Source organism: Chaetodon auriga, chromosome 16 (genome assembly GCF_051107435.1).
Source record: "Chaetodon auriga isolate fChaAug3 chromosome 16, fChaAug3.hap1, whole genome shotgun sequence".
NCBI lineage: Eukaryota > Metazoa > Chordata > Actinopteri > Chaetodontiformes > Chaetodontidae > Chaetodon > Chaetodon auriga.
Genome location: NC_135089.1, coordinates 76,370 through 137,317, shown reverse-complemented (window position 1 = coordinate 137,317; position 60,948 = coordinate 76,370). Strand labels below are relative to the sequence as shown.

At 41.4% G+C, this 60,948-nt stretch overlaps 1 protein-coding gene across 1 annotated transcript; it reads right to left on the bottom strand.

The window, feature by feature from the left end:
* Positions 1-1,614: 1,614 nt before the first annotated feature.
* Positions 1,615-29,794, bottom strand: scn4ab (sodium channel, voltage-gated, type IV, alpha, b). Its single transcript, XM_076752410.1, has 30 exons — positions 29,663-29,794; positions 29,438-29,566; positions 29,056-29,174; positions 28,524-28,613; positions 22,578-22,706; positions 21,431-21,522; positions 20,913-21,185; positions 19,346-19,409; positions 19,108-19,249; positions 18,376-18,576; positions 17,793-17,901; positions 16,078-16,316; positions 15,186-15,257; positions 14,985-15,086; positions 14,432-14,788; positions 13,755-13,953; positions 13,277-13,521; positions 11,662-11,770; positions 8,188-8,342; positions 7,143-7,316; positions 6,852-6,974; positions 6,486-6,770; positions 6,019-6,072; positions 5,226-5,363; positions 5,002-5,106; positions 4,560-4,830; positions 3,686-4,307; positions 2,743-2,887; positions 2,481-2,558; positions 1,615-2,219 (listed from the first exon to the last, which is right to left on the bottom strand). The coding sequence occupies exons 1-30, from the start codon at positions 29,792-29,794 to the stop codon at positions 1,851-1,853; spliced, it is 5,322 nt and encodes a 1,773-aa protein (XP_076608525.1). The 3' UTR covers positions 1,615-1,850.
* Between the last annotated feature and the right edge of the window lie 31,154 nt (positions 29,795-60,948).

The following is a 60,948-nucleotide window of genomic DNA, read 5'->3' as shown; positions in this document are numbered from 1 at the left end:
ACAGGTTGAGGACATAGAGAATCAGACAGATTAAATATTATTTTAGAAAAAATGGAAGCCCTTACAGCTGAACTAGATAAGATTTTTCTCTGACCACAACCCTTGTTCTCCTTGGTCACCTGTTGTAGCTTCGATTAGAGAGTTCAGGGTCAAATTGGACCTGCCATTCATCCATCTAGTAAAAGAACAAACAGATTAAAATGTGCCTGAAAACTATTCCTCAGTCAGTTTGTTGACTTTGTTTGTTGTTGTTTGTTGATGTTGGGCGGTTGTGGCTCAGGAGGTAGGGCAGTCGTCCAGCAATCAGGAGGTCGGTGGTTCGATCCCTGGCCTCAGCAGTCCACATGCCGAAGTATCCTTGGGCAAGATACTGAACCCCAAAACTGCCCCCGGTGCTGTGCCATCGATGTGTGAATTCCAATGTGTGTTGCTTTGGATAAAAGCGTTTGCAAATGACTCATTGTAATTAATGCAGTTAGTCAGAACCAGCTCTGATTGGCAGTCAATTCTAGGCTCCCTCGGCTGGTTCACCTCATCGTCACTGCAGTGATATGTCTGACTCATGTTCACCTGCTGTAGTTTCACATAAAGACCTCTGTCATCTGATAAAATCAGAATCAACATTGTATGGTAATGGTAATAACACACCCAATTCTAAAAACAGGAATATTTTAATTCACTTGTGGTGGCAGTTGTCATCAGTAGTCTGATTTTCTCTGAAACATTCTGGAATCTTCCTGACCTCTATTTACTGTAAGTCTCCCTCAGTCTACAAAGCAAATCAAATGATCTCATGTGTTCAAATGCTGCCCTCTCTTTTGACAGTCTGGTCTGTCAATAATCACTGAAGCTCTCACAAAAAAACTTCATTAAACATAGTAGAACAGAAAACAAAATGTCTGGCTTGTTTAACTGCCAAAGACAGATGTTTCTGTCTCACTGTATAATGGATCAACAGAGAAACAGATTTGAACCCAGATGCAGACTCAGAGACAAGATAAGTAAACGTTCGTGTTTGCTTGTGGTCCAAAAACAAAAAAAATCAAAGCCAGGCAGGTAGAAGAAAACAGGCAAACTTATTCAAAAGGCTTCAGGCTAATGGCAGGCAAGGTGTCATGCATACGGAAGCTAAGGTGGAAGCACAAAAGAAGATTTACATTCTGCAGGGCTGATAGGAGAAGTGAAAACAGGTATGCAGGTAGGTGGGGAGGTCAGGTGATGGAAGCAGAGCAGTAGGGAGTGGTTGGATCTGAAACGACACTGAAGTTCTTATGCAGCAGGAAATAATTATATGAGAATGTCTACAAGTTGGCTGGCACTGAGACAGACTGTTTGCATGAAGAGTTTCACTGCTGTTTGAACAGCTTTGTTTCTCTTAAACTGTCAGATGTGACCACTGAATAACACCATAGGATCGGTCAACTCAAATGTTCATCAAAGTACTTGATCACAGTAGGTGACTCCCAAACATGTTAAAGAACTCTGCGGACTAGTCAAAGTGATGTGGTCAGCATGACTAAAATACACTTGGTAAGGCACAAATCATCTGGCCAAGATTAAAAACTCCCAGAACACCTCAGCACAAGCAGGAAATGACGCAGACGTGGTAATAAATATTTTCATGTGCAAAGCCAGAAGAGCAAACATTCGACTAACACTGTTCAAGAAAACTTGGAGCAGACTCTCAGTCATTGATGGTTTAAGATTTGCAGCATTTGCTCATCAAACTGACCAACGTTAACGCGAGTTGTCTCTGTTGTGATCTGTTGCTCTGCTGAGTTGTTACAGAAGCTATAGCTAACAGAGATAAATCCACTGCTTCTCTGGCAGGAAACAGCACAGGTGTTTCATCAGACAACAGACTCCCTCAGGCTCTCATCTCGCAGGATGTTGGGGGCATTGAGGGGGGGAGCAGTGTGGAGGAGAAACTCACTCTGAAGCTCCACCTGGGTAGGCGGATCTTCTCCTGAAACCACTGAGACAGGATCCTCTGTCTCTACGCCGTTTCCGTACAGCTGACTAATTCGTTTATAAAGAAGTCCTTCAGTCTCTGGCGGTGACTCCTCATCTCTGCGTCCCTTCATCTTCTCTCGGTATTTGTACGATGCCAGTTTGACCGTCCGCTGCAGGAGGTGTTTCCTATACGCTCTTTGGATCACCATTGCCGCCACTTCTTCCTGTTTCCTCCGCAGAGTGCTGCTGATTGGTTCATATGACACCTGTAGGCAACAATAGTTATCAGTGACATCAGTGTAGTTTGATAAATTATGAACAGTATCAGTCAATCAACGTGTTTTCTAGATTAATAAGATTAGATTAATAATATAATCTGTGCTTCAGTTTTACTGCAGTAATATTGAGAAATAACAGTGATTATGTGAAATACTCTGAGACACTGTGAGAATGAAAATGATAAAAAGATAAATTTAGTTTTTGAATTAAGAAAATAGGTAAAACTACAGAATAGAATAGGATAGAACCTTGGAGGGGTTGTTGGCCATAAACTTCTCCTCCATGCTGGCTTTGAGAGCATCCATCTCCCCTGAATCACCCAAAACCTGCACACATGTAATATACTATAATACAACCTAACATAATGTGACATAAAACATAACACAATAAAAACATATAGAAACAATAACACACGTAGTATATAACATAACTTAAAATGAAGGAACAACACATAAAAAACATTGGATGAAATAATCTAATATGAAAAAATATGTGACCAGGTCATATTACCTGTGCAGTGAGTGCAAGCAGGATGTCCAGACAGTGGATCTTGTCTCCAGGAACCAGAGGCAGATCCATGTGGATCAGTTTGATGGTGTTTGGTTTGGAAATCCTCAGAGGATCCTTCAGAGTGTCGCAGAAATCTGATAATTTACTGTGGGTCGCAACACATCAGAGTCAGATTAGGAACAATAGGTTTAGGTTAAGGTTTATTATTTCTTGCCGTGCAAGGAGGGAATGAAGTCCTTGCGGACTTGTACAAAGTTCCACCCCTATCAGTGAAACCAAACAGAAGACAAGCATGTAAAACACAGAAGATCTAGAGGAAGGAAAACACCAAAAATTAATGGCAACAAGAAATCGGAATCTTGATACAACAAGAGGCAAAACAAATAGGAGACAAGAGCGGAACCGATGAGAGTGGCTGAGAGAGGGAATTGGGATAGATGCTAGGTTCCTGATGACAGTAAAAATTCCTTCAGTTTCTTTTTGAAGTTGGGATAGGAAGAGATGGACCTTAATGATAAGTGTAATTCACTCCAGAGCTTAGGGCCTCTAAAGGTGATATTAAACTAGTGGCTTGACGTGCGGGAGGACGGAAGGATGAGACTGTAGTTGCTAAGCCTCGTCGGATAGGAATGTATATATGTAGTAGGAATAAACACATTTTAGAAAGTAACAGGAAGATCTGTTAAATTTATGTATGAAGAGGTTTGTTGATAGGTAAGAGTTGGTATTTACTGAACAGAGGCAGAGATGGTGTATATCTACTGGAGTGGGAAATCAGTCTTAAAAACCTCTTCTGTATTAGATGTAAACTTTTTAGATGAGTGGGGTAAGTAGCTGCCCAAACAATGTTGCAGTAGTTAATATAGGGGAAGAGAAATAATTACCCATATTAAGATCGAGTTCACAGAAAGTAGTATTATCTTCTAATGCAGATGTGGATCACCTGTATTGTATGAACTGTGAAGCATCAGGGTCGAACTTCTCCCAGGTTTCATAAAACATTTCAAAGTCATCTTCACACAGTGGGTCAGTGCTCTCCTCTGTGGCCACGTTGAAGTTCTCCAGGATGATGGCGATGTACATGTTGACCACCACCAGGAAGGACATGATGATGTAAGTGGTGAAGAAGACAATACCCATCGCTGGGCTGCCACAGTTTCCTCTGACTGTTGATCCTGGGTTCTCTATGTTGGGGTCGCAGTCCGGTGGCGTGTTCATGATGGGATTCAGCAGGCCGTCCCATCCAGCTGATGTGGTGATCATAAACAAACAGATCATGCTGTTCCCAAACGTCTCAAAGTTAAACATGTCATCGATCATGGCTTCCTTCTTCACATAAGCAAAGTTAGACATGCCAAAGATGGAAAAGATGAACATGATGAGGAAGAGGAGGAGGCCAATATTAAAGAGGGCAGGAAGTGACATCATCAAGGCAAACAGCAGTGTCCGGATCCCCTTGGCTCCACGAATGAGGCGAAGAACTCGGCCGATACGAGCCAATCGGATCACACGGAAGAGCGTGGGTGAGACAAAATACTTCTCTATGATGTCAGCAAGGAGGAGGCCTGAAGGGAAGACAGAATGACATCTGAAACAATCTGTTCTTCTTCTGGGTTAAAGAGAAAATGATTGTTGTCAAAATGTAAAGACTAAACAAAACAAAACAAAAAACACTCCATCACTGATCATACTTAACACCCAATTTTCTAAAATTCAAGATATGTAAAGAGAAGACATTCTGACACATGAGAATGGATGATAAGACAATGACATCACCAAATGAGACAATGACATCACAAGACACTATGCCAACTCACCTACGATGGACAGGATGACGACCACAAAGTCAAAAATGTTCCAGCCGACAGCGAAATAATGCTGCCGGAGTGCAATGATCTTCAAAGTGCACTCTGTGGTAAAGATGATAATGAAGACGAGGTTGACCCAGTACAGGATGATTTCTTTCTCTGCACTTTGCTCGTCCGTCTCCACCATCATGGTTACCATGTTGAGACAGATCAACACCATGATGAAGATGTCAAAAAACTGTTTGGTCACCAGGTCAAAGACCAGACCCTGGAACTTATTCTAGTGAGACAAAAAAAGAAGCACACCATGTTAGCCAGAAAAAAAAAGCCTTGAAAACAGCATCAAAATAAATAAATAAATAAAAATTAAATTAAATTTAAATAAATAAATAAATAGATAGATAGATAGATAGATAGATAGATAGATAGTGTATATATATATAAAACTCACCTCAGGGCGTGGAACAGGTTTCTGAGGTTTCTTGGAGCCAAGTTTCTTCATAGCATTGTAATATTTCTTCTGCTCCTCTGTCATGAAAATATCTGTTCCTCCCAAGTAAAGAAAAAAGAAAAGACAAACAGAATATTTATTAACTGAATCTGGACAAAGCTAAAGTTGATCTTTCAATTGAAACTATTAATATTTGAACAGGCTGTCAGTGAATAGAAACATATCTTGGCCTTCTGCTGGTTGAAGTTATCGATGATGACTCCAATGAAGAGGTTGAGGGTAAAGAAGGAGCCAAAGATGACAAAGCAGACGAAGTAAATATACATATACAGATTGGCTTCGTACATCGGCTGGGACTCCACCTGCACACACACAGACGCAGACAGTATTCTGCTGTTATGATTAGACCAATGGTATGTTTGTACCAGTATCTAGTTCGCACAACTATCTGATTTATGATTTCCAAATTCTACAGTTCTTTTTTTTTCAGCAGTCTTGCTGCCTGCAGCCATTTCTCAGACAAAGCGTGTCTCCTTCATAATCACAAACACCTACTGATAGGAAAGAACGTAAAACATTCAATGTCCTCCACAGTGTTCTTGTTGTGATTAGAGCAACATAACTCAGTGCATAGTCAGTGTGCCTGAAAAGTGACGGCGAAGGTGAACACAGCAGAGGAAAAGATTAGCAGGAAGTTGTCAATCTCCCAGTACATGTACAGTACAGGTTATGGTGTCAGTTTAAAAATTCTGCAGCTTCTCAAGACCAAGAAAAGTCTTGTCTATAGTTTCCCATTTGCCGGAAAAGTGAAGGGGGTTAGCCCTTAAGCACTTAAGAGTGCTGTCTACAGTGGAAACACTGGCTAAAGTTTTAAAGAAACTTACACAAAGAGTTTGGTGGAAATGCAGGTTAAGTACCAGTACCAATTCCAGCATTAATACCAGTGCAAGTATAATTACTGATATCTGTACCAGTATTAGTATCAGAATATATAAAACAATGAATTGTTGGACTGACGTCTCTTGAGTCCACCGCTGCGTACATGATGTCCATCCAGCCTTTAAAAGTGGCCTGAAAGAGACAAAACTCATCAGCACAAGTTTTCATTTAAACAGTTGAGTAGACAAGGTCCAGTTGTCTGCATACAGTTAGATGCAACAGGTCAAAAAAATAGAATCCAACAGTGGACAGAGACAACACAGAACCTTTCAGTGAAAAGGATGTTAGCTCAGATACGCAGTTTTCATGCAGCAACAAAAACCTCTTTCTGAAATGATAAAGGGTTAACTCTAAATGTTACTGGGGGAAGTTTGAATTGGGAGTCACATAAACTCGAAGATTCAGTTCAGTTCAATAAACACATAGGTAGCACAAGCTACCTATGTGTTTACTGCTACTGTGTGTAATGCAGAATAGAGCAGTCACTAACTGAACACAACAACCTGTACTTTATGAAATCACATATGTTGAGTGTTGAGACTCACTACTTGCAGCAGTGACAAATAGCCCATCCCAACGTTGTCATAGTTGACCTTGATGTTTTTCCACCGGACCTCAGTGAAGTTTGCCTTAATCAGAGCGAGACACTCAGTCTTGTTGTTGACATCTTCAGGACTAAATACCTCTTCAGACGTCTCGTTAAAACAGTAATAAAACTTTCCTGCAAACAGATTCACTCCCATGATGCTGAAGATCAGCCAGAAGATCAGACACACCAACAGCACATTAAAGATGGACGGGATTGCTCCAACAAGGGCGTTCACCACCACCTGCAGACACACAGACAGGTAGATAGGTTACCTGCTGATAATCCTGTCTGTCTGTGTCAGTGTTTAAAGTGCCTCTCTCACCCGCATGCCCTCAAAGCGAGACAGGGCCCTTAGGGGCCTCAGAGCTCTCAAAGTCCTCAAAGACTTAATGGCTCCCAGCTCTGAGTATCCCAGGATGTTTGCTGTCAGAGACACCAGAGACACCTGTAAGACACAGCACACCTGGTGATGACATCAGACTGCAGGTGACCAGCTAAAGCGGGCTATTAAACACAGCAGGAACAGAGAGACAGGCTGTGTTCTTCTGTGTTTTGTAGTGTTGCTGTTACTGATTTTATGGTTATGTGTTCTTGCAGGTGTCAATGTTCTTACGTCTACAATGAGGAAGTCGAGCCAGCACCACGCATTGGTGAAATAAGTCTTGAATCCGTAGGCAAACCACTTGAGAATCATCTCCACCACAAACACATAGGTGAACACCTGGTCTGCATACTCCAGAACCGTCTTTATGATGACGCGTTGCTCCAGGTAGATGTCTTCAAATGCCTGTTCACATACAGACAAAGATCACTGCCTGCACAGGTGTTCACTGACAGTAGTCATACATCACAGTTTCTGAGCCTCAGGATTGGGTCTAAGAGCTTACTTTACATGCAGGCAGAGCAAAAAAGTTTTGATAATCGTTTGAAATTAAAAACACCAGGTTTGACATAACTTCTATGTTATTCAATAACTTTGTTTTGGTTGTGTTTTTCTTCATTGTTCTATTTTATTTATTATGTCATGTCACTTGATGTTATATTATGTTGTGCTTTTATTCATGTTGGACTGTTGGGCTAGATATTGTATTATGCTGTGCAATTTTATGTTATTTTGTGTGAAGCTGTTTTGCTGTTATGTTATCTTGTGCTATCTTTTATCGTTTACTATGTTATCATTGTTCATCATGCTGTCATTGTTTAAGGGTCAAAAATTGTTATATCACAGTTTTAGAAAGTTCTCAGTTAGTTGAAACTACTCTCACCTGTGTACTGTGCGCCAGCCATGTTAGTAGTAGAGAATGACAGCCATTTTTGTAGTCCACTGTTAGTAATGACAGCCATGTTAGTAGCCCTGTGGTCAGTTTATCAGCACTCTGCTGTTGGCCATGTTGTCCCCACAGGTTAGTACTCACGCCACACACATTCCTGAGAACCAATAAGATCTGAGCTGCTGAGTCAAGTGATCAGAACAAACAGAGCAACCACCATCCAAGAGGACCGAACAGCAGCCAGATTTATGGAGTATTTCAAAAATATATATTGGCACAGAAAGAAAAAAACAAGAAAGCAAATAAAAATGTACCATCACTGATTTTAGGGTTTAACACTGATCATGTATAAATCAATAATCTATAATATTGTATAATAATGTTTACCAGAGCTCCACTGCTTAGCAGGATCATGAAAATGATGAAGGTCTCAAAGTAGTTGTGTTCTACAATGGAGAAACAGGTTCTCCTGAAGTTAGACCAGACCTTCCCTCTGCCCTGGGATGTGTCTATGTCCAGGAATGGACAGCGTTGGTAACACTCTGAAAAGTATACACACAAACAAATGTTTTATTTGAATCAGCCATTTACATTATAATGTACACAGGACTGACATATTTACAGTGTCTTCAATACTTGTGCAGAATACAGCTCCTGCAGCAGAGCCAGACCAACTGTTAAAGCTGAGATGGTTCATCATTTCACCTGTCTGCTCTTTGTCTTTTGTCAGCCTGCCAATAGTAGGTAGAACATGCCTGATGCCAAAATATCAGAATCTCTCGTTCACATTCATATCTTGCTGTGATACTGCAGTAGCATTCTTTCTTACATATGGGATGCAGCAGTCTGCTACTGAAGGAGCTGCTTAAGCCCCTCAGAATCTCATGCAGGGGGTTGGATAGGTTGTCCATGATTGATGTCAGCTTGGCTAATATCCTGCTCTCACCCACCTCCTTGATGGTGTCCAAGTGGCAGTCCAGGACAGAGGCAGTTCTCCTGAGTAGTTTGTTTAGTCTTTTTCTGTCCCTAACTGTAACCCATGTACACTATTACTATGAAGAGATAAGTGAGTAGAAGATAAACTCTTGGTCTCTCAGCTTTTATCAAGGTCTCTGACCTTAATTAACTAAACACACCTGTAAATCCACAATGGGCTACTTCAAGGGGCACAGGCTGAAGGTTTTGCAGTGGCCACTTCATTGAAAATCTGTGGATAGAGCTCAAAAGAGCAGCACATTCAAGATGGCCCAAGAATATCACCGAACTAGAAGCCTTTTGCAAAGTAGGATGGGAGCAAAAGTCCCCCAATAAAGACCTGAAAGACCTACTTGGGGACTCCATGGGGCACTGGCAGCAATGCCTCAGCACAGCTTCATACCTCACCAAGAGTGTTTCAGAAGTGGAGGGTTTTGCCTGTCCAACTGTTGAGCTGGTCCTTTCTCCATGGTGTTTGTTCTTCTACCATTACGAAGTAGGCTACATAGTACAATTTTTTTTAATTGTCTGTTGTAATTGTGTTTATTGTTGATAAACAATTGGGAGTCTGACAGGGTGTTTTATTTTGAAAATTCTCCAGATTGTCTACACCAGTCCTTCTAATCTGGTTGGACCAAAAATAGTCAGGCCCATGGCGAACAGCGGAGAGTTGCTTCTAGGATGCCTCTAAAAGGCACTACAGCGCTTCTGGTAGAATTGCAAGCAATGTCTGGAAAGATTTCATTCAGCTCTGATGGATAAGTCGCAACCAGAACATGACACAGTTGTGCCCAGTGGTAGCTTGCTACCCACCAAGATCATGATCATGCAGGGTGTGTAAACTTTTGTCTTGGACCCTTTTCCCTTTTTTTTTTTTCTTAAGTTAACACTGTAAAAGATGGAATTAAGTGATGTAAGGAATGTTTCAAATATCAAAGAGATGTGTTATCTTTAACTTTATGCCTTTTGGAAATCAGTTCATCTTCAAATCACTTAACTTTTTCATGCCACTACATATAACTGGCTCAGGTATGCAGTGTATCATCTGTTTTAATCAAGTGTGGACCATATGACTCCCTGAGAGAAATCTCGTCTGTGTTTGTCCCTGGTGTTTACATTCCCCTGGCCAAAAAGAAGACTGCTTGCTGGCTGAGCAAATTTTGTCCATAGAAAACTCTTGGCCCATATTCTTGTCATGGGAGATTTTAAATCATGTAGTCTCTCACATGAACTGCTGCACTACAAACAGTTGTGTGTCACATGCATGTAAACACAGATGTGCTCAGCAAATCCTGTAAAAAAAGATGTAACCATAGGAAAATTCTCCTATATTACATTAACTTGGGTCTGTAAACTGTCAGTGGGTCTAACTTGTCCAACTCATGTGTTGACCCTGTACCTACAGCATTTCTAAAGTGAATATTCGACAGTGTTTTAAGTCACGTCCTGAAAATTCTAAATACATCTCTGCAACAGGAATCGTCTGTTGTTGTAAAACCATTACTAAAGAAACCAACCTAGATAGTAATGCACTCACCAACTATAAGCTGATAGCCAACCTTCCATTCAGTAGTAAGATACTGGAAAAGATCGTTAACTCCTTTGTTAAAGAAAATATCATCCTGAAGAAATTTCAGTCAGACTTTAGAACATAAAACAGCACTGAAACTGCTGTTACTAAAAGAACAGCTTTTGATTTGATTGACAATGTTATCTTAATCACTGGTCTTGAATAGTTGGTTGGTCTTTCTGAGCTTTCTGACAGTGTTAAACTGATTTCAAACATCAAAGTGTGTTTGAGAAACATGCCATCTGTTCTGGGGTTGCAGGGAGCTGATTGGTCCATTACTGTTCTCACTATACATGCTGCCACTGGGTGGCATCATTAGAGAGCATAATGTATGTTTCTATGCAGATGATACACAACTGTCATCTGTGCTGAGCCAGATGATGCTGCAGTTACAGACTCCATCACTAACTGTCTATTGGCAATAAATGGCAGCTAGTTACAACAGCTCTGACCCCTTTTCTTTGTTCTTGGTGTGTTTCTGTGCTTTCTGTGTGTTTCTTTCGTCATTAGTCCCAGTCAAACCTGTTCGCCTATGGAAGCACAACTGGTGAGATTAGTGATATACTCTTTACTCTGAGATCCATTCAGTCACAGCTCTATTGTTTGCATTCAGGAACAGCTGTTAGCACTGTGCCAGATGAAGGTACTCCCAGTGGAAAGACTGAAGATCGCAACGTAAATGAGGATAAGGAGAAGGGGATACAGAGCTGGGGTGAAGTGCTGTGAGAAGAAAAGACTGTTTAAACCATTCATATGATCTCTTTTTATGGGGAACGTGACATCTCTACCTAATAAGACAGAAGCGCTAATGGCACTAACCATACTGCAGAGGGAGTACCAGAAGTAGAGCATGATGTGCATCACAGAGGCGTGACTGAATGAACTCACGACGGACTCACACATCACTTTGGACAGCTTGCAACTGCTGAGAGCGGACAGGAGAGTGATGGAGTGCGGTACGAGGAAGGGTGGGGGCATAGTGATGTTTGCGAACAACATATGGTGTTACTGAGGACACATCAGTGTAAAGGAACAGCGCTGCACGAGAAACATGGAGCCACTAGCTGTTAGCATTTGGCCATATTATCTGCAGAGGGAGTTCTTGCACGTCATCACGATAATTGTGCTGCAGCAGCATGCCAGCTCCTATACACTGTGGTTTCACAGCTGCAGACATCACAGGCCCAGGCCTTCCTCCTCATCTCTGGAGATTCCATTTTGTCTTTGCACCATATGTCCATAACTTCTGTGTGTTCAGCCTCTGAAGCTTGAAACAAAGTTAGCCTGCTAGTTTAACTGTGGGTGGGTTCTCTTACTGTCAGTCCAGCAGTCCTCAGGTGTGTTTCTGTCATGATCTTCATCATCTTCTTCCTCCTTAACTTCAGGAAGTTTCTGCACGGTGCTGCAGATGGACGACTCGTCACACTGAACAAACACATCAAATATGTATTACATTTTACAGTGAAACCACCAACAACATGTCATTCATGTTCATGATCATGAGCGACTGACACCTCAGCAGTTTGTGTTAGTCTAAATGCTGACAAGGCAAAATATTTTTACTCTCAAGGATCTAAAATTGAAACTGTCCAGTCATTTAAATACCTGTGAATTTGGCTTATCAGTTGTCTGACTGATAAACAGCATGTGGAGCAACTGGGTTAGAAACTACATATAAATATGTTTCTTCTATCAGAATAAATCATGATTGTGTGCCGATGAATTGTACAGTCAACCATCTTATCTGATCTTGACCATGGAGATATTCTTTATTTTCAAGCTGCTCCACCACAAAACAACCGAATGCAGTTTATCATTGAGCTTTGCATTTCATTACAGGAGATGAATATCAACCTCATCACCATGTCCTTTGTGAAACGAAAGCAGCAAGAAGAGAACTCAGGTCAATTATTGTTATTCATAGAGGTCTCTTGTAGAGAGAAGCAGCCTCATTTTATCACTTCACATCTCACATTTAAAACGTTTAGTTTTTAAATAGTTTTCAGGCACATTTAAAACAGCTGATCTATTTAACTTAAGTTACCCCTTAGAGTAAATACTGAACTTGGATGGACTGTCTTCCACCACTTTGCACCTTGTAGATGGAGCGAATCAGATATTTTAGAGTTAGAAATCCCACTGGTCAATTTTAAACTTTTATATTTGAGTCTATTTAATGATGTCTCATTGTCTCTGTTGATGGTGGTTATCTTTGTTTTCCTTCTCTGCTGTGTTAAGTCTCCTGATCTCCATGAGACCTGATTAAACACAGGTGACAGGTTATATCTTACAATTACAATCACAATTAGTCATTTGGCACGTTTTTATCCAGAGCGACATACATATGAATTCACACACTAATGTGTGAGGGATCGAACCACTGACCTCCTGATTGGTGGATGACTGCCCTACCTCCTGAGCCACAGCCGTCCAACATCAGCAAACAACAACAAGTGAACATCAACAAACTGACTGAGGAATAGTTATCAGGCATATTTTAATCTGTTTGTTCTTTTACTAGATGGATGAATGGCAGGTCCAATTTGACCCTGAACTCTCTAATCGAAGCTACAACAGGTGACATATGAGAACAAGGGTTGTGGTCAGAGAAAAATCTTATCTAGTTCAGCTGTAAGAGCATCCATTTGTTCTAAATAATATTTAATCTGTCTGATTCTCTATGTCCTCAACCTCTGTTTCTGCATCCAAACATAACTTCACACTGAAAGCAATAGAGGTAAGGTTGTAGAATTATTAGATTTTTGAGCATGTAATGTGACAATAATGGAGGATCGTATTGTATTTTAGGGGTTCAAAGCCCTCTTACGAAACAAGTGAATACACTGTCACACCACAACTTAGACATGACACTTCAGTTTTAGGTGACATACTGCAATAGAATAGACTACATTAGGATAGAGTAGCATTTACCTCGGAGTGTTTTACTTCCTCTTCTTCCTCTTCATCCTTTTCGTCATCATCATTGTCAGGCATCTCAAAGTCAGACTCAGCCTCGGCAATGGGGACCCTTAGTAAGGCAATGTTGTGGTAGTTGCTGGTCAGGGTGTCATAATTACAGGTGAGGGACTTGACCTCTGACACTGGCTGGTCTGAAGACACAAAGGTCAAAGCCAAAAGCTCCTTCATCTGCGCATTTTCTTCCTCACTGTGGACCACTAAAAATGAAATTCACAAGGAAAATTAGTAAATCACACAAAATTTACTCTTAAATGGATAACTTAACACCAAACCAGTCTGAAGTCATAATATAATATGAAAAAGGACTGAATTTTTTTTAATATTACGATTAGAATCAACACAGACCATCAGATATTAGGAAGACAGAAAGATAAATAAAAAGGTAAATAAATCAATGCAGTCTTTGTTTCAGTTACAGGTCAGATCTTACCGGGGGGGTCTGGGTTAATGTGGTTCTTCTTTCCAAATGAAGTCCAGATATGTTCCAGGATCCATGTCTTTGTCCAGGTCATAGCCCTATTGATCCGGTTTATGGCTATCTGCAAGTTGTTTTCTCCTTCATCTTCTGGAGCAGCGAGATTATCACCACTGAACGAGCTCAGCAACAAGGCCAGGAACAGATTCAAGACCTAAAACAAGGTCAGACATAGATTCAATACCTAAAACGAGACCATAAGCAAATTTAAGACCTATAACAAGACCACAAATAGATCAAGACCTGAACCAAGACAAGATGTAGAAACAGAGTCAGAACCTACAACAAGGCCAGGAATAAATTTAGCAATAGATTCAGGACTTGTAACAAGGCCACAAACAGATTCAGGACTGGCAACTAGGCAATGAAGGTGTCCAGGAACAGATTCAGAATGGGCAATAGAACCAGGTACAGATTTAAGATCATAGAGGGCAGGAAAAGATTCAGGGCCTGCGCTCTGATTGGTATGGAAATTTCAGACTTTGTTTGCTCCCTGTTCCCATCAGCGTCATTCCAACCACAAACCCTAACTACTGACCACAGGACTGGATCCATTGTAGCAACAGCTGGTCCACTGGACTATGGAGAATTATTGACTTTTTGAAACAGACTCAGAACGGAGAATAACTCACCACCAGGTTTCCAATGACAAGAACCATCATGAAGATGATCAGACACATGGTCTGACCTGAGACCTCCATGCAGTCCCACATGGTCTCGATCCACTCTCCACACAAGACCCTGAAGATGATGAGGAAGGCGTGGAAGAAGTCATTCATGTGCCAGCGAGGAAGCTCACAGTCAAGTGTAATGCGACAGACGCAGTCTTTGTAGTTCTTCCCAAACAGCTGCATGCCAACAACGGCGAAGATGAAGACGATGATGGCTAGAACCAGAGTCAGGTTCCCCAGAGCCCCCACAGAGTTCCCAATAATCTTTATCAGCATGTTGAGGGTTGGCCATGACTTGGCTAGTTTAAACACTCGCATCTAGACATGAGACAGGTAAACAGGCAAGTGAGGAGACAGTTAGACAAGTGAGGAGACAGGTTGAGACACAGGTGAGACACAGGTTGACAAACAGATGAAGAGACAGGTACATGGGTAGATAGACAGGTGAGGAGATAGGAAACAGTAACTTGATTGTTTTGTTTGTTAAAAAGCTACAATGATGATACACACTGACCAATCGAAAGGAGCGCAGCACAGACAGGCCCTGAACATTAGCCAATCCCAGCTCCACCAGACTCATGGTGACGATTATGCTATCAAAGATGTTCCAACCCACCTGTAACCATGGTAACAGAACAATCACAACACATGTTACCATGGGAACAGCTGCCAGTCATTATCATTAAGCTGGTAACAAACAAACAGGAACTCTAACCTGAAAGTAGAAGTATGGGTCCATGGCCAGAAGTTTGAGGATCATCTCAGCAGTGAAGATACCTGTGAAGACCTGAGGGCAGTCACAGGTCAAAGGTCGGGTATCAAGGATCAGAGGTCAGCAGAAGAATGTCAGTGACCAGAGGGGGGCAGTAACCAGATATATTTACTTTCAATCAGAACTAGAGGTTCAAATTAACGGTCCACACTGCACTGAGCTGGTCTCAGGTCAGTACATCATAGAACTGACAGAGAGCAGTATGTGTGTCTGTTGTATTTAGGTCAATAAGTAATGCTGCAAAACTACCACTATTCCATGGACTAAATATGAAAGCTAAGAGTCTGTAATGGAAGGTAGGACTTTAACATCCATACTGGAATTATCAAAGTTGAAGAACTTTGTAAAATGTTGACTTTCTTTATATTTACTCATTTACATAAAAGACAACATGGTCCATACTCATCTGAAAAACTGACTTATGACAGAGACATAAAGTACAGAATGTAATTTTAAAAATGTCTTTACTTATTGGAGTATTTAATATATTTAATAGAGTATAATACAATTCATTATGGTAATATTTAGTGATCACACTTACAGAAACAGAAATAAATTTTGTCCTGGTGTTTTTGTAGCAGATGGTGCCATGACATTTCATTGTTGACTGTCCATTAATACAGCTGCATGTTCACTTTTTAACCTGAGGAAGCTCATCTGTGGCTGAATTGATGTCATTCATATCCACGGAGAATAAAAGAAATGGGAAAAAGACAGAAGTGTACCTTAAATAATTTGGTGCACAAACTGAAGTAGGTACTTTCAAGACTACTTTTACTCCTGGCAGCAATGTCACCTTATCTCTGAAACTGTCTCATTTTTCTTCATCACTCACCAGATTTCCAATGCTCAGAAGCTCCTCGAAATCCTCCGTCATTGGATAATGCTCCATGGCCATGAAGACAGTGTTGAGAACAATGCAAATGGTGATGCCGAGGTCGACAAACGGGTCCATGACAATGGTATAGAGACATTGTTTGAGCCATCGCCAACAGCCACAACAGTCCCACTTCAGGAATATGTTGGCAAAGGCATACCAACATGGTGGACATGGCCTCTGGTCATCTTCAAAGTCTGAAACACATAGCAGGTTAGTCAGATGATGAATTTGAAACTATTAAGTTTTCACTAAAAGACCATCTCAGACTTTCTGTCTCTTGAGGTGATTTTAACGTGATTTACTCTGCTCAGTGAGCTCTTGTCTGTGTGCGAACTGACTGCTCCTCCTCTCATTTAAATCCCCTCTTTGTATTTTAAGGTGGAGTTTTTTTCTTTTGCTGCATTTTATCAGCTCACTCTGAAATTTGACTGGAAGAAGTCAAAAATCTTGTCGCTAATCTGAGAGATGCTAACATGCTATCACTGACATATAGGTCTATGTAAAAGCTAATGTGGGACCATATTCACAAACACTCTGAGACTGTCTGAATGAGACTTTTGGCAGTAGCGGTCAAAGTTCCCATCCTGACTCCCACCTGTGGTTGGCATTTATTTTCGAGAAGACTTTTAGGTTCAGGTTCAGGAATGATTTACTTTTTCAACATTTAACAATGAAAACCTCCATCTTTCCTGAACCCGAACACAGAGCTTGGAGCATCTAAACCACGAAACCACAATCAAAAGCCACTGAACTATAGGGATGCTTCAGAGCCCTGTTACATCTATAGATTCAGCCTGTCACAGAGCAGTAGCACAAAGGTACATTCCCTACTGGACAAAAAGCCTAAATGCCAAAATGTCCTCAAGAGTTTACTTTTCAACTGTTTACAGAAACAAACAAATTACTTTTAAACATCAGCACGTTCAACAAAGCAAAGCCTCACTAACTTCATTCATACAAGCCTGTAACCTAAAAGAGTGCCTCATCCTTTCTTTCCCCACCTCTGCTGTTGTCCTCGATACCATGTTCTCCTGCTTGCTTTTGTCAGTATGCTCACTGCTCAAACTCCACTGATGCAAAGGAGTTTGTCTGTCCACGCAAAGAGAAGAAATTCAAAAACCTGTTATAAAGTGCCCTAGCTCTCACTATACATGATGTTACATATGGCTGTGGACAGCAGTGAGCAGGAACAAGACGCTTCCTCAGATATGTCATGTTTCTGCCTCCCTTCCCTCCCCTCTTGTATGTGGACGCAGCTTCAAATAAGTACATTTACCATCAAAGCGAAAAGACACAATCATCCTCACAATAACCTACGAGCTAATCCAATCCATTAGCTTTACCTTTGAATTAAAACACAGTACGTGCAGTGAAAATGGGTACACATTTACACAGGTAAACGTGATGTACGCAGGTGAATATGTAGAGTGTGTCAGCTGTGAAGTTGACCTGAATGTAGATCCCTCTGCAGTTATCCAACATGGTCATTCCAGGCAGCTTCTCATACTGATTCACAGTGATGTCAAAGAAAATTTAAAATAGATAAAAAACTGTTTTTAAAGGCTGTGAAACCATGTAGGTGTTCAGGGGGGTGGGCCAGGCTGGGGGTGTTATGATGTCTAATTTGACTTAATTATGCATTTTGTTTGTGTGTGTATACGTGTGTATACCTTCCATTGCAGTGTGCTCTTGCTCGTGGCTCTTTATTTCTGAAGATGAATTCTTCTTCTGTGGTGCTGAATCGTCTTTCTCTAAGATTGCCGCCCTGCAGGCCACCTGCTGTAACGACAACAAGAATTAATGTTCAGCTGTGTGTGTGTGTTCAGGTGTGTGACAGACAAGAATCAATGAAGCTGATGAGGTTTTACCTCAACTTGGATTTTTGTACTATTTTTCATTTAATTTCATTTTTGACATAAACTCACATTCTGATTTATTTATGTTTTACATAATGTGTGTGTGTGTGTGTGTGTGTGTGTGTGTGTGTGTGTGTGTGTGCGCATGCGTTTGCATGTGTACTCTCAGAGTTAGGACTAAGATTCAGGGGTCAGGATTGATTAGGTTTTTGTGCAGGAATTTGAAAGAGGCAACAGTGAGATTAAGTAAAAGTGGCATGATGACAGTAAAATAAAACTTTAACATGACAGAAGTATATTATTATTATTATTATTGCCAGCTACAATCATTACATTTGTAATATTCATATTTTTATGTTTAAATGTTGTTGACAGATGAAAATCTGTCAGAGCGGACCTCCTCCTCTCTCTTCTTCAATGCCTCCAGGATCTGAGCGTACTCTTCCTCCTTCTGTTTGGCCTCAGCGATGGTGGCCTCATTCTGCTCAGCATACGCCATGGCAACCACAGCTAGGATGAGGTTGATGAGGTAGAACGAGCCAAGGAAGATGATGACCACAAAGAAGATCATGTAGGTTTTGCCTGCTGCTCGCAGCGTCTGCAGATAGACAGGTGAGAGAAAGACAGATGGAGAGAAAGACAGGTGGATAGAGACACAGACAGGTCGAACAAGAGACAAGTTAGAAGTAGACAGACAGACGGACAAACAGAGACAGGTTAAAGACAGACTGGCTAGAGACAGACAGATGGTCAGTAATTTGAGTGTCTTGTAGAAATAACAGTTCCTGGTGTTTCTCATGGTGTTCTTACTTTTCATTACTTGCAGTTGGATGTTTCTTGAAGAACCTGAACTATTCAGGATATGTCTTAACATCTCTGCTTGCTTTGACATTTTGATGGAATCAAACAGTCTGACAGAAACTCTAGTCTCATTTACCTGTTCATGTACACGACTCTGAATGGCGGTCTGCCCCTCACACAAAATTATTCCAACGGCAAGAATGCAGAAACTTTTAACTGTCTAATAAGCAACTGATGGAGCAAGAACGCTATACCTGCAGAAACTCATAAAACAAAGTGAAAAACCATTGAGGACCTGTTAGTGTTCTGCGACCAGTAAGCTACTGACCAGATGGAAAAGGTTTTCCCAGAAGTCCTGGGTCATCAGTCTGAACAGAGCCAGAAATGCCCAACCAAAGGAGTCATAGCTGGTGTAGCCATAGTTGGGATTTCTCCCAGCCTTCAGACAGATGTAACCCTCTGGACAGACCCTGAACATATCATCATCATCTTCATTATTTATGATATCATTATTATGATAATTATTTATTTAATTATTTTATGTTCAGACAGCCATATGAACATACCCGGCATCAGAGCTGTTTCCACACAGCAGAGCATCAAGCTGATCAGGTAGATAGTAGTAGTTCTCTACCAGACACAGACAGACAGAGAGGCAGAGATGTTACAGCTGACAGTTTTAGAGTTACACAGCAGAACAGTTATGTCTGGTTCCTGAAGTAACAGCCTGCTTCATGTCTCTGAAGCTCAACAAAAGAAAACAATGTGAGAAAGGATCTGTGTCTTGAATAAAAAAACAAAGGTAAAAGAAGAATGTGACATAAAAAACATGAAAACTGAAGGAGAGAAATCAACTACAGCTGACAACAGTGGGAGAAGAAAAAAATTCACGTGATCAGATCCACACACACACACATACACACACACACACACACACACACGTACACACATACACACACACACACACACACACACACACACACTGACACAGGTGCACACGTGCCGCTCTCAGCGCAACAGACACACACACATCCAGATGGAGAAAACAAGTGATTTTCTGCCTCTGCACTGGTCTGACATTTGGGCTTATGCTGACAAAACGGTAGCTCCTATCAGAAAAAAACAGAGACCGTCATCGCTCTAAGGACTTCCTGAATGATTTGATGTGATTTCGGTGTTTCTACACAAAATATTTTGTAGACACTTGCCAGTTAAAAACAGGGGTCCGCTCCGCTTGTCTCAGAAAAGCTTTGTATAGTCAATGAGAAGCAGAGACAGACGTGGCCGCACTGAGAGGCTGCTAATTCAAATTTGGTAAATCTCTCAGATTTTTTGAACACATTGTGAGAGACAGAACAAATTTGTCTACAAACTTGGAAAAAATCATGCGTGTAGAGTGTAAATTGTGGCTGGGAGGAGTGTGGAAAGACATAAAATCTGGCGTTTTTTTTTGGCTCTCTCCCACTCTGACTGATGATGTCACGCACTCTGACACAAACATTACGTGCAATACACACCCATTATAATCTCAAAATTTCTCCAAAAATGATCATGGTCATTGAACAGTGATTAATCAAAAACTATATGACCTTTCAAAGCGTGGAATAATACACCAATACACCAGACTTGTCTACAGCTTAAAGTTTAAATGGAGTCTCTAGGTGAAAGTATGCCAGAGCAGTAGGCGGTAGAAAAAGTCCAATGATTTGTTAGTTTTTTGACCTCCTCCCATTCATTCTCTATGAGAAATTTTTTGCAGTTTTTCGTATTTTGTAAAGAAAAGTAATAGCACACTGATCCCGATCAAGACGCATGTTTTGATTTATAATTTGCCTGGGTCCTGTCAAAGCTGTAGGATAAGTAGCGAATCGAAATTTGACACGGAAGAGGAAAAAAAAAAAACACGCAGTATAACAATAGTGCTTGGGGCTTCATAATAAAGTGTCCATTCAGTGACATTCAGGACATCCATTAAAGAAACGTTTGAACTGAATGGAGAAAAACACCAGCAACTCTTCAGTCTTCACACTTTGAATTAGAAAACCACCACTTGTAGTTTCTTGCTGAGCTACAAACATCAAAATACTTTAAGACCACCTCTAACTACACACCATGAGGCCATCTTCATCATACCTGGATTGTTGATGTACTCATAGAAATCAAAGTCACTGCTTCCTGTATTGTTGGTGTGGGTGTTGTTGCCACGGTAACCTGTGTCAAGATTGATGTCAGATGTGTGGTTGCTAAGCAACTGTGGTGGAATCAGGACACATTTTTGGCGCAGGTTTCCCATGAAGAGCTGCAGACCAATCAAAGCAAAGACACTGAGGCAAAACACCGTCAGGATCATGACATCAGCCAGCTTCTTCACTGATTGGATGAGAGCTCCAACAATCGTCTTCAGACCTAAGGGAGGGGGGATAGGAAAGGACTGGGGTTAAAAACTGACCCACCAGTCAGAATAACAAACATTAAGTCATCAACATAGAAACAAACTGTTCCTAAAACCAAAGAGGGGTCAGTAGCAGCTGATCCTCCACAGAACAAAGACATGTTTGATGGTTGGGCTAGTAAACTAGATGCCGTTAGGCCATTTTAAGGTGGATTTAACACCTTAAATCCACCTTAAAATGAAGCACACACACACTGACCAGGGATGACTGTGATGGTCTTTAGAGCTCGAAGAACTCTGAATGTTCTCAACACAGAAACATTTCCCAAATCTACAAACTCTGTCAGGTATCTGAAACACATGAGAGAGACCAAAATCATCATCATCATCATCATCATTTTCAACATAATTAACATTATCAAGATCTTTGATTTGTTTCATTTAAAAATAACCACAGATAGATAAAGTAAAATCACTAACAGGCAACTTCAATCCAGACTTAAAAAAATGAATGTACAACTCAAATTGAGAAAAAGTTAGGATGCGGTGTAAAACATGCTGTAAAAACCTACTAATAAAAACATATTTTCATTTGAAAATGAATTATGTGAATAATAATGAATATGACCAACAACGGTTTTAAGTTAGTAATCCCTTTTATCCAGTCATGTGTTTACAAAGTGGTGAACCTCGCTCCATCCTCTGTGAACGACTGAGCCTTCCCAGGACGCCCCTTTCAGACCATCATGATACTCTCACCTGTCACCAATCAGCCTGTTTACCTGTGGCATGTTCCAAACAGGTGTTTTTGGAGCATTCCACAACTTTCACAGTCTTTTGAAACATGTTGCTGCATCAGATTCACAATAAGAAGATATTTATAGAAATCATGAAGCTGATGAGCTCAGATATTGAATATAATATCTGTGTACTTTTTTCAATTGAGTACTTGTCAAAAAGGAATGACAAATCACATTCTGTTTTAATTATGTTTTCCACAGTGTCCCAAGTTGTTTGCAATCGAGGTTGTAAGATGTCTATCTATCTATCTATCTATCTATCTATCTATCTATCTATCTATCTATCTATATTATTCAGTCTACTGTTGTTCAGTGCAATGTTTAAGCCTGAGGCAAAGTCCTTGTATGTGCAGACATACCTGGCCAATAAAACTGATTCTAATTCTGATCAGTTTCTGTCATCTTAAAATTCAATTCACTGGTGGAACTTTTAAAGCATCAAAGAATTGTTAAAGAATTAAAATGTCACTTGGATTTTAAAATGACAAGGTCAATTATGCATGAAGATAAAGTGCAATGAAGTCAAAATTCAATGATAAAGTAGGTGTATTATTGGATGTAGGGTCTATGGTGAAAAAGTGTATTCCAGGTGTTATTGAGTCATACGCCATGCTGATGACCATGAAGTCCAGCCAGTTCCAGGGGTCTTTGAGGAAAGTGAAATGTCCCACACAGAATCCTCTGGACAGAACTTTGATGGTTGCTTCAAATGTGTAGATGAATGTAAAGACATACCTGTTCAATGACAGAAAAATACTTTTGAAACTGAGACATTAAAAACTTCAAACATGCAACATGCTGAGCTGATACTATAGAAGAGAGAGGTCAAATATTTTCATGAAAGACTGCACATTTTAATTGAGTATTTCCTTGGAATGATATATTTCAGGTTCACCCTGGTGAAAGGAAACTTGTTATTAGCATTATTAGTGTTATGGCTGTTATTAGACTGTAAATCTACAGCATGCTATGAATAATGACAGCAGTGACAGGACAGACTCTCAACAGGAGGATTTCAACGTCACACTTTCTAATGGACTTCATGAGCTCAGTGAAGCAACCTACTGAATAAAGCACACATAGTACTGTATTTGTACAGTAGCTCAACACATTGCAGCTTTAATTACTTTGACTGATTGATCAGAAAATTCTGATCCACATACATTTCTATTATTATGGTTATGAAATCTGCATGAATATCATGACTTATACAACAGAGCTTTCCTTCAATGTTGGAATTGAATTCAGCAGTTAGCTAAGACTTTCTTCTCTTCTCATCCAAGGAGGAAAAAGTGATACTTCAACAAAAATGTCAAATGAATGACTAGAGAATTATCAGAAATACTTCACTTACAGATAAGCAATGAAACACACCATCTCAACTGCAAATATAGTCCTGCAATAAACTATTTTCTCTCAGTATACCCAGTGGATCAAATGTTAAATCATGTGCTCATGAAGAAAATTTACTATGACTGGAAAGCGGAAAGACTTCCTGTGTCAGTGACATCATGACAAATCCCCTATACAATACAGTACCCTCCCAGCAAAAATGTCTTTTTGGGGTTCGTTTGGAGCCAATGAATTGGAAATCGGGTCCCTTGTAGACAGCCCTCTGTTGGCCCAGTGAAGACACTGGGACAAAGTGGAAAGATGTCTTGTATGAATGACCCCTACTTGGGGGCATATTGTGTGCACAGCTGGCTTACTATGGGCATACAGTGGAGATACTGGACACAATGTTGAGACACTGTGGGCATAGTGTGGGTACCCTGGGAGCACACTGGGCACTGGACATGCTGTGGGCACACTGTGCACAGTATAGACTCACCAACACTGAACTGAACACAAACTGAGTGGTTTTATGCTACATTTAATCGCAACCAAGAGAAACCTATTATGGCCAGTTTAGAAGAAATAATGCTATATTCAATATTGAATACAATTCTGAGGATATGGATTGAAATGAATTGATTGATTCTCAATAAAACAGAACAATGACCACATACGGTCAGCAGAACACAGTAAATACATTGAAAAACAATCGTGTTCGGGTCACCAGTGGATGTCCGCCATGGAAAACATTTATTGTTTGCACCCTTTGGCCATTCCTCCATCTCTGTCTCTGACTTAGACTTATCATTCAGTAGACAGCAAGTGAACACCGTATGAAATTTCATTTGCAACAAGCTCAGCACAGGGTTGAAAAATCTTTAAAGAAAAGTATATATATAGGTACAATGTATATACATATAAATATAAAAGTGTGTAGTGATATATACAAGTAAAACAGCAGTGTATTTTGGTATATACAGTATGTGAAATAGGACAGGTTGAAAATAGCAGCAGGAATATGCAGTCAGTTAAATATATAGCAGCATAATTATATGCTAAGGTTAATATTAAAGTGCAGAGTGACCTGAGGTGATAACAAAGGTGCAAAAATACTCATTTACAGTTTAGCAGTCTGATGGCCTGGGGAAAAAGCTGTTGCAGAACCTGGTGGTTCTGTACCGAATGCTGCAGAACTTCTTTCCAGAGGCCAGCAGGGAGAACAGACCATGGTGGGGGACTGAGGAGTCCCTGATGATGTTTTCAGCATGGGACATGCAGCGTTTGGGTGCAATGTCCTGAATGGAGGGGAGAGAAGTCCCAATGATTTTCTCTGCTGTCCTCACCACTCTCCTCACGTTCTTCCAGTCAGCTGCACTGCAGCCTCCACACCACACAGAGATGCAGCTGGTCAACATGCTCTCTATGGTGCTTCTGTAGAATGTAGTGAGGATGGGTGGGGGCAGGTGGGCTCTTCTCATGCTGTGCAGAAATTGCAGGCGTTGCTGTGCCCTTTTCACCAGTGACGTGGTGTTCACGGACCAGGTGAGGTTGTCCGTGATGTGCACCCCCAGGAACTTGGTGCTGCTGACCACCTCCACAGCCGTGGTGTTGAGGAGAAGTGGAGCGTGGCTGGGCTGGTCCTTCCTGAAGTCGACAATGATCTCTTTTGTTTTATCCACGTTCAGGATCAGGTTATTGTCTTTTCACCAGGCCACCAGCTGTTCTACCTCCTCTCTGTAGGCCAGGTTGTTGTCATCCCTGATGAAGCCCACCACTGTTGTGTCATCTGCGAACTTCACAAAATGGTTGGTGGCGGCCTTGGGGACGCAGTCATGTGTCATCAGGGTGAACAGCAGAGGGCTCAGGACACAGCCCTGAGGGGAGTCTGTGCTGAAGGTGATGACACGGGAGGTGTTTTGTCCGACCCGCACTGACTGAGGTCTTTTAGTGAGGAAGTTAAGCAGCCAGTTACACAGGGGGGTGCTGAACCCCAGGGGTCCCAGTTTGTCTACCAGATGCTGTGGAATGATGGTGTTGAATGCTGAACCGAAGTCCAGAAACAGCATCTGCACATGAATTTTTGGCTCTAGGTGAGCGAGGCTCAGGTGGAGAGTGGATGAGATGGCGTCCTCAGTGGAGCAGTTGGGCCGGTAGGCAAACTGGAAGGGGTCAAGCATTGGGGGGGGGCAGTCTGGAAATGATATGCTCCTTTACCAGCCTCTCAAAGCACTTCATCATGATGGGAGTGAGTGTGACGGGCCGGAAGTCATTAAGTGTTGTGGTCTGAGGTTTGTGTGGCACTGGGATGATGGTGGCAGATTTGAAACATTATGGGACTATGGCTTGATGCAATGAGGTGTTAAAAATGTCCGTTAGAACGTGAGCCAACTGATCTGCGCATTCTTTGAGCACCCGACCAGGAATATTGTCAGGGCCTTCCGTGAGTTGACTCTCCTCAGAGACCTCCACACATCAGCTGTGTCGAGACAAAGTGCCTCTTCATCCTCCTGGGGAACATCTTTCACTGCAGGAGTGCTGTTTAGTGCATCAAACCTTCCAAAGAAGATGTTGAGATCATTGAGGAAGTCTGCATCATCATCACACGCAGGAGGGGCTATCTTGTAGTTTGTGATAGCCGGTATGCCTTGCCACATATTCCTGGTGTTGGTGGTGTCCTGAAAAAAATTCTGGATTTTCTGGCTGCGGGCACACTTTGCTAGTCTGATGGCACAGTTCAAGTTGGCTCTTGCTGTCCTCAGTGCCACCGCATCTCCAGACTTGAAGGCTGAGTTCCATGCCTTTAGCATATTTTGCACATCCACAGTCATCCAGGGTTTTTGGTTGGCCCAGGTAATGAGGTGGTGCTGGCATCATCCATGCATTTGTTGTTATGTAGGCTGACACAGACATGGCATACTCATCAATATTGATGTGGTCATTGTAGGAGGCAGCTTCCTTAAACATATCCCAGTCAGTGCACTCTTCTGGAGTGCCTCCATAGCCCCCTCAGACCACACTCTCACCTGCCTCACTAAAGGTTTTTCTCTGATCAGCAGGGGCTTGTATGCAGGAATTAGCATAACGGACAGATGGTCTGTAGAGCCAAGGTGGGGGCAGGGTGCTGCTCTGAATGCATCTTTGATGTTAGTGTAGACCTTGTCCAGTGTGTTCACTCCTCTGGTTGCACAATCCACATGCTGGTGGAAATGCAGAAGAACTGTCTTCATATTGGCCTGGTTAAAATCCCCAGCAACAATGAGGAAGCCCTCAGTGTGAGTGGATTGCAACTCACTAATAGTGTGGTAGAGAACACACTTAGCCTCCTTTTTGTTAGCACTGGGGGGCACATACACAGCAGTGATGGAAGCTACAGTAAATTCCCTGGGCAAATAAAATGCTCTGCAGAGTACAGTCAAAAGCTCAATGTGTGGTGAGCAATAGCTTGAGACATACTTAGCATTATCATACCAGTTGTTGTTGGTGTAGATGCACAAACCACCCCCCGGGATTTACCGCTGAGTGCACAGCTCCTATCTGCACGGAAAGTAGCTAGCGCCTCGATGATAACAGCATTGTCCGGAATTGATGAGTTTAGCCATGTCTCTGTCAGGATTATTGCGCAGCAGTTCCCCATCTCCCGTTTTGATGATAGTTCCAACTGCAGATGATCTATTTTATTTTCCATGGAGCGAACGTTGGAGAGGAAGATGGATGGAAGCAGTGTTTCAAAGGGTTTAGCTTTTAGCCTAGCTGTTAGCCCACCTCGGCAACCACGTTTCTGCTTCCAGTCACACCATCTCCGCTTGGATCTCAGTTGGCCTGTGCTGGTAGGCGAATCCGCTGCACCATAGGCCTCCGGGTCTTGCTGGTGTAACGCTCTGAGGCTTCGTAAACACTCCAGAGTAGATGTATCTACAAATCCGAAAGTCACTGGATGATCGTAGTTCCAACAAGAGCTGTCGATCATATACTATTTTGTATGGATTACTGACTGACGTTGCCATCCTAAGCGGCATATTTTGATCGTAACTATCGCAACTGTCGGGAGCTCGTGCAGTCGCAGCCAAACAAGGCACCGCCATTTGCTCTGGTATTCCACACCAAAATTTTCTGCTTGTCGTCAAGTGGGGGTTATTGTGCATAGTTAGTACTTACTGTGTGTAGTTAATAGTTGTGTGTGTAGTGTATAATTAGTGGTTATTACGTGTAGTTAGTGGTTATTGAAACTGGTTCAAACTGGTTCTGTTGGTGCAGACGGGTCTTTATGTTAACTTTGGATTAAGTGCTTTCACAGAGTTTTGTGATCTCAACTTATTACAGTTTTATTAAAAACAACTCAATTTCAGGAAATACCGTTGTAGAAATATTGGAAATTTTTATTTGCGTGTAAGTTTAATAAAAGTAAAAAAAATGCATGATCATTTAACCAAGTATAGGTATTATGAACTGTGCCAGTGAAGAGCATTTTACAGTATGTGAGACACTGACCATGTTTACATGCACAAAGTATTTTGGGTTTTGCCTGTATTCTGAAAAAGACAATATTCTTACTAAACTGTTTACGTGGATAATGAAAGTGAATATTTCACTAATAGTCCCATTTACATGCAGCTCTGCATGCTCCGATTAACGACACACCCTACCTGTTTCATTTGTTCAACCATCTTCTTGAAAAGGTCAGCATGGTGATGTGAGCGCATATTCAAAAACCTGTTGATATCCAAGTGTTTCACAATGTTTAATAGTTGGTGTGTTTTTGCTGTGCTGTTGACAGAGGGGGCAAGGTTACGATGGCTTACCCACAGAAAAACCACATGGGGCCCCCAGAGGACAGCACTGCTGTGTGCCCCTAATGGGACAATCCATGGGGATCACGCTTGGGATTAGTGTGGGTTTGCCCCTGCCCACACTGCCCACAGTAAAGGCACTCCTACCCACAGTGGGCCCGCATAGTCATGTTTGCTGGTCTAATTGTTTTTTGTTTTAGTTAGACCACATGTTCACAGACCTATCATAAGATCATCTGGTGAATTAAATGGTACTTTATCTTTTCAGTTGCTAAAATCACATACTGATTCCTGTGGTCCATCGGACCACAAAGCAGACTTTACTCTGAACCAGACTCAGACCTCAGTCCAGTTGTGTGTGTGTGTGTGTGTGTGTGTGTGTGTGTGTGTGTGTGTGTTGGTATGTGTTATTGTGTGCGTGATGACTTACTCCACAGTCTTGCTCCATGCTGGGGGATCACTCATTGTCATAAATGCACAGTTGGTCAGAATTGTCACCATGATGAACATACTGAATAAAGTTTTTATTTTAAGGATACAAACACATCATTATTTGATTGTTTATCAGTAAACTGTCATTTGTAGCTAAAATTCTATAATTCTGCAACTAAATCAATTTCTCCTCATTGGCAAATCTGGGAGGAGTACAGTGTAACATTCAATTCAATTCAATTCAATATTCCTTTATTTGTCCCGCGAGGGGAAATTCCAGAATACAGCAGCATCAGTAAAGATTAATATAAGAAGTGCATGCAAATTAGAAACAAAAACAATATATACAAAAGAGTGAGGATTTTAAATGAAAATAAAAAGAAAGAAATTGTAAAAAAAATTGTAAGAAATTGTAGATAGTATTTACAGACTGTTATGTACATGTTTTTATTGCACAGCTTATTGCACAGACTATTGCACTGATTACTTGGAGCAGTTTTTATTGTACAGTCTAACATCATAAAGGATATGAGTGAATGAGGATCTTGATGGCGATGATCCTCAGTGGGTTAAAAGGACTTAACACATAACATGCCGGTTCAGCATTAAACCTGTAGATGATGTTTCCTTTACTGAGCACAATGAATGTCTGCAGAGAGACAGACAGGTCAGAGAGGTAGACAGAATTCAGACAGACAGAATGGTATTTCATTCATTACTGTGATGTGTTGATTGAAAATTAGTGACACTGATCTGAGATCAGAAATACACAAAGGTAAGACAAATGATCAAATTAAAAAAAAAAAAATTAGTTTTTTAAGTTGAAATGTCAGAATACATCATTATTACTATTTTAACAGATAATGATCAGTCTTCACACCACAGAGGCAAGATATTTCATCAAAGACAGACCTTCTGTGATTGGTAGAAGGGATCAAGCTCCTCCAATGGGGTGTTGAGAAGCTCAGGGGGTGGGTCTCCGTAGATGAATGGGAGGGGTTTACCAGCCTCCAGGTCACTGGCTGGTTTAGGAAGATTTTCCTCCACTATCTGTTAAACAGCCAAACAGACAGGCAGCTAATCAAATACATGTTAGTTTACTGATCACTTGTTATTGATAGCAGATAAGTTTTGCACCTCTATGTTCTTCTCCTTCCTCCTCTGTCGCTCTTTCTCCTCGACTTCATGTCGTCGTTGGATTTCCTCCAGCGAGGCAAGCGTGAAGCGTCTAAAGACCTCTGAACCAACAGGTGGCAGCAGAGACGCCATCCTCACATCATGCACTGCTTCCCAAATTCCACCTTCCTCCAACTGCCTATTGTGATGGAGGGGGGCCAACAAACAAGGACATATTCATTCACACAGCAGCAACCAAAACTAAATCAGACTTCAAAGCTATAAACACTCTGCTGAGTAACATGGGCTGCCATATTAGAGTGATGACATATAAATATAAGTATAATAGACTGAGGGCACTGTTTCCCTTATTGCATGTGAGTACTGGACAACTGTGGGGCATGGTAAGTGAGAAACAAAATGAAATATCAAAAAGCGTTTTCATTGTCATGCTGACATGCTGAGCTAAGCGTTGCTGTGTTAGTGGTGGTGTACATCTGTTGCTCTCGCTTGTTGAGTTAAAATGACATTATTCTTCATTGTAGTAGTTAATAAACCATTATACATTTAAACTTATATTAGCTCTGCTCAAGTGCTCATAGCTCTATCTCCTTTAGCGACCTCCTTGCTTATCCCACTGCTGTTAACACACTTGTCAGTTCTGCTAGCCACAGTAGCTTTGCAGTTAGTGATGGCTATACTCTCTCCCTCTCATTGTCCTGCTCTCTCTAGCTTGGTGTATCAGATATTTTGCTATTCCCCTGCCTCCTTTAGTGATACTGCCATTCATCCCACTTTGGATGGAGCAGCTCTCATTTCTAGAAATTGCATTCGTGAACCAAAACCCTGACAACAAGAGTTCTTGAGTTGCAGCCATTTTTGAAACCAAACCTGGAAAACACTGCAGTCAGTTTTTTTATTTATTAATCTGTGCTTGGACCAATACTCACCACTTACATGCTTCCTTTTGGTAATATTATGATGTTCATTCACTTCCTTGAGACTTACCCCAACTCTAACCCTAACCCTAAGTGATAATTACCAAAGACTAACTCTCGCCCTTACTCTAACCCCAACCTAATCTTCCCCTAACCTTAAACCAAGTCTTCACCTGAAAATTTAATGATTTACTTTGTGGGGACTTGCATTTTTTTCCTCAAAAGCAAAGCAAGTCCCTACAATGTGACTGTGTAAACAGATTTATGTCTGCACAACATGACTAACACACACACACACACACACACACACTTGTCTCTGGTGTCTTCAACGTTGCCAGTGTTGACCCCACCCTCGCATTGCCATGGTAGCACCAGCTGTTTTGAGTCATCAGTTTGACCCTCTGGTGTAAAGTTACAGTCACTACGATGACCAAGCTCATTCCAACACACACCCATGCACACACACACACGCACACTAAACATGCACATGCAGTAACACACATATACACTGCAAGACATACACACACACACACACACACACACACACACTTCATTCCTCTCTGTGTTGCTACATGATTTTCTTTCAACCCCTCTTCACCTCTCTGATCAGCCGCTAACCTCCTCTCCTTGTCCAAGGATACGTGAGGAAAGGTGACAGAAAAGTTGAAGTACAACTATGAATGGAGATGGAGTGACTCGCTAATCCACAATGCATGGTTGAAAGAAAAAGAAAAAGAAGAGATGTGAACAGAGATGGAGGAAGAGATGTGAACAGTGATGGAGCCCCTTGGAGCATGATTGACCACATGATTTCAACACTTGCCACATGGCTGCATGTGTGTCTCTGTCTGTCTCTGTGTCTGTCTGTTTCTGTGTCTGTCTGTCTCTGCTCAACGCAGTGACTCTGTTGGTTCCCACAAATATTAGGCTACAGGCGGCTAAATACAGCAACAGACACACACACTCACACACACACTCTCTCTCTCTCTCTCTCTCTCTCTCTCTCTCTCTCTCTCACACACACACACACACACACACACACACACACACACAGACGTTTTCTCTGTTTCAGAATAAAAGCATCTTGTTGCTGCTCTCATTGCAACGTTTTATATGTAGATCCAAATGTTTCAGGATGGATGAAACTGAAAACAACTTTACACTGGCATGAAATTCATTCGGCTGTAACATTTTCAAACCTCCTCACTTGTTTGTCATTAACTCTCAAACACCAATACTCTGTATTTATTTTAAGAAAAGAATGCAAAATAATCGGAAATTAGACTTCAGTGTGCTACAGTTTTCTACATCTACATCTAAAGAAATGAAAAATAAAAACACATCAACTGACAGCTGGACCATAAAACAGTGAGTGTCTCATTTCAGTTGTGGATGAGCACAAAGACTGGAGGGTGCAGAGAGAACACATCAGGACTAGGTGACACAATTCGCCCCCCTGCTAATGTGCCGGATTATAAACAAACTAAAAATGTGAAGGTGTACTGTGGCTTCAATTCAACAGTCAGTCATTCAAACTTGGTCTCAATAACTTGTCATCACATCGTTGTTCAGTGAAGAATAAAGCTGACTGACTCTAACATGCTACCAGTGGACCGAGGGAGCTTACCACATTTTAACAGCTTTCTTGTTTTTTAAAACAGACATTTCCTACAAAATGTCATTTAATCCAGACCTCCTCCCACTGCACACTCTCCTTTAAAGAAAAGGTAATATAGCCCCATGAACTTTCATGTTTATTGTCAGCAGCTTTCTCATTTTTCATCACAGACACCTAAGACAGACTATGCCTTCATCCCAGCCTCCTGACATTATACACATAACCTCCAGTTTTTAACCCTAACCCTAACCCTGTATTTCTTTATAGACTTAATTACCACATATCATCTGTCATAATAAACAATTATTTTCACTTCATTTGCCTCTCCTGCTTGAAGTAGCTTCATGTTACACTCAAAATAAGTACACAAGACAGCACAAGAGGTGTGATGTGGATGAGAAGACAGACTGGCACTGTTACATGTCTGTTCCTTGCTACTGTAGAGTGAATATATCAGCATTTGCTTTCTATTACATTACTGTGATTGATACTGTAAAGTAACTCAATCCATGCAGTACAGAACTGGCATCACATTTGTTGTGATGGAATCTGGGTTTGTATATAAAAATACAAATACAAATAAAAAAAGAAAGCCATCTCAAAGACAATAGTAATCCAAATTGTAAAGTTTTCTTGATAGCACGTGTCAGCACTTCTTTTGTTTTGTTTTTTGGTTGCATTTGTGTGAGACTATACACTGTGTTGACCTGCATGTTAGCTAAGAGAACAGTGTGAAAGGTTTTTAAAAACTGAACAAACTGAGAAAAATGTTCACATTACTAATGCTCAGCTCCCGAGTGGCCAGTAACACGGCAACCACCCGCCTGAACTCATTCAGGTTTATGAGCCAAGGCAGTTGGCAGGAAATCTCAGTCAACACAATCCCTTTAAGTCTTCCAGCAGAGGTGCCACCATATGTAACGGGCTAGTGGAGGACCCAATTGCAGTGCCGGCCGATATACAGGGGTTACGGGGAAACGGACAACCGGAGCAACAATGTGCCGTACTGAGCAGAGAGCCGGCTCAGAAGGAGTTAGTGTGAGGAGAGCGGATCGAACGCGGAAATCACGGACAGATTTCGGTGTGGTCAAAAACACTCTCGGAGGAGGAATATGCTCTTTGAAACCACTGAGGCAGTAAGATCTGCACACCTGCAGACACAGGGCTAGGATGGAAGGAGTAGTCAGGAACAGGCGAGGTCGGACACCGGAGATCAGTCTGGACAAGAACGCTGGAGAGTCTGGCATGACGCAAAGACAATCTGGCAACTGGGAAGAATGACAGTGTGGCTTAAATACCCTCCTGATGACTCTTATTGGCTAGGTGTGCAGATAGGCAGGTATGGGGCGTGGCTGCAGCCCAGGTGAGTGCTATGCTGGACTGTGACACCATATATGCATTAGTCATTCACTGGAATTAAGTTTTTCAACATTATCCCCAAACTGTTGTGGCTACCACCAACAGCTGTGGTGGGTGGTGCCTGAAAGAGTGACAGCAATCTCACCAACATCTCATCGAAATCTCAACGACTTCTCATTGATGCCTCACCAACATCTCAACAACATCTCAGGAACATCTCACCAACGTCTTACCATGGAATCACGCCAGGGGCTGCGACTGATGGCACAAATAGGGAACTACAGTGTAAGTTTGCTGGTGGCTGAGGCTGCTGTCACAGCGAGTGCCAGAAGGGAACCCTCAGGAAAATCAGTTATACTGCAGAAATCAGAACAACGTCTGGTTGGTTCTTGTATAGTCACCTGGCTGATATATGTGGACAAACAAATATTGTTGGGAAACAAATTTGGTTAATTTTTACGTCCTGTACGTCAGTATCTGATATCAGAATTCTGTCACCAGAAGTTAGCAGGCTAGCTGTTAGCCACCTGTTTCAATCATTAACGCTCATGAACGCTCATTCACAGTCGGCCATTTAAATGGAACATCTGAAAACACCTTTCTCTGCTGGTTAAACACAATATATACATGCACTCAAATGTAAATATCAACATTTATGAGCATACAAACCTGAACACATATGCAACATATACAGTCTCGCACAACATATCTGAAAAGATGACTGATCAAACATGATGGCAGCAACATTAATAATGTTAGAAAACAAGAGTCTTACTCGGTTCAGCTGCTGCTGGCTGTTCACTGCTTTAAACTGAAGTGTGTGTGTGGGAGTGTGAGAGAGAGAGAGAGAGAGAGAGTGTGTGTGTGTGTGTGTGTGTGTGTGTGTGTGTGTGTGTGTGTGTGTGTGTCCATCACTAACATGTCATGCAGCCTCTTGTCTTTGTGATAACAGGCGCCACACAGAGACACACATAGACAAAGTGATGTTGGTTCACTGTCTTGTTTTTCACCACAAGATGGTGCCAGAAAAATGTAATCCACATAAAAACCTAATCAAATAAGAAATGTAAAAAGTACACAGAAGTTTACATTTCCTGCACATTTAAAGTCAGTGTTGTTAACCAGTAAAACTGAACAATATTCAGCTAATAACCGACAGTAAGTCTTTGATTTCTTACAAAAGCAGTTTCTTGTTTTTTACAGCAATTGTTGACATCTGTATCAGCCAGAGTGGAGATTTTCGAAAACTACGTTTGCATGTAAACGGAGAAAAACTGAGTTTTAGGTAGCCGACATCACATTATACACCAGAACTTGCAACAATGCGACCTATGTTTCCATTTCTTTTGGCTATGGTGATCATGGATGCATTCAGAGCAGCTGTTGCATTTATGCTGGTGCAAACCCTTTTCGTATGTTTGCATTTGAAAATACAGCTGTTCTATTATATCAAGGACCAGAGATGAATGAGTACTGGGAGATCAGCAATTTTCCAACAACTTCTCCCCCCAACACGAAGAGCCAGTCTGCGTCACTGCCAGCGTCGACGGCATACATACACGGGTTAGTGTAAATGAAAAGTTTTCTGAAAAGGGACACATGTGCATGATGTTTGAAACTGATACAGCAGCTTCAACACACCTGTACCTGATTATACTGTGACATCATCATCACTCAAAGGTCAAGGTTATTTATTCTTCAGAATATAAGCCAGAAGATGTCTGTCATCTGATCTGTTGTGTTTATTTGAAAATAAAACTAAATGTAATAGAATAGAGACTCTGTCACTGTTTGTCTATGTGTGTATCCAGTGATTAGTATGTAAAAGTGTTGATCTGTACTGATGCAGAGACCAAAGCTCCACAGAGCAGCTGTCCAATAAAAACAAGAAGCGTCACTTCAACATCAGGAGAAAAAGGTGTGAGGAGAAACCTTTTGTTTCAAACAGACATCAACCAACCAGCCAAAAACATTAATTTCACAATAACAGCTCTAAAATTGAACTGTGATACCTGTCTTCTCCAGTCACATGACTGTCAACTGTTATTTGTGAAACAAACAAAAAAGTCAGACGTTCCTTTTATTATCAGTGGGAAAGGCAATAGTTTAATATTTTCATTAGATGCATTAAATGTGTTTTAATGATGATGATGATGATAATATGTATACAGAAATTATTCTTGATTTTGGGATTATATGTCATATAACACAGAACATTCAGTCACAATCTGTTGTATTAGCCAATGAAAGCACACAATGAATGTCTTGCCATTTGTTCCCACAAATGCAACACAGAACACTTTGTGTGTGGACTGGGCGGTTCCCTGCAATCATGGCTCACCTACACCTGCTCCCAGCACCAATCAGCCACCGCAGCTGCAGCCAATCTATACACCTCAGATAAAACTCTGGACCTCCTCGGCAGATTGTTGTCCTCTCTAGTCTGCTCACACACGTCAGCCTCTTGGCTCTCCTTGTGTTTTGTAATGTGCTTTAGAGTTTGGCCTTACCTGTTTTTTCCCAGTATTTAGGTCTGCTCTCCTCATGTCTCAAACCAGCCAAACCTGCCCAGCTCCAGTCCACCACCTGAAGAACCTGCTGACTCACCTGACTGCTCCTTTCTGCATCTACACACAACATCTCCCAGTGATCATTATCCATTTGTTGCGATAGTAGATCATTTTATTATGCTAATCTTAGGGTTAGTGTCAGTGTCTGTGATCTGCTCTTGGAGTTTAGCCTTAATTCAGCCCTTTCCAGAAACAATAGAGGCGGAATATAATCCAGAGCGTATTTTTTTTTTTTTTTTTTTTTTTTTTTTTTAATAAAACATATAGAAATGACAAGCTGAGGTTAAACAAGGGATGTGAAATATATAGTCAGGGCTGATAACCCCTTTCTCACCCTGTTTATGTGGCCATGGTCCCAGACTTGATGCAAGCTTAGTGCAGAGGCAGGTTAAGGTTAAAGCTGTGGCTAATCACGTGAGAACAGGTCTCGAGGGTGGTGGCAGAAATGCTCCCAAAGTAACCTGAGGAAGAAGATGAAATACATGAGCAGTGGAGATAATTTGATGCTTTAAAATCTCCATTTTTTGTGGGAAGAACATCATCAAACAGTTACAAATAACATGTCTCACAAAACTACACAACACAAAGACAATGATAGAATTCACAAAAACCACCACAGCAACAATAGCAAACACTGTATTTCAACAATCCTTTGGCAGACCTGAGAGAATCGTCATAGTAACAACCTAAAAAATGCAATCACTAGAAATGGTATCAAAATACATTTCCTGCATCAAAAATGTTCAAATATTGTATTTTCCACTGAAAATATAACAAACATTTGCCATTTTGTTGTTAGTTGTTTCTCAGGAAGAAACTTGACAGTCAAATGATGAAGGCCAGTAAAGGTGGACATGTTACAGTTGTACAGCTGTTACTGTGAAACTAACATGTTTTGTACTATGAACCGATGACATTTTGATGTGAAACTGGGTTGAGATGTCAGAGTCAAAGAACTGCTTCCCCCCTGCACCCAGCCTTTGTGCTAAGCTAAGCTAAACCTGTCATCTGTCCTGGACCCAGAGGGATGAAACTGATCTTCTAACAGAGAACAAGAGGTTTAGTAAGTATTGGACTGCTCCTTTAATACAACTACAGTCATCTATCTCAGAGACAGACAGACAGGTGATTCATGAAGCTGTCTGTCTGACACACACACACACACACACACACACACAGCTGTTATCAGTGTTGTTCCAGCAGAATGTGATGTTGTGTCACACTGATAAAGAAAAGTCCTTCTGCTTTTAATACTGCAACACACAGCGTGTGCATGTGTGCGTGTGTAACTGTAGACCGCAGAATGTTGTTGGACGCAGTCAGACACGGCCGGCATTTCCTCTCTCTCGGTCAGCTCTCCACACTAAAATAAAACGATGTCTGTGTGTGTGTGTGTGTGTGTTTCCGCGCGCGTGCGTGTGCTTTAGTGTCCTGCAGGAAGTGAATGACAGACTACAGCTGACAGACTCCTCCATTTTAGATGATTTCAGTAAATATTAATGCTTATAATCAGTATCATAATATTAATAATATTCATATGACGTCAACATCTTTCTGTTGAGCTTATGTCACATTTAAAGATGTCTTAATAAAAAGGAAACAGGTCAAACTTTTGGAAAGTTTCTTACAGAATTATAATTCCTGTACAGTTAACATAAAACGTGATGCAGACCCAAAGTCAGCTGAAAGTTCTTCGTGTGGAGCACCTGCATGGATTCAGTCTGTTTTGAGAGGAAACACTTTTATGTCCAGCTGTCAGAATCACTGTCAGCGCTGCTGGCATTGACTCACAGAAGTTTGAACACAGTGAAATAGAAGGTTGTCATTCTTTTTTATTTGGACCTTCACCAATGGAACCACACTGTTTTGTGGGATTGTTTCAGTCAGTGGATTACTGTGGGTCTTCATTTATTGAGTTGCTTCAGATTTATAATTGTTTGTTTGTTTGTTGTTGGTATTGATTGTAGCGACTGTTGTGATTGAATCTTGAAATGTTTTGCATCAACTGAATCAATAAAATCTCCAATTTCCAATGATGCACGACATGAGTACAGATGAGCACATATCTGGACAAAGGACTGAACCTGCTTAATCTGTGTCATACATGTGCGCGAAGTCACACATGTATGCACACATGGACAGGTGTGACTCAATACAAATTCCAGCTAATGATTTCACAGTACATCACTAATCTGGAGGTGGCTGTAAAATGCTCAGATATGCAGCAATGAGCCAAAATGGTTCCAAGAAAAAACATGGTAGCAAGGAAATTCAGTGAAAACAACTTAAGTTTCACCCAGTAAAAAGATTCATCAGGCTAGTTAGAGAGCGAAGATGAAATGATTTCTAATGAGAAACACAGAATGTAAATAGAAGCTGCTTCCATGAAAACTGCACAGAGCAACTTTAATGATATTTGATATGAACTGTAACAGTAACTGACAACCAGCTTAAGCTCCCATAGGAACTGACAGTCTGCACGACCAGCTGGGGAGAAAGTCAACCTGCATCATGAAAAGCAGAGTTTGTTATTCTCCATGTTCACTAATAAGTTCTACACACTCCTTGTACTCTGACATCTTACTGGCATAAGCAACACACAGTGACAGTTACCATGGAAACTCAGAAAGTGGCACAAATTAATACTTTTGCATTCGATTATCAGCTGACGGAGATTCAACATCAGACCTGAACATCGAAAACGGATTTCATATGTTGACTGTTTGGTTGTAGCTGACTGAAGTGAGTGTGTGTGTGCATTCGCGTGTGTGCACGTCTGTCTGTGTATGTGTGTGAGTGTGTGTGCACATGTCTGTGTGTGAGTGTGTGTTAGCTTTTACCTCCTCAGATGAACTGTTGGTGTTTCTGCTGTGTGACGTTCTCTGATGGAGAAATCTGAGGACACAAACCAGCTACAGTACAGACCTGCTGTCTCACACACACACACACACACACACACACACACACACTCACTCATATCTATGTGTATGTGTGGGTGAGTATGTTTCAGTGTGTGTGTTTGCTGAGTGTGTGTTTTGTGAGGATCACATTGCGATTCGGATGCCAAGTAACTTGCAACTCTGAAACCTCCTCATGTGCTGCAATCACTTGTGTGTGTGTGTGTGTGTGTGTGTGTGTGTGTGTGTGTGTGTGTGTGTTCATATAAGTGTGTGAGCAGCTTCATTCAGTCGCATTTCTCCTGAACATTTTATATCCACACACATCCTCAATGAAACAACAGTAAACATTACAGACCTGTTACTAGGCAACAGGATGTCCATATGACACCTCTAAAAACCAATATGGATGACCGTGTCATGATGTGGCTTGTTTAGTTATTTCCTGTTTTATGTTGAAGATCTATCTTCAGTGTCACTTTTTGCTTTACTCCTTGTATTTCCCTCCTGTGTGATTGGCCTGTTGTGTTCACCTGTGCCTCATTAGTTCCTCCCCCTCCGTGTATTGAAGTGTGTGTCCCCTCAGTCTTTGGTCATGTTTTGTCAGCGTTGCGTCTCAGCGTAAATTCACCTGCCTTTTCTCTTGCATTTAAAGAATCAATGCCGTCACTGTGAAGCAGCCTTTGTCTTTTCTTTGGAAAACTACTGTAGTTTTGACTGTCGCCAGCGTCACCCTCCCCTAAGTCTTTGTTTGGTTGACATTTTGTGTCAAGAAATGTATTGGACTGCACCAGCTTTGCCTTCGTTGGTCTGCATTGCAATTCAATTGTTTTTCCATGAATTTCAACAGACTGAAGCACTGAAAGTGAAAGATTTTCACTCTATTCAGCTTGAACAATGTTTTTTTTTTTTGTGAGCCCAATTCAGTTTTTTTTTACCCATGTTGTTTCATTAAATGTTTCAGAGGTTCAATTAAACTGTAGTGAAAAATACAAACATTAAAGACATCCTAAAATTGTAAGGCTGAATACTTTAGGAATCAATCAGTTTTATTTGAAGTGCAGATCACCATCCAGCATGGTCCCAGTACACATTAGAAGAACATTAATATTGGCCTCATTGTCTTCGTACCACTTATGTCAAGAGTTCCTGCCTTTGTGAGAGTAAATTCAGTGTTTGGGAGATTTTGGACTTTTCCTTTGTTTTCCTGGACTTTGCCTGTGTTGAACTTCTGCTCCCTTTGTTTGGAATTTGTTTGCTGCATTGGCTTTTACTTTGAGTTTGACCCTCACCTACCTCATCTGCCTGTAACTCTTGGTTTGTTGTTAATTATATTAATAAATGTATTGAACTGCACTAGATCTGCCTTTTGGTCTGCATTGAGTACAATCCCCTGTTCATCCATGAAATGTTTATGGCATTTATACTGAGGCCAATTACTATATTTATCATTTCAAACCTTGTGTAATATCCCAACTCATTGAGTTGGCTGTAAATTACAACTGAAGCAGCATAGTCAAATATATTGTTGGGTCTGGAAATGACATTGCAGATCATAATTGGTCAATCACAAGAATCTTAGCTTTCCAAAGATATATGCTATGACTATAAGCTTAAACATAGCAGTTGCTAGATTGACAGAGTATCTGACACTGACACTCCAACGGCATCTTCGCACAGTTTGATCATAAAACTCATCAGTGTGCAGTAAAGTGTTCCTGTCAGTGTTTTCCTACCTGCTGTTTGTGGATTACTGCAATCGGCTGGCGACCGGTTCAGGGTGTACGCCGCCTCTTGCCCATTGCCAGCTGGGATAGGCTCCAGCCCCCCGCAACCCCGAAAAGGATACGCGGGTATAGAAGATGAATGAATGAATGAATGTTTGTGGATTAATATTACTGCTGCATTGGTGTGTTTGCTGCATTTGTTGTTGGAGATCTGCAGCCTTTGCAACTGATTTGAAAGAAAGGAACTTGAACTCGTTTATTAAAATCTGTGAACTGAACTTCAAGTGAGCTCTTAGGGTTAGAGTCACTTGCACAACACTCATACTATGTATAGATTTAACAAATGTATACCATCTTTCTTGTGTCTGTGTATATATGGAACATATACTGTGTTAATACCATTTGAAATAGAAACACACACATATATATACACACACATTAATACTATTTTTATACTACGCACTGCATATGACACATATACACCGTTTGTATGATAGATAGATAGATAGATAGATAGATAGATAGATAGATAGATAGATCAGGCCTCCATCAACACCGCTGCTGCACAGATAATTTTGGCAACCAGATATGTGATAACCCATTAATATGAAAACTTTCCTGAGTTAGGACCCACAGGCTCCTCTTATGGCATACATATTATCCTGAACTGAAGCTAGCAGTGCTAATCTGACCAGCTAAATGCTGTTTCCTCTGAGAGACTGTTAACCTTTTAGGTGACCCAGCTCAGTTAGCATTTAGCCTGGCCACAGCCAATATGAGCTAAATTAGACTGCAGCAGTTGCTGGTGGCAGTAGTTGCTAATATCTGATCCCTGATCAGCTTGTTCAACACAGTCAGTTGGCCTATAAATACTGAGCATGCTGGCTTATCTTAAACTCTAACCCCAGCATGTTACTTCGAGTCAGCATTCTGTCTTATAAAAGTAAACCTGAACCTCACCATGGAGCCGACGAGCCGCTCTTTAAATCTGAACACTGTCTGAGTCACGGTAACGCTAACCTTCATAATCACAACATGGCTGCTTCTGCAGTTGGAACATTGAAGACTAATAAAGTGGACCAGTGTGTCATCCTGTCCATCTTCCAGTAACACTTATGGCTCCGGTGGCTGTTAGCAGCTGCCTCACACAGCTGCTAACATGCTTAGATTCACAGTAAATAACATGCGAGTCGGGACACCTGTATGTCAGCAGTTTGTTGTGCGCTGGCTGAATGATCAGTCAATTTAATGTGTGTTTTACAGTTTGTTGTCATTTTGCTGAAGCATCAGTACTGTTACTGTGATTAAAATGAACTATAGTTTCTGATCCCGACCTTCAGGTCAAAATAAAATGTAATTCAAACCTTTTTTTGAAACATGAAATATGTAATTAGATATAATATATAAATATATAATAAATGTAACTTGAACTGAATTTAAAAACTGACAGTTTTATTGTTTCATCACATTTAAAGATTCAACCTTCAAATAAGTAAATAAATAAATTAGTTAAGCAACAAATTAATAAACATACACAAATTATAATGGAATTAAGCTTAATCTTAAATTTATCTCAGCTCTTCTGGGGCATTATGAGTAAACTGCGTCTCCCTATTTTCTAATAGTTATCATCATCATCATCATCAGCTGCTTTAACCCTTTAAACTCTGCTGCACCTGTGTTGGGTAGCTGCTCTGCTGGGTTTCACATAGCAGCAGGTGGTTCTTGTTACCGCAGGGTTGATGGTTTGATTCCTGACACGAGTTACTGTGTGTGAGTGTGAGAGAGAAAGTGAGTGTGTGTGTGTGTGTGTGTGTGTGTGTGTGTGTGTGTGATGTAGTTCTTATGTGTTTTTAAGTCTGTATGAGTTTCAGGTTTGGGTCCAGTTTCTTCCCACAGTTTCAAGTTCACCTGCTGGTACTATGTGAGGGGGAACACTGCTCTGTCTGTCCGTCTGCCTGTCTGTCTATCTGTTCGCCTGTTTGCCTGCCTGTGTGTCTGTCTGTCTGTCTTCTCGCCTGTCTGTCCGTCTGCCTGTCTGTCTATCTGTTCACCTGTTTGCCTGCCTGTGTGTCTGTCCATTAAACTCAAACTGCAGCTTTCTGTTTGGATAAATTCAGTTTCAGAGCGTTTTAATGAGTTCATGAGTCTGATCAGCTGATATCATGAAGTAGAGGGAGAGAGTATCACTTTAACAGCGGCACAGCAGGTGTACTAGAGAGCGCGCACACACACACACACACACACACGCACAGTAAAATGAACCAGAAACGTCTGGATTAAAACAGCTCGTGAACGCAGCTTCATACTCAAGCAAAAAGAACAAATGAGACACACTCTGTCATACAAACACAACTTTGATTTTATATTTGACTGTCATCTGTACAAAAGACACACACACATGCGCACACAAGTACCCAAACACACACACAGACATGCGCTAAGTGTCCACTCAGTCTTTGGCAAAGAGATGATGGTTCAGTCTTACCTGCTTCTGTTGTTTTTTCCAAAGTAATTCCAATAACATCAAAGTCTGTCTCTCTGACAACCTGTCTGTCTCTCTGTGTGTGTGTCTGTGTCACTCTCTCTCTCTCTCTCTTTTACTTTTCCTCTCTGACTGAAACCTGAGAGGTCAGGTAGTGTGTCATCATATACACACACACTCTCACACATATGCATGAACACACACGTGAAGTCATCTGTTCATTATTAAAGATCTTTATATTTTAGATTAACAGTGGCCACCTTTTGGTTTGATGACAGCTGTGCATGCTACTGTAATTCTCTGAGCGGCTTCATGAGGTTGTCACCTGGAATCATTTTCCAGCAGTCTTGAAGGAGTTCTCATTTATGCTGAACACTTGTTGGCTGCTTTTCTTTCACTCTGAACTTCAACTCATCGCAAACCATCTTAGTCAGATTCTATTTAGCCAAAACTTGGTAGTCAATCCTGCCGCTGTCCTTTCCACTGGGCTCTCTGGAGTCTTTTGGAGCCCCCTTTTGGTGACAGTTTTCCTGGCCTCAAGTCAGTAATTAAGTGTGGACATGGGCAGGTTAGGGGTTAGGATTACAGGTGAAAAGGCTGATGTCAGCAAAAATGCTGAAGTTTTTTTTGGAGCTAGAAGGTTGAAAGTTTGTCTACCCCCCCTATTTCATGTACCCTGGGGTTAGGGTTACCATGTATGTGTATGGGAATATTGAAAAGTGTGATAATATGACAAAGTGGCATAGCCCAAAAGTGTCCCCCAGAAAGTGTGTAGGAGCATGTTTCAGAGCCCCCTGAGTTGTTTGGACCCCCCTTTGAATGTATGAAAATTGTAACCCTTGTGGGTAGTAAACCTAGGCAAAGGTAAGGATTAAGGGTGAAAAGGCTGATTCGGGCAAAAAGGGACAAACTTTTTTTTTACTTTTTTTCTACCCTAATCTTCTTTCTCTGGGCTGTAAAGTCCCCATCAGGTATTGTCTCTGTTTTGCATTAATGAATTTCTTCTTTTTTAAGGTCTCCAAAATATTGGCTACTAAAGGAATAGTATCCATGTAAATCGGTTTGTCTAGTTTTTTATAGTAAACAGTATCATTTAATTGCCGCTCAACCTCTAATATGTATTGTTCTCTGCTCAAAATGACAACAGCCGATCCTTTATCGGCAGGTTTAATCACAATGTGCTTAGCATTTTTTAACTCACGTAGAGCCTGTGCTTCTTCCAATGAAATATTGCATTTTTCATGAACTAATCTATAATGCTTTTTAAACTGTTCCAAATCATCATGAATTAGCTCTCCTACTTCAGGCGGCAAATCCTGCAACGGCGGTGTCCAAGATGAAGGACCAATGAAAGGTAAGATTTCTTTTTTATTAGCATTCTTAAAATAAGTAGCTAATTTAATTTTTCTGTGATAATTTTGTATATCCAATTGAAATTGCATTTTCTGATCCCTGCCTATTGTTGAAGTTGGAACAAACGACAATCCTTTGCTCAAGAGGGTTAGGGTTGGGGTTAGAAAAGGGTTTCATAAGTTTGTCATCCAAATGGACCAACAAAAGAGCACAGGCACACGAATGCATCCCACAGTCTTTCCACTATTCACAAAATGAACAGCGCTGTTTTTCTCTGGTCCAGAATACCATCGATGGTAGACTGGACCTCCTTCAGCCAAACCCTCAACGACATACAGTCTCCGGTCCCGAGTCAGCATACATTAGTTTTATCCTTCTTTCCTTTCTTTGTATATACATGGAGGGGTTGTTTTTTATCCTTTTTGTCAACCTTAAAAAACAATAAAGCGTATCTCTTCCTAACTGGAATCGAGCCTCACTTTTGAAACTCTTTTCTTTCCTCCTTTTTAAGCACGGTTGTTTTTTATCCTTTTTGTCAACCTTAAAAAACAAAAAGCGGATTTCTTTTGTCTTTTTGCCATGGAGGGGTTGTTTTTTATCCTTTTTGTCAACCTTAAAAAACAATAAAGCGCAACTCTTCCCAGTCGGAATTGAGACCCCCATTTGAGCCTCTTACGTTCCTCCTTTTTAATTCAGGTTGTTGTTTTGTCCTTTTTGTCAACCTAAAAAAATAAAAAGAGTCCTCTAAAAGAAAGGAAAGAGGATATTTAAACCTCATTTAGGCCGTTTGGTACACCTGTTTTTAGTTTGGTGATCCAACGCCTTTCTGCTGTCAACCTCTGGGCCGTCGACCAGCCAGTCTTTGTTTCAAGGCCAGCAATCATTAGATTGTCCACACTGTGCGATCGAAAATGTACATATAATTCTGTCATTTTTGCAGTTCGATCAATGTGGTAAATATGTTGTTTCAACCTCTGCGACAGCTTGTTCTTAGTCTGTCCAACATATATTTTACCACAGATCCTGCATTCGATTGCATATACCAGATTTGAGGAATCCAGCTGGAACTTTTGCCACACTGGTGCACTCAAATCTGTGTATTTGTTTTTAATGTATTTTATCGATCTGTGGTGTGTTTTAGTGTTTTGTATTTTATCTCCCTGCAGGGAAGCATGAACTAAAAAGTCCTTTAAGTTTTTATTCCTTTTAAAAGCTGATATGATTTTAAAATCAGATAGTGGTTCCAAGTGTGTTTTTAATCTTGTGAAATTAATTTTTGCCACAGAGTTCATTCTTGTCGAGGCCGAGGAGAAGGTGGTTATCAGAGGGATGATGTTTTTATTTTCTTCCACTCTGGTAGCCCCCCGATTCCCCTCCAAGATGCTCTGCTGCACCTCCACTTTCATCGAGCGTAGGAAGGTCCTATTGTACCCCCTCGCTCTCAGTGCCCGAAAGAGTATTTTAGTCGCAGTCTCCACATCCTCATGCTTTGTGCAGATCCTATAAAACCTTATCAGTTGGGATTTGACAATTCCCCTGAAAGTGTGTTTAGGATGAAAACTGTCTTTATGTAACAAAGCATGGATGTCTGTTGGTTTAAAGTATACTCTGGTTCCCAGGTTCCACTTTTCCACCTGCTCTTTTATGATGAAGACTTGATTTTTATTGAATCGTGGTGACTATTCAGAATGCTTATGAAACTTTGAAATTCTGCCTCTGAATAAGTCCACACACCAAAAATATCATCCAGATAACGAATGTAAATTATTGGCACTTTGGGGCACTTGGGAAAGACTGTTTGCTCCCAGTCGGCCATATAGATGTTTGCATAGGCCGGGGCAAACTTCTTTCCCATGGCGGTGCCATGTATCTGGAGATAATGCTTGGAGTCAAACTCGAAATCATTCCTGGTCAGTCCTAATTCTAAAAGAGAGAGAAGAGCCTCATCCGGCCTCGCCGGGTCGGGGTACTTTTTAAAAACATCTTTTACAGCTTTTAGTCCCAGTTGAGTGTTAATATTTGTGTACAGAGCATCTATATCGATTGTAAATAACATAGCTCCAGGCGCCACACTTATTGTTTTGATTTTATTCACAAACTCGTACGTGTCCTTAATATAGCTCTCGTGTTTCTGTGACAATGGGTTCAAAAAATGATCAATATACTCCGCCACTCTGCACGATTCACTGCCGCAGTCGGAGACTATAGGCCTGCCCGGAGGGATCTGATGCGGAACTGTCCACGTGCTGGGATCCTTATGGATCTTCGGCAGCAGATAGAACTTTCGCGGACGAGGAGGATCTTGACCAAATAGATAATATCTTTGTTTGGAAGAGATGTATTTTTTAATATATAGGTCCTCCACAATCCTCCGGAGCATGGCCTGCGTCTCCGACTGCAGCGAGCGCGTCAGAGGTTTATAATGTGCTGTGTTGTTCAATTGCCGATTAGCCTCTATGAGATATTGTGTTCTATCTAAAATCACTATTTTTGAACCCTTGTCAGCCGGTTTGATAATCACATCACCTCTGGACCGGAGCTTATTTAATGCTCGTCTTTGTTCTATGGACAGATTGTCTTTGCCCATGTGTCTGCTCGGGACTCTGTTCAAACCCCGCATATCCTCCTCGATCAAGTTTTTTATTGATTCGGGGATGGAGTCCGGATGTGGTTCCCAACGTGAGGGGTCAATAAAAGGTTCCTGAGTCGAGTTTGTGTTAAAACCAAAATGATGTAGCAGCTTGAGGCGCCTGTGATAGTCATATAGATCTCTTTTTAGGCTGTTTTTATCTGTACGCACCGGTGTCGGGACAAAGAAAAGGCCCCTCTCTAACACTTCCTTCTCTGGCTCGTCTAAAACACATGTCAGAGACAAGTTGAGGATGTTGGAAGGTGTCGGGGTGAGAAGGCTCGGTCCCCCCGCTTTTAGTTTAACTGTGTCATCCAAGAATCTAAAATGCTCAAGGCCGTTCTGGCTGTCCAGTGTATTGGATCGTGTGTCTGTACAGTGAATCGTTTCTCCTCTATCATATGTAGAGTATTAAAGTTTGCCAAAAGGTAGATGTTTGTTTGTTCAATCAAATGCCGTGTATTAGGCGATAGTTTTTCAGAAAACTGGATCAAAGGCACATATATTTGTGCATTAGGAAAGCTTTTCCGTGCCGTTGCACGTAGTTGTTGAAATTGCTTTTTGATCGTTTCCGTTAAGTTGTTTCTCAAACAATTGTTTAAGCCAACTGATAAAATCACCTTTTGGACTGTAGCACACGCTTCCACTTTAGCCAGAACGGCCTTGAGATGATGAATTTGAGCTCCCAGAAAGCTGTCAATTTGAGCCGTCGAGTACTGGTGGGGGGGGATCCTCGCTAAATTAGAGTCACCCATCACCACTATGGGCTTTTTAACCTCCAGTGACCAGAATCTTATTTTCTGGGAGGTGGCAGTATGGCGAGTTGGTTTGGTGAGGGGGACCCCGGTCCTCAACTCGGGAGCGTGAGGGTCCCCGCTATCTTGTGGGGTAGTGAGACTCTCCCCCATAGGGGCTGGGATGCCATCGGCATTCCTCCCCGGGGTTGTAGAGTCTCCCCCACTTGATAAGCCGGTGGGGCCCCCCTCCCTGAGGACCGGGGCCCCCCTATCGCTGTCACTTCCCTCCTCCTCTCCTTCAACTCTCCCCGAGCCCAACACCGCCACGTTCGACACCACTGCCCTGTCCATCACACACTCCGTCACTGCCTCCACATTCTCACTCGAGTCCCCCTCCAAAAAGGAAGGGAACAGGGGACTGTCAGGTGGATGTGAGTGGTCCCATCCCCCACTCAGATGTTCCCCAACCTCACTCTCAGGTACCGGGGACAGCACTCTCTCCCCCGGCCGTGCCCCCAAGATCTCAGCCCCACTCAGCCTCACCAGATGGACCTCAGCCCGTGTTTCCACCACCCTAGCTGGTCCCAAGCCACGGCCCGAGGGCCGGTTAGGAGAGATCAATTTTAGATCGGGTCATCCCCGTAGGGGGTGACCCGATCGATGCACGCTCCATCCAGTCTGCCCAGGGATGGGCCAGCCCCATCCCTCAGGTAAGTAGGTGAGTATTTTTTATTTATATTTAATTTTTTTATTTTTTTATACACACATATATATATACACATATAACTACATACATACACAGACATATATCTCAGGTAAGTATAGGTAGGTATAAATTAATTAATTGATTTATAAAGTAATGTACAATAATAAATGTATAAAATTATCTGTGAAGAAATGGAGCTCATCCTTCGCCCCTCAACAAGCCACACCAGGAGCATTTTTTTAGAGGGGTTAGAAGGGGGTCATAGGGGTTGGGGTTAGGATTAGGATTAATTTAAGAATAGGGTTAAAGGGTTAGGTGAAGAAATATGAGCTGCTCCCCACGAAGTGGGGGGCAGCGAATGCACACTCCACCCTAGGGGCCACAATCCACCACCCGAAGGTGGTGGGGGTCCCACCACCCGAAGGTGGTGGGGGGGGTTCAAAAAATTCGACTTAAAGTCGGTCCTGTGCCGCGACGTTTCGGCCTATGTGGGCCTTCCTCAGGCGAAACCGACAAGCCTGGGAAGTGGGGTGCCTGAATGGGCTTCTTCCTCCTCACTCCTGTCCCTACTGACTATCCTCCCCTTTTCCTTTCCTCTGTTTCCCTTCCTTTGAGTTTGATGTTTGTCTTTTAGTTAAATTTGAGTTTTGTAACTAATTGTTGTTTCTTTTTCCTCCACAGGTTCCCAATCCAGGAGAAATCGACGGTAAGTGGTTTTTATCCTTATTTCAAATTATTTAAAGTGTTAGTTTAATTCAAGTTTCTAATTTATGTTTTTGCTTTTTCCACAGGTTCCAAATGCAGGTAAGGTTATGTATGTTTTTTTTGTGTCTTTTTTCCACAGGTCCCCATTCCTATGTAATAAAATTATTTTAAAATGAATCTTGTTGTTGTTTGTCTTTTGTCCTTTTCCACCATTCTACTCTCTTTCCATTCTCCATCCCTCCATTCCATCTCCTCCCTTTGCCTCATCCCTTCCTTCTCCTCTCTTTAGCCTCGTTAGGCCATGTGGCACTGTCCTCTCCCAGCTCCCCTCTCACTGATTGTATCTTTTAGTATTCTTCCCTTTCTTATATGTGTTTAGTTTCCTGGGCTAAGAAATACTAAAGATAATAGTGATTGTAAATTGGGTTGAAAAACAGCGGGCACTAGATTGGGTTAGTTAAAAATGGGCAAGGGATCGGATAGAAATGAAAATATTAGATTTTAGAGTAAAAATAGAATGGGGTTTCAAATTGGGAAAAAAATTCAAATTAGATTTCCAAATTGAATGGGGTTAATTTTGGTTAGGTTTAGGCACATAGGGGTTAATTTTGGTTAGGTTTAGGCACATAGGGGTTAATTGGTTAAGGTCAGGGCTAGACTCTTTGGGTAGGGTGATAGCCATCTTGGGCTCCAAAAATTGAGTGGCCCCTAGGAGGCCCCGGCTGGTTAGGTGAAGAAATATGAGCTAGGGTAGGGTAGGGTAGGGTAGGGTAGGGTAGGGTTAGGGTTAGGGTTAGGGAATCGGGTCCGAGTCCCTCCCCAAGCAGGGAAGGAAGGTGCACGGTCCATCCGACCCATGTACCGCCCGTCCCCCCGGCCCCAGTATTCCTGACGAGTGCGCTGGGGACGCCAGTCCCTGCGCCACCCCGTCCAGGGATACATGTTTTGGTTTTAGTTCTCTAAGTCTGGTACTATTTTTGGTTTTTTAGATTTTGTTGTTTTTTTGTATTTTTTAGTTTTATAATTTTTTTGTATTTTTGTTATTTTATCTAAACCAAAAAATCAAACACACAACTTAAAACACCTTCCCAAAGACAAAAAAGGAAGGGAAAAAGCCAAAAACCCAGAAAAAACTAAAGTTAAAAAATGGACGAATTGGTCCTTTAAAAAGAAAAAGGAAACTTATCAATTGGACAAATTAGTCCTATAAAAAGAAAGGAAACTTACCCTTGTAAATGGACAAATTAGTCCTATAAAAAGAAAAAGGAAACTTACCTTTGTAAAACTATTTTATCTTAAGTTACACTTTTTTTGTTGTTTTTTAGTTTTCTTATTTTTTTGTATGTTTTGTTTTTATGTAAAAAATAACTAAAGACACTTTCCCCAAAAAACGGGAAAGGAAAAAACCAAAGAAAACTTAGAAAAAACCAACTAAAGTTTCAGGCTATTCGCCGTGTAACAAAAGGAATTAAAATAAAATAAACCGCTGTAGTCGCGTTAAATAAACAAAAGATGGTGTGCTGTAAACGACGTTTCGGTCAAAAGCGACCTTCTTCAGGCAAAGCACACGATAAACTCACAAACTTGCAGCAGTTGAGCAGTCTGGAACACGTCTGTCCTCTTCGAAAGCCAAGTGCAAAATGAGACTTCCTACCAGCAAACTCACAAAATGGCGGCTGCACATGCGCTTTAGTGCTGGGTCCTAAACTCCACCTTGTTTCTGTAAACTCCTTAAATGTCTAATGAACTAATGTTTTTAACTTTTTAATCAACTCAAATATGAATTATGTGTGTAATGTAACTTATATAACTTTTTAATCCCATATATGAAAAACAAAACCCTAAGTGAAAATAATGAACGTATTCCCCTTAACCCCAAAGAAACTTTTCTATATTTAGATTCGCTGCCCAATGAATTCCCAATGCTCAACCAAATACTACCTCATAATTTATTTAATGTAATTTATATATTTATTTATTTATTTATTTATTTATTTATTTATGAAATCCAATCAACCCAATGGTGTTATTAACTGTAGCCAATCACTTTTTAATACTAAAACCCCTATTAATAAATGTTTTTAGCCCTATATTTGTACTGTTTTAAATTATTTATATACTAATATATTTATCAGAGTTGGGATTAAGGAAAGGGGCGGGGCTAAAAAGTTAGGGTTAGGATAAGACAGGGTTAAGGTTAAGGTAAGGGTTAAGATAAGGGATGGGGTTAAGGTAAGAGGTAGAGGTTAAGGTAAGGGTTAAAGTAAGGGCTAGTGGTTAAGGTAAGGGCTAGTGGTTAGGGTAAGGGCTAGTGGTTAAGGTAAGGGTTAAGGTAAGGGCTAGTGGTTAAGGTAAGGGCTAGTGGTTAAGGTAAGGGCTAGTGGTTAGGGTAAGGGCTAGTGGTTAAGGTAAGGGTTAAGATAAGGGATAGTGGTTAAGGTAAGGGTTAGAATGAGGGATAGGGGTTAAGTTAAGGGATGGGGGTTAAGGTTAGGATAAAGAACTGGGTTAGGCTATAATTAGGATTAGGCAAGAAGTCCAAATTAAGGTTAGGCAAGAGGCCTAAATTAGGTTTAGGCAAGAAACCAATATTCACCCTCCCAAAGAAACAAAAGGTGGAGCTAGACTAAACCAAAATAACCAAAACAGAACCTGAGGCTAAACCAAGGGTATGGAACAAAATTAGAGCTCAAAAAGAAAGCCTTGGGACTAAACGTCCTTTTCACTAAAGTCCCATAACCATCATCAGGACATGAATCCTCCAAAAGACCTAATCTCTCCTAATATTCAGACCATAAGGTACCCTTGTGCCCAACAAGAAAATCCAGCGCCTTTCCTGGTTTCTGCGCTCACGGTCAGTCCAAAGCACATTCCTTTGTAAGCCCGCCATTCTGACCGACGCCAAGCCATGACGCAAAAAATGTCGAACCAGGGGCGTGTCCACTTCCTTCTTGTTGCGTATGTTGTATCTGTGTTGCATCATACGCGTGGACAATGTGTTTTTTGTCTCTCCCACGTACTTCATAGTACACTTGGAGCAAAAAATGACATAAACACAGTTCTTGGATCGTGGGCTGAATCCCTGCTGGATCCTATGTACAGTATTGTCTCTACTGTTTTTAATAAACCTCAGCTTCTCAAACTGGGCATCCAACAACTGTGACCTATCTGAGCTCAGGGATGGCAGTTTTGCATGGACCAACACGTCCTGCAAATTAGCATTCCTACGATAAGCTGAAACTATTCTGGAGTTCTGGATAATGTCCTGTTGTGCTAAAATGTTATCAAAATTGGTCTTCAGCTTGCTGTTCAAAAATCTGCTTGCTGAGGAAAAGGTTGTGATGACAGGAATTAATTTCCCATGATCCCTCGCTTTACCCTCTTCAAAGGTCCTGTAACAATGTCTTAAAAAGGACCTTGAGTACCCACGCCTGCGCAATGCCTTAAACAAAGTCACCACTGCCTCTCTGAAATGCTCGTGTCTCGTACAGATTCGTCTGAATCTAAGTAGTTGAGATTTCACGATGCCTCGAAAGGTATGCTTTGGGTGGAAACTTTGCTTGTGCAGCAGCGCATGCGTGTCCGTGACCTTGAAGAAAACTTTCACATCCAATTTGAAATCATTCTGGAAATTTGGTCCTTTAAAAACCGTTGTATCTAGAAAGTCAATGGACTGCTTGTTGAGTTCCGTTTTTAGCGTAATGGATGGATCATGAGAATTTAAAACCACGACAAACTCCTTGAACTCTTGTTCGGAGCCTGTCCATATACCCCATATGTCATCAAGGTACCGTAGATAACAAGCCGGCTTCTTCTGGCACTTAGCTAGCACTTCTTTTTCCCAGTTAGCCATAAAAATATTGGCGTAGGCTGGGGCAAACTTTTTGCCCATTGCCGTCCCCTTGATTTGCAGGTAAAATTTACCATCGAACATAAAATCATTTCGAGTCAAATTTATTTCAAGCAGCTCTAAGAGCTCCTCATCAGGGCGTTTGGGATCAGGATAAACCTGAAAAATGTTCCTCACACATTCTATTCCAGCCGGAATTGGAATGTTTGTGTACAAGTTATCTACGTCCATAGAGAAGAAAAAAAATTCTTCCTGAATCCTCAAACCGTGCACAATCTCAATAAAATGACATGTATCCCTCACGTAGGCAGGATGTTTAGTGGATAATGGATTTAAATAGTAGTCTAAAAACTCAGCCGTGAAATACGTCTCGCTCCCGCAGTCTGAGACTATTGGTCTCCCTGGCGGAATTTCAAACGGGACTGTCCATTTCTGCGGTTCTTTATGTATTTTAGGCAAGATGTAAAAACGCCTTTCTCTCGGCTGGTTCCGACCCATCAAATATTGGCGTTGTTTAGCATTTATGAACTTCTTCTTTTTTAACCTGTCCAAAATGGATACTACCATTGGAACTGTTTCCATATAAATTGGTTTATCTAACTTTTTATAATACACCGCATCGTTCAATTGGCGTTCAACTTCAAAGACATATTGGTCTCTGCTGAGTATTACAACCGCCGAACCCTTATCGGCTGGTTTGATGACCAAGTGTTTAGCATGTTGTAGCTCTCGCAGAGCCTTAACTTCAGCCTGAGAGATATTATATTTCTCCTGTACTGATCTATAATGTTTTGTGAAATCGGCTAAATCCGTTTCAATCAAAGTTGAGACTTCTAGTGGCAAATCGCTAAGCGGTGGTGTCCAAATAGAAGGCCCAACAAAGGGCAACACCGGTTTGTCATTGGTGGTTTTAAAATACGCGGCCAATTTTAGCTTGCGGTGATAATTTTGTATGTCTGCTAATAACTGTGTTCTTTGGTTCCTGCCTACATCTAATGTCGGGATAAAAGACAAGCCCTTAGTCAAAAGGGTGCTTTGCGGATTAGACAGCGTGAAGGTCTTCGCCAAGACCACAATGTCTTGCGTGACCAATGACCGCGTCTTCTCCGCCCCCTCCCGTTCAGGACTTAGGGGGACCTGGAGTTTAAAAATGACATCCAATGGTCAAACATGGCACTCCCTGTCTCACGTGTCCAATGAACATCATCCGTCTCCGTTTGAAACTTCTCGTCCGGAAGACGGGGAATGAACGGCATATTTCTTTCCACATGCTCGTTCAAAATCTGGAGGTTATCTTTCTCCTCCTGTGGGAGAGCTTCTGAATAATTCACCAAAGGAATCCAGATTTCCGCATAGGGAAACTTTCTCTTGGTTGACCTCAGTGCCCCTTGCACGTTTTTAACCGTGGTCTCTTTGCACTTATTCCCCCTACTGTTCATGCCAAAAGAAAGCACGATTTTCTCAACAACCAGGCCTGTCGGAGGTATGGTCTTTTCCATCAGAGCCTGTCCATGTCGGAAATGAGCCCCCGGAAAGCACTCGACCTGCAGGTCTTTGTTAAAGTACTCAGGGAGCTTATCGAGGTTCGAGTCCCCAATAAACAACCACTTCTTGTGGACCGACAACGACCAATCCGTCAGCTTGCGTTGTGTGTTGGGGTGTTTGTAGGGCTTAAAACGTTGAGGTTCTGGTGAAGTAAAATGATCTGAAGACTCTTCAAAGAGGTCTTCCTCTGGACTAGCCTCCCTCTGAACCGGAAGACTATCTTGCACGGTTTGTGGAGAAGGCGGAATTACCTCTTCCTCATCCTCCTCATCTGACTGATCAGAAAGTGACCCACGATCAGCATCATCCTCAGAGGCCTGGGAAGACTCTTCCACAGACTCCTGGTCAAACTCACGGTTCACCGGTGACACATGTTCAGGGATAACCAACTTGGTTCCCTTAGGCGTCCTGCGCGCCTGTCTTTGTTCCCTGGGAGACCCCGATTTCGGAGTGCTCTGCCAATCTCGAGCTCCCTGGTCAGCACGGTCTGTCATCGTACCCACTGAAGCTTTGGTTGTAGCTGGTTGTGGGACGCGGGCCGGCTTAACCTTCCCTGACCCTTTTGAAGGACCTGGCTGGACCAGGCCTGCCCTTGAAGGACCTGGCTGAACCAGGCCTGCTCTTGAAGGACCTGGCTGGACCAGGTCTCCTGCATCAACATCCACTGAGGCAGCACGCGAAGTACGGGCCGAAGTTGCGGCATCAGTCTGCTGTGGAGGAGCAGCCTCCAACCTGTCCATGATCAAAGCCTCAGCATGATCAATGACCTCTTGTGGAAGCCGGGGCAAATTGCGTTTAGCCCACCGTACTGCCACCTGAAAGGCTGGTCTCCAGTCAGGGATGTGCAGTTCAGGTAGTTCATCCAGCAACTCTTGAACACCTGTCTCATAGTGTTCCATCAAAATGAGATATGTGGTGTGGCCCCAGTTTTTGGCATTGCCAACAATCAAATCTATTGTTCGCTGTGTTGGAGCCGCGGGCTTGATCATCCCTGACAAGAGTTCGACCATACGGGCTATCATGCGTGGCTCCGGCTTTCCAGGTTTGCGCGCCACATTCTGCAAATGGTGAACCATTTTAATGATCAGATGTAGCTTGCGGACCAGTTTACCAAACTCAGGATCCGCTGGCTGTCTCCTGACCTCTGAACTCCCATCTCGTGGAGGGACCCATCTCTGGGCCGCTTGCGGGCGACCTTGGCGAACTACGTCGGCGTAGGAGCGTGATTGGGGGCCGGCGTAACGAGGCGCACGCGGGGGAGGCGCTGGCTGGTTAGGGAATCGGGTCCGAGTCCCTCCCCAAGCAGGGAAGGAAGGTGCACGGTCCATCCGACCCATGTACCGCCCGTCCCCCCGGCCCCAGTATTCCTGACGAGTGCGCTGGGGACGCCAGTCCCTGCGCCACCCCGTCCAGGGATACATGTTTTGGTTTTAGTTCTCTAAGTCTGGTACTATTTTTGGTTTTTTAGATTTTGTTGTTTTTTTGTATTTTTTAGTTTTATAATTTTTTTGTATTTTTGTTATTTTATCTAAACCAAAAAATCAAACACACAACTTAAAACACCTTCCCAAAGACAAAAAAGGAAGGGAAAAAGCCAAAAACCCAGAAAAAACTAAAGTTAAAAAATGGACGAATTGGTCCTTTAAAAAGAAAAAGGAAACTTATCAATTGGACAAATTAGTCCTATAAAAAGAAAGGAAACTTACCCTTGTAAATGGACAAATTAGTCCTATAAAAAGAAAAAGGAAACTTACCTTTGTAAAACTATTTTATCTTAAGTTACACTTTTTTTGTTGTTTTTTAGTTTTCTTATTTTTTTGTATGTTTTGTTTTTATGTAAAAAATAACTAAAGACACTTTCCCCAAAAAACGGGAAAGGAAAAAACCAAAGAAAACTTAGAAAAAACCAACTAAAGTTTCAGGCTATTCGCCGTGTAACAAAAGGAATTAAAATAAAATAAACCGCTGTAGTCGCGTTAAATAAACAAAAGATGGTGTGCTGTAAACGACGTTTCGGTCAAAAGCGACCTTCTTCAGGCAAAGCACACGATAAACTCACAAACTTGCAGCAGTTGAGCAGTCTGGAACACGTCTGTCCTCTTCGAAAGCCAAGTGCAAAATGAGACTTCCTACCAGCAAACTCACAAAATGGCGGCTGCACATGCGCTTTAGTGCTGGGTCCTAAACTCCACCTTGTTTCTGTAAACTCCTTAAATGTCTAATGAACTAATGTTTTTAACTTTTTAATCAACTCAAATATGAATTATGTGTGTAATGTAACTTATATAACTTTTTAATCCCATATATGAAAAACAAAACCCTAAGTGAAAATAATGAACGTATTCCCCTTAACCCCAAAGAAACTTTTCTATATTTAGATTCGCTGCCCAATGAATTCCCAATGCTCAACCAAATACTACCTCATAATTTATTTAATGTAATTTATATATTTATTTATTTATTTATTTATTTATTTATTTATGAAATCCAATCAACCCAATGGTGTTATTAACTGTAGCCAATCACTTTTTAATACTAAAACCCCTATTAATAAATGTTTTTAGCCCTATATTTGTACTGTTTTAAATTATTTATATACTAATATATTTATCAGAGTTGGGATTAAGGAAAGGGGCGGGGCTAAAAAGTTAGGACAAAAGATTTTTAGATCCCGTCGGCCCCGCAGGGGCCGGCGGGATCATGCACACTCCATCGCAGTCCCCCAAAGGATGGGCCAGCCCCATCCCCCCCACCAGAAATCAGATAATGTTATAAATACATTAAAAATAATATAGATATATACATACACACATTATATACATGAAGATACATTCTATTGCTTGTTTATTTATTATTACAGGATATATATCAATATATAGGTGAGTATGGGATTATATAAAGTATACATAGGTTATAATATTCATATAATGATGCTATCACAGATATATATAGTAATAATTATTTTATTAACCTTTCTTTTCTCTTTCTTTAGGTTCCATCTCCCAGCCGGTCTCAGGTAAGTAAAAGAAAAAAAGAAAAAGAGGTAAGTAGGGTTACAGGGGTGGGGGTTGGGTATGTACATTGTAATTATATTATCTTATTGTTATTAATTTTTCTTTTCTTCTTCCACAGGTTTTGTTTTTTCCACAGGGTTAAGGTAAGTATAAAAGGAGGTAAGTAGGGGTTACAAATGGTTGGGGTTAGGCATAGAGTTTAGGGGTTATGGTAAGGGTAAGGGGTGGGATAGGGTTAAAAAATCAGAATAAATAATAGGGTTATGGAGGTTAGAGAGGGTTAGGGGGGGTAGGGGGTTAGGGTTAGGGGGTTAGGGGTAGGGTTAGGGTTAGGATAGGGGACAAAATCCCTCCTCCGGAAGGAGGTGGGAGGTGCACGGTCCTTCCACCCGTAGGACCACCCGTCTCCACGGTCCCGTGGATATTGGGGTTGCTGGGCACGCTCCCGGCGTCTGCCGTAGCGCACCTCAGTCCAACCCCCATCCATACAGTCCACTTGTTTTTAATAAAAAATAAAACCAACTGAAATCGCTCTCCAAAAGGGAAAGGATGTTCCAATGAACTAACAAAATCTAAAATGTTCTTACTTAAAACAAAAGGAAACTTACCGTTTTAATACTATTTTTTTAGTTTTTTTAGTGTTTTTCTAAAAAATAAAAGGAAACTTAGCGTTTTAATACTATTTTTTTAGTTTTTGTATTTTCTTATTTTTTTGTGTTTTTTATATTTTTCTAAAAACAAATAAATAAGTACAAACTTAGAGTGCTTTCCAAAAGGGAAAGAATTGTTCTATTTAACTTAAAAAAACAAATAAAGGTATAAAAATGAACTTAAAGTGCTTTCCCAAAAGGGGAAAGAAATGAACTGGTTGTTCAAAGAAACCAAAAAAGCACTTGTTTTAGTGTTTCCAAAAACGGAATAAATAAAGTTGTTTTGAATAAAAAAATAAAAAAAGTCTTGCTCAAAAGAGTATTAAAAAACAAGAAGAGTGTGCCAAAGTCGACGTTTCGACCCTGGCCGGGTCTTCTTCAGGAAAGGCACACACTAACTACAGCCAAAACGGCTGAGAAAAACTAAAATGGCTGGCAAAAAGACAAAATGGCAGATCAGCTGTCTTACCAGTGTGCTGGAGAGATGCTTTCCCCTCGGCTGCCAGAGAGCAAGTGAGCTCCCTCTCTAAGATGGCCGGCTATATAGCGCGACCCCGTAGCTCCGCCCCCTCGCGCGTCACTTCCGCGTAACTCCGCCCCCACAATTTTAACGTAAAAAATGACCAAATGAATTTTAATCCCAACCAATAATGAAATTAAGGTTTTTAAATACATTTTAACTAAGCCAAATTAATTAAATTAATTAAATACATACTCCAAATAAGGGCTGAAATTAAGGTTAAGGAAAAAACAAGGTTAGACTTAAAACAGAGGGGGGGAGGGGTTATGGTTAGGGTTAGGGCAGGTCAGGGGTTAGGTTTTTAGGAGAAAAGGCGGGGTTACGCCTCGCGTTCGCTCCGCCCCCTTCGCGTAAATTCGCGTAACTCCGCCCCCTCAATTTTGGCCAAATAATAATAAAAACCATCTGGTTAAGGTTTTGAACATGCCCAATGATGAAATTAAATGTTAAAATGAATTTTAATCTAACCAAATTGGAGTAATTTTAAAAAAACGAAATAACCAATATAGGATTGTGGTTAAGTGAAGAAATATGAGCTGCTCCCCACGAAGTGGGGGGCAGCGAATGCACACTCCACCCTAGGGGCCACAATCCACCACCCGAAGGTGGTGGGGGTCCCACCACCCGAAGGTGGTGGGGGTTCAAAAAATTCGACTTGAAGTCGGTCCTGTGCCGCGACGTTTCGGCCTATGTGGGCCTTCCTCAGGCGAAACCGACAAGCCTGGGAAGTGGGGTGCCTGAATGGGCTTCTTCCTCCTCACTCCTGTCCCTACTGACTATCCTCCCCTTTTCCTGTCTTCTATTTCCCTTCCTTTGAGTTTAATGTTTGCCTTTTAGTTAAATTTAAGTTTTGTAACTAATTGTTGTTTCTTTTTCCTCCACAGGTTCCCAATCCAGGAGAAATTGACGGTAAGTGGTTTTTATCCTTATCCCAAATTATTTAAAGTGTTAGTTTTAATTCAAGTTTCTAATTTATGTTTTTGCTTCCTCCACAGGTTCCAAATGCAGGTAAGTTTATATATGTTTTTTTGTGTGTCTTTTTTTCCACAGGTCCCCATCAAAGAATCCAAATTGTTTTCCTATATAATAAAATTATTTTGAAATTAATCTTGTTGTTGTTTGTCTTTTGTCTTTTTCCACTATTCTACTCTCTTTCCATTCTCCATCCCTCCATTCCATCTCCTCCCTTTGCCTCATCCCTTCCTTCTCCTCTCTTTAGCCTCGTTAGGCCATGTGGCACTGTCCTCTCCCAGCTCCCCTCTCACTGATTGTATCTTTTAGTATTCTTCCCTTTTTATATGTGTTTAGTTTCTTGGGTTAAGAATTACTAAAGATAATAGTGATAATAAATTTGGATAGAGAAACAGCGGGCACTAGATTGGGTTAGTTAAAAATGGGCAAGGGATAGAATAGAAATGAAAATATTAGATTTTAGAGTAAAAATAGAATAGGGCTTCAAATTGGGAAAAAAAAAAAAAAAAAAAAAAAAAAAAAAAAATTCAAATTAGATTTCCAAATTGGATGGGGTTAATTTTGGTTAGGTTTAGGCACATAGGGGTTAATTTTGGTTAGGTTTAGGCACATAGGGGTTAATTGGTTAAGGTCAGGGCTAGACTCTTTGGGTAGGGTGATAGCCATCTTGGGCTCCAAAAATTGAGTGGCCCCTAGGAGGCCCCGGCTGGTTAGGTGAAGAAATATGAGCTAGGGTAGGGTAGGGTAGGGTAGGGTAGGGTAGGGTAGGGTAGGGTTAGGGTTAGGGTTAGGGTTAGGGTCAGGGTTAGGAAAGAGATTTTTGGGCCGTGTCACCCCCGGAGGGGGTGGCACGGCCTATGCACACTCCATCCAGCCCCCCACCAAAGGTAAGTCAGTCCCACTCCCCCACACACACACTCACACGTCCCTCAAGTGGCTGACAGCAGGTGGGATGCCCGTCTGGAGAGGGGGATAAGAGAGAGGGGGGAAGGATGTCCCTATTGTTTTATTTTGATCAATTACTAATGTTGT

Excerpts from the sequence above, each read along its gene's own strand:
- scn4ab (XM_076752410.1), bottom strand. The coding sequence starts at position 29,794 with ATGGCGTCTCTGCTGCCACCTGTTGGTTCAGAGGTCTTTAGACGCTTC. Across the intron at positions 21,186-21,430 it reads GACCATCACAGTCATCCCTG|GTCTGAAGACGATTGTTGGA; the intron begins GTCAGTGTGTGT and ends CCCCTCCCTTAG. Across the intron at positions 6,771-6,851 it reads CTCGCTTTGAGGGCATGCGG|GTGGTGGTGAACGCCCTTGT; the intron begins GTGAGAGAGGCA and ends GTGTGTCTGCAG.